This window comes from Lemur catta, chromosome 3 (assembly GCF_020740605.2).
Source record: "Lemur catta isolate mLemCat1 chromosome 3, mLemCat1.pri, whole genome shotgun sequence".
Lineage (NCBI taxonomy): Eukaryota > Metazoa > Chordata > Mammalia > Primates > Lemuridae > Lemur > Lemur catta.
The window spans coordinates 107061751-107132726 of NC_059130.1; the positions used below are offsets into that span (position 1 = coordinate 107061751).

Sequence of the window (70976 nt, forward strand, 5' to 3'; positions counted from 1 at the left end):
TATGTAGGTGTGTTTACTTTATGAAAATTCATCAAGTCATATACTTGTGATGTGCCCTCTTCTGTACATATGCTATACTTCAGTAAATAAATTTCATATTTTAAAAATGTCCTTATCACCAGCATGGTGAGCTACCTAGGAAATGGTAGGGAAGGGTCAATGGAGAAATTCACTTGGGTTGCAAATAAGACTGTATTAGCATTAGCACTCATTATATATTACTAGTGGGAATGAAAAATGGTATTGTCACCTTGGAAAACAGTTTGACAGTCTCTTACAAAGTTAACTATAAACTTTCTATACAACCCACCAATCCAGCAAGCCCACTCCAAGGTATTTATCTAAGAATGAAAATGTCTCTATCAAATGTTTAAGGCAGCTTTGTTCATAATAATAAAAAACTGGGGTTGGGTGCAGTGGCTCACACCTGTAATCCTAGCACTCTGAGAGGCTGAGATGGGAGGATTGCTTGAGGCCAGGAGTTCAAGATCAGGCTGGGCAACATAGCGGAACCCTATCCCTAAAAAAAAAAAGGCACTCTAGAAATCAGTGCAATAAAGTGGCATGCATGAGGTGAGGTGGATCATAGTTGAAAAAGAGGTATAGAAGTTGTGGGCTGCATCAATGTTCTAGTGGCCTAGAACTGACCTTGGGAGAAAGTGGTTTTGGAAGGAAAAAAAACAAGTGAACATATATGTTCATTCTAATTTGTCCCTCTGTCATCTTCCCTCTGAGGAAACAGAAAATGCTGATTCTGTAGCAGGCACAGATGATAATAGCTTACAAAATTGAGAGCATACTACATGCCAAGCACTGTTTTAAAGCCTTCTAAATGTATTATTTAATCCTCACAACTCTGAGGTAAGTACAGACAGGATTCAAATCCACGCAGTCTGACTTCATAGCACAACACAACAGTCTCACTTTTCAAGAGACTGAGTTTATTCTGATGGACAGGAAATTCCTGATTAGCACAGTTAGGCTTTTAATTTTTTACAGTTAGGCTTTTAATTTTTTAAGTCTACAAGCAAGACAAAGGGTTTTCTAGGTTAAAGGGGATAATGAGATATGTCTATTGGTGAACCAGCAAGAAATAAATAAAAACAAAACCTAATGAGTCAATATGAATTTTTATTAACACACATTTGTGAAAGTCTGTACAAACTAAAACATTCCCGTGTTTTAAAATGTCCATTATTACAAACATACAAAGAAACAAAAAGTGTTACCAAAAATTAGCTACTCAATTTCATGGTAAAACAGTGTCATGATTTTTAAAAATCAAAATTTCAAGACTGAGGTTTCTTCCTTCCCTTTTTGGAACTTATGGAAAGTTAGAAAATGTGTGGATTTACTTTATATTAAATGCCAAGACCTTAAAAAAGGATTTAGTATAAAACTAAATATGTGTTTTTATATTGTCATAGTTCCCGTAACAGAATTTCAGTCTTTAAAATAAAAAAAAACCATGATTATCATTTTTCACAATCTTTTCCCCATGGTTAATGCAAATGCATCTGAAAAATACTATCTGACAGTTTATCTTTACCTAAAAGTTTCTCATTCAAAAAGTTATAAAACTATTTAGCACTGCCATTTCCCTTGCTTAGAAGGGAATTACATCCCCTACTAGGGTGATATATAAGCAACATGGTCCATTGTATCTCTTATCAGAAGGAAGCTACCCATTTCCACATTTCAGTCCAATTACGTGCATGGCTCCACTCATGAGAATGCTATCACAAATTATTGAGCATCCGCTTCTAGGAGATGCCTAGCAAGTAAAATTTACTGCTACTATTTTGGTAGACTGAGGTACAAATGTCATCTTCCCTCATGATTATTTCTAACTCTAGTACACCCTGCGTTAATGATTCCAGGACAGTCAGTTTTGCTGTTTCATGGCACAACTATACATCCTTAACTCCTTTCACAAAACACCACAGAGAGGACCTGAGAGTATGGGTAGAAACGCAAATCTATCCCCTTTCCTGGAAAAGTAAATCCATGTGCCTATTGGGTCAAGAAGGAAAGACAGGGCACACACGACTCCGGCTGAGGCCACATGCTTCTAAGAAGTACCTGTTTCCACCTTTCCATTCAAAGCAGGAGTGTACAGGCTGGGGTGGGTGAGGAGGAGTGGGGAGAAGTATGGTGATGTCACTTCTCCCAATTGGACTCAGAGTCCTTACTTGAGCAGCTCATGCTGACCCCAGAAATGCTCTATGATTCAAATATTATTCCATTTTTAATCTGCTCATGTAAAAAAATGCTCTCTGACAGTAGCTCAGTATGACAACTGATATAAGCAAATAAAAGATATTTTTTAAAAAAGTGGCAGTGTGAGAATTTAAAATCAATCACATAAAACAATCAGGAAAGGGGTGGGGGAGGGAAGTGTCCAGTACAACCTGGACAACCTTTCTTTCTGCCCTTACTTAAAAAGACAGACTGTTCAAATCTTTGCTATCTCCCTTAAGTATCTCCTTAAATATTCTTCCAAGAAATCCTCCAAAAGGCACTTAACTCCATACTTATGCATTGAATTGTTTCACCTTAGCAATCAGTTTTTAAGACTCCAAGGTAACAAGAAAGAAAAGATCTGATTCTTTTACTAAAAGCTAGAGAATAGGACTATTTTTTTCAAGAGGCATCACTTTTACAAGAAGGACTGGCTAGGCTACCATTATTCCTTTATCAAGAAAAAGTTTCTTTTTTTAAAAAATAAATAAAACTCTGGCTATACATAGTACAAAGTTCATACATAATATACCTGGAAAAAAACCCAAGCAATACCCTGAAGCAAAAGGTTTATTGGAGAGAGAAAGCCTCTTCCATTGTACCAAGTCTTAAGGTGGCAGTTTTCAAAGTTCAGAAGGTGGCAGTGATATATAATTAATGCCAAACGATTTGCTCATGGGTATGGCAGGATGCAATGATGGACCAAAAAAAAAAAAAATCATTCTGCACATTACACTGAGCAGTGACTACCACAAAAAAAAAGAGTAAGTACCAAAGTAGAGAGAGAGAGAAGGGAAAAGAAGAGGAAGAAGAGGAAGAAGAGTAGAGGTTCTAGAAGTGAGAGAAAGAGAGAGCTTGAAACTCCAAACACTCAAGCATGCAGTCATAACACAGCACAAACCAGGTGTTTCCATTCAGCCCACTGCAATCGCACAAAGGATAACTGTAATAAAATAGAGATTTCTTAAGAAAGCTTGGAATTCCCAGAGAATAGCCAGGTCGCCAACGCTAACCCAGGACAACTCCATTCGCTGTTGCTAGGAAGCCTCCTCATGGTCTGTCACGGAGAGGTGATAGCTCCTGACTTCTCAGACTTCTTGCTCTTGGACAAGGCAGCTGCCTGCTTCAGGAGCTCTCGGTTTTTGGCCTAAAAAAATCAGCGCAAGAAGGACATTTTAAACATGATAGGGATATGTTTTTTATGCAGAGTAAGTGCATATGCTAAGGCAGACAATGTAGAGAGTCAGAAAGAGATGAACAATTCTAGAAGTGGAAAACAACAGAAAGCTTTAGGGCTTGACACTTTGTTCAGGGAAAAGAAAGTATTTGCTAGAGGTTAATCAGTGTACCTCAATCTCTTGGGACCCACTGTTACAAAAAGATGCTTTATGCAATACAAACAAACCACAGAGTGCCTTAATGAGCTGGATAAACAGAATTTATAATTCAGACATCTGGAATCACATGTGGTTTATTCAAAACCAAAGAACACATTTATTAATTCCACTGTTTTTGAGGAGAAAAGATCAGAACACATCCAAGAGTAAAACAATACAAAGTATCTAAAAGAAGGATTAATGTGATTTGTCAATACTTTCAGAAAAAAGAAATCTAGGAGATGATTACTTAAAATACAATCAGTTAGATACACTAGAGTTACCTGCAGTTGTTCTGTAACTTCTTTGTGGGTTTTCTCCATCTGGTTCATTTTGGCTCTCATCTGAGATTCCTGGTACTGAAAATCAGCCTTCAACTCTGTAATCTAAGGGGAAAAAAGGCAGAATGACCATAAGAAATTGCTGTGTAATATAAAATATTTTGCTATCAGAGAACTAAATTGTCCCCAAAATTAATGAAATCCAGGGCACTCCTGAAGATCCATACCTGAATCAAAGCCAGGGTTCCATAGCCTATTTTTTTCTAAAGCTTTCCTGAAGATTACACAAAATCCTGAACTGACATTTCTTTTTTTTGTTGTTGTTGAGATGAGGTCTCACTGTGTTGCCCAGACTGATCTCGAATTCTTGGGTTCAAGGGATCCTCCTGCCTCAGACCTCCCAAGTAGCTGGTATTACAGGCGTGTACCACTCTGCCCAGCAGAACTAAGACTTCTGAAACTTAATCACTAGCAAGTTTTTAAGATTTCATGTGTTGGCTGGGTGTGATAGCTCACGCTAAGTGGTAGGTGGTAATCCTAGCACTCTGGGAAGCCGAGGTGGGAGGATCACTTGAGGTCAGGAGTTCAAGACCAGATTGAGCAAGAGTGAGACCTCGTCTCTACTAAAAATAGAAAAATTAGCTGGGCACAGTGGTGCACGCCTGTAGTCCCAGCTATTTGGGAGGCTGAGGCAGGAAGATGGCTTGAGCCCAGGAGTTTGAGGTTGCAGTGAGCTACGATGACCCCACTGTATTCTACCCATGGAACCCAGGGTGACAGAGTGAGACTATCTCAAAAAAAAAAAAAAAGATTTAAATAAAATTTAAAAAAAGGAAAAAAAATTAAATTACATCTATTAAAAAAAAAGATTTCATGTTTTTTAACGTATGTCAACAACCCTCCAAATGCTCACCTCCAGATAAAACAATGAAATGACTGATGGTTTAAGAGAAATCTTGAGAATAACAGCTGTAGCCAATTACTGAACTTTTACCATGCTACAGAAAAACTGTTTGCTTACATTACTTCATTCAATCTTTATGATAACCCTGTGGGGGAGTATTCCTGTTTTATAGATGGGAAAATTGAGGTTTAGAAAGGGTTAGGTAACATAGCCAAGATCATACATAGTGTTAGCAAGTAACAGAGCTAGATTTCAAACCCTAGGTCCCCTTTTGTTGACTATGCTATTCAAGGAGAACAGAGAAGGGGCATCTATAATATCAATATATCAGAGAGGTGATATGTGAGCTGAGCTTCGAGGCACAGTAGCAACAGGCACAAAAGGTGAACAGCAGAGCATCCAAGAAAATGGAACAGTATGGGCCCAGGCAGAGAAGTGAGAGATAACTGAGGGATTATTCAACTGGCCAATGAGCCTGGAGAATGGCAGGAGATTAGGATAGAGATAGGCAGGCATGATGTGGAAGAGAATGTGTTCCAAGCTGAGTAGTGTGACCTTGATCCTGAAAGCTATGGAAAACAATCTGTTTTTGCTCCTTTAAAAACCCTAACTCTACAAAGCAGTAGAAACGTGTTCATTTTGCCTCTATTTTACAAAAATCCTTTTATGTGCCATCTGATATCCATTTTGATCTGACAGTCATGGAGTAAAGTAGAAAGAACACAGGTCTCTTCCCACGAATCTCCATCTTACCGGCAGGAGAAAGCCTAACAGTAGAACCAGAAAGACTTCGGTTCATTCCCTTGTTCTGCCATTTACTAGCTATGTGATTTGGACACATTATTTAACCTCTTTGGAGCTGTTTCCTCATCTGTAAAATGAGGCAGAAATTAGATGAAAAGAATGCATGTAAAGGAGTTAACATTATAAATGTCTTAGCTGGCCATTCAGAACAAATCACAGCATTCTGAACCTGGCACAAGACAACATACAGTCAGTCTCAGGGAAAAAAAGATCAGGAGGAAGGAATTAGAACTCTAACAGGAGAAATATTGGAGGCATTCTTCATCTATGAAATTATTATTATAATAATTCCTACCTCAAAGGCTTGTTATATCAATAAATGAGTTAATACATATAAAGCACTTAGAATTGAGCCAAGCACAAAGTAGCATCCAGTAAAAGTTAGCTATTATTATTAAGGCAAAAATGAGATATTCTCTAGAACCTGTAAATAAGATAAATAATGGACATGAATCAGAGCAAGGATGTAAAAATTTCCTTTAAAGAGGGAGGATGACTCAGACCAGAATAAGACTGGTCTTACTCTGAGGATATTAAGATATTAGAAATATTAAGATTGAAGATATTCTATGTGAAGATACAATATTAACACCTAAGATATTAACTAAGATATTAATGTATTTAAAGAATGGGTCACTTACTAAGGGAGTTGTCAGCAATGGAAGCACAGTGATGTAAGAGTCACGGAAAAGGTCCTACTGGAATGCTGTTTAGGGAGGAGGAAGACCTGGCCCACATACTTTGAGCACTACTGTGCCACAGACATGGTCATCCCCATGACACAGATGGAGACATCAGGTTCTTTTAGCCTGATGGCATTAAGCATTCCAATTACATAACTACCTCCACTTGTCCCAACTCTGGGCTCACTCAGCACCTTCTGATTACAACCTCCTAAGACAGCTCATCCTGAGAAGAGTAATATGCTGACACATGCCCCACTGTGAATTAAGATGTGGACACCATGGTTTTATTCATCAACTCTGTAAGCTTGGTTAACAAATGTCCTCTGTGAGAAGTGGAAGCTCCCTCTAAGTGCTGAGTAAAATCAGCTTTCTAAATCCACTTGACTGGAGTGGACTGACCAAGGTAATGCCATCCCAGGAGTCATGCTGGCAGACAGCTAGCCTCTCCCCAGGATATCACAGCCTTGCCATGGGATCTCTCAAAGCGTCAATGGTAAGCACCCAACAATATCAGTTAAACAGAGTTAACATCATGTCCCATCCCATATATTTTACCCCTCCATCATTTTGGTCTGACAGGCGTTAACTAAACCATACCTTTTTCTCTTTCTCTAAAATCATTTGATCCTTTTGATGCAACATCTTCTTCAGGGTAGCCACTTCTTCCTTCAGCTGGGCAATGATGACAAAGTGGTCAGTGCCTGGTGAGTCCAGAGCCAGGTCTGGGGAAAAGCTAAATAAAAAAAATGGAGGGGGGGAGGGAAATCATAACTTGGATGGATAAACTTTTCTCTACCTGATACATCCTTGACACTTGACTGCAAGCTCCTCAAGGGCAGAAGTAACTATTTGAATTCCTAGCATTAAGCACATTGCTCTATACATGCCGGGCTTGACAGCATTTGCTGAACTGCACAGGTGAGGTGGTCATCAAATAACTCTACCAACCAAAACCACAACCCAGCAACATTCCCTCAGCATCTTCTCTCACATTCAGGACTAAAATAAATGCCACATCCCTAGAGCCAAGGATATTGTTTCAGGTAGATTAAAGATTCCCAATGATTTACTGGTGAAACGGTCATAATTTTGTGATTGGATAATTAAATTCTAGATAAATTATAAACTGTAAGCTCATGCATTTTTCTTTAATGCTCCCCATAGAGCTTCTCTTTCAGCTCTTTGTCTTCTGCTCCAAAGCCCTGTGATATGGTACAGCTGCTAAGAAGCTGCTGCATTCCTGCCCAGGAGCAGTCAGTCCTTATCAACAAAGATGAAATAAATGGGAAAGAAGCCAACTCCCCCATGCTATAACTGGCCTGCAGATTGCCATCCCTAATATCAAGAAGCCTGCAGATTGTCATTTCCTTTTTTGTTTGTTTGTTTGAAACAAAGTCTTGCTTTGTTGCCCAGGCTAAAGTGCAATGGCATCATCATAGTTCAACGCAACCTCAAACTCTTGGGCTCCAGTGATTCTCCTGCCTCCGCCTCCCAAGTAGCTGGGACTATAGGCAAGCACCACCACACCCAGCTTATTTTTGTATTTTTTGTAGAGACAGTGTCTTGCTCTGTTGCCCAGGCTGGTCTCAAACTCCCGGCCTCAAGCAATTCTCCTGCCTTGGCCTCCCAAGATATTGGGATTAGAGGAGCTACGGTGCCCAGCTGTCATTTCCTATATTAAGAATTCTGTGACATTTAGTTTGGAAAGGAACAAAGAGGTGGCAAACTCCAGAGTCACACCACAACTTGGGTTTTCAACAGATTCCTCCCAGCAACAGCACTGGAGCATTCTATGTTCTTTTAGCAGAGTCTCTTAATAAGGAAATTATATGTACAATCTTGTCTACACATACAATGGGTGGTTTTTAGGGTAGCTTTCAATGGCTGGTCAAAGGTGTCTCAGACACAAAACAAGTTAAGGAATCACAACCAAAAGGGTTAAATCCTGCCCTTTTCTAGATTCCCAAAGGAAGCGTTTTACTTTTCCCAGGACAATCTTTTAGTAAAACAAACCTGTTTTTCCTAAGCATACATTAGAATACTGCCTATGTCAATACAGCAACAAATCGTAGTTCCCCCTTGCTGTTGGGTCTTTACTATTAGCAAATATTTCCAAATAGCAAGCCTAATCACTGGACTTACTTCTTCATAGTTACCAAGTCAAACATTTCTATGGCTAGAATTGAAAGACATGGTCCATTGATAAGAATATTCCACCCCCTGCCTCAGTCTACATGAAGCATATGAGAAGAATGGCAGAGGAAGAATGAATCAATGCTTTCATAACTGATGAACGTGCAGAATTACTGGATAACAAAAAGTAAATGCAAAATAATAAAACAAGGCATGCAGGAGAGAGTACTGAAAAGACTATCACAGTCTCCGCCAATTCCAGATCTGGAAGTGCCCTTATATCTGCTTCAAAACCTGCCAAGGACCTGTCTTCCCTCAACCTAACGGTCTATTTAAACCCATAACTAGAGCAATGAATGAAATGGAGTAGTGAACTAGTACAAGTAACTTTTTGTCGTCCCTAAAGCTCCCAATGCTCTGCTCTATCTGCTTCTTGAGAGGATTCTTCCCATATCAACAAATTATTGACAAACCAGTCCAGTCTATCCTGTCTTAGGGCCTGATCTCTCTAACTCTCTAATTCCTGGTTCAATAAGAACTGCTGGAAATGAAAAAAGATGGCTAGATTAGTAAGGCAAAAAATTCAGTCACTTTCCAAATGCCTCCAATGACAGGCAACTCACTACTTCTCCAGGAAACTTCTTGTCTCTTACAAAAGCTCTTAATGTAAGAATAATTTTCTCAGATTGAACCAAAACCTGCTTCTCTATGACCCTACATGTTGGTCTTGAGTTTGTCCTCAAATAAGTTTGATCTTTTAGGCCCATTTCAGAGGCAGAATAAAATAAAATTACAAGGAAGAGAAAAGAATGCCCTTTAGAAACAATAAACCACAAAGTGTGCCTAAGTGTCACCCAGTGTTGAGATTGCTTTTTTATTGTCTACAGAACAATAAACAAATATGAATAAAAAGTAGCTGGTACATTTTCTCAAGGATAGAAAGCTAGAAATTAACTCATATTTTCCTCAAATTGAAAAGTTTTTGTTATAATTTCAACAAACAAATTAGGAAATATCAAGACAGAGGCTGTGGATCTTGTAAATATGAAAAAAAGACTAAGGCATCTTACAATTATAAAACCATTAGAGAAAGTTAAGATAATGTGTTCTGTCTATATGATACAGAAGGCTAATAAAGAGGAGGAAAAATAATCAAATATGCCTTAGTATTAAATAAGTAAGAGATGTGCTTGCTTCAGTAGCACATATACTAAAATTGGAACGATACAGAGAAGTTTAGCAGGAAAAGAAAAAATTTTTTTATTAACAAAAATAAATAAATAAGAGGATAATGTGCTAGCATAGAAAGGTCAATGGAAAAGTATTAGGGAGCAACATGCAGAGACATGGGGACTAAAAATAAAAGAATAAGAGCATAAATTTAAAAGTATATGAATATTTTAAAATAGAGTCAGAAAGTGGATATGATTAATTAAAAACTGTGAGGCAGCCACAAAAATAGATATTTCATAAATAAGACTGATTATACTTGGTACAGAATTGAACTGAAATAGGTATGCAGTACAAAAAATGTTTGGCTTGCACGACATCTGAAAAGGACTGTGCAAAAAACAAAAGATTGTCAGAATGCTTTCTTCAAAGTAAAGTAAGAGCAGAAAAAACACAAAAAGTAAAAAGGATAGCAAAATGTAACTTATCTTGTGCTATGTACATTTAAAAAAAAAATTGCAAACAAGTAGAATAGAATGTTAAGGTTACCAATGCAGGAACATTCAAATAGAATTTGCATATTTATGAAAATAATTTTTATGGCAGCAGAAAAAAGTTTCCAAATTATAAGAGTAAATTACATTTAAAAATTAGTATGTCATTTTAAGAAAAAAGTGATCTTTTAATCTCTTTCCTGGAGGACATCATGAAATACCATGTACCTGAGTCAAGAATCTTCCTATTTGAGGAAAACAGTTACTGCTGGTGACCAGCTGCAATAAAACCATCCGAACAGAAAACATGAGTTTTTAGCTTGGTGTATCCATAGCAATAGACAGCAAGAATAGTGGCAGTAGCTCAAGAACAAAATAAGCTAAAAGAAGATAAACTTTAGGATTGGTTGCTTAAACTAGAGGATATGAATGAGCTTGTTCCAGACCATTCCAACACAGCCTGGATCATAAAGGAGCACAAAACAGAAATGATGATCCTAAAGTCAAAGATCCCGGCATAGGCCTTTATAAAGCAATGCAAGAAGTTCATTCCTTAAGGTGATGGACAATTTGTGCCTCATCTAGTTTCTTTACAACGGCCAGACTGGCTGCTCAAACAACAATAAGGCTGACCAGAAAGAGGGTTTTTATGGTTCCTTCCCCCATGTAATCTAAATATCTAAATTAACCTTCTTTTTTTTTTTTTTCTTTTTTTGGTGAGACAGAGTCTGGCTTTGTTGCCCAGGCTAGAGTGAATGCCATGGCATCAGCCTAGCTCACAGCAACCTCAAACTCCTGGGCTCAAGCGATACTCCTGCCTCAGCCTCCCAAGTAGCTGGGACTACAGGTACGAGCCACCACGCCCAGCTAATTTTTTGTTTCTATTTTTAGTTGACTGGCTAATTTTTTCTATTTTTAGTAGACATGGGGGTCTCCCTCTTGCTCAGGCTGGTCTCGAACTCCTGACCTCAAGCAATCCTCCTGCCTCGGCCTCCCAGAGTGCTAGGCTTACAGGCATGAGCTACTGTGCCCTAAATTAAGCTTCTTGAATTAAAGTTTAAAATCAATGAAACTAGCCGTAAACATCTTGTAGAGTCTGAAATCAAGTTAATTAAAAAGGCAGTGGGAAAGAGTACAACTTCACAGATGTTTTGTATTCCCCTAAATAAACAAAATTCAGTCCTGATAAACCTATATGTTGGTCTGCTTCCATATCCACTACTGGCTGGGAGGGAGAACTGTGAATAGGAGTTTTCAGAATAGAAATGATTCCAGGAATTTTTGGGAAAAGCATGTCAGACAGTCTCACTTCAGGATGCCTGGGCCTAGAAGAACAGGGAAATGAACGGTTGGCCCCAAGACTGTTGGGAAGAAGCCCACTGCACCAACACGGATGGGGTGCTCTGGATGTTAGACAAAGCAGCTCATAAGGGGAAGCATTGCTGAGAAGGAGAGAGGAAAGGGAGGAATAAAAATATGCATCTAGACAGGCCAAAAATGAAACAAAAATTTAAACACATCTCATTCTCTCCTGATCCAGCATCTACACTGGGCTGGCTTTCTGAAAGCTAAGGAAGCATGGATCATCACTCACAAACTTAGTAACACTGTCTTGACCCAACTTGTCTCTGTTCTGACTCTCGAGACCAACTCCTGCCCTGCCTGGAGGAAGTTATGGACACAGACCACAAAGAAATGTGTCCAACTCTTCATTTCTTTGAATTATTGTGAGGGGGTTATTTAATGAACTGAAGAATTCAACTGCTATTAAATCCAGTTATGAGTTCTGATCTTCTAATGACAAGATTAGATTTATAAACAAATATTAATATTGTTTATTTATAAGCTATGAAGTGGCTAGTGTAGCACCCCTGAAAGGTTTACTGACAGCCATAGACTAGATCCAAGGCACACCCTAAAATGTATCCCTGTTTCAGGAACTGTGTATGCATTTCAAATGTATGCGCACACATAATCCAGCTGGCTCACCTGTCTCCATTAGTTGTGATGGACTCAAACTTGGACTTTTTCTTTGGGATTTCATTTTGAATTGAAGATGTAGAAAGTGTTTTCTGGCTTTTAATGGCAAAAATAGACACACACACACATTAGAAAGCAAAGATTAATAAAATATCACAATGAAAGTCTGTCAAATGGACCATGTAAGACAGTAACTCTTCTATGCAAGAGCTAATTATTCTTGATTATTAAAATCTACCAAAGGTGTTGATTTTGTAGGTCCTGGATGCATGGGTAGCTATATAGTTTCCACAGGAAATTTGGCCTTAATTAAATATTACCTGCTTTACTAATAACCATGAGAACAGAATCAACAGAACCTCAAGAAGTATAATCTATCTTACAGTTAGAAAGTACTTTTACATTGTCTCACATGCATCTTATAATTCAGTGAGGTATAGATAAGTTATTATCTCTACTTTGCAGAAACAGCTCATCAAAGTTACCTTATCTACTAAAAGATATATAGCTGGTTAGTAGTAAAGCTGGAACCAGAAACCAGGTCAACATATTTGTACTCCTACTCTAGTTCTTCTTCACTGTATCTCTGTGAACCTACTGGTATCTGAGTCCCATAACAACACTAAAACAGTTTTAACCCCAATGAGTTCACCAAAGCTGGTCCTAAAACAAAAGCTAGAAGCCTATCCCTGCTATGCAATCCTTTTACTTTGATGGACGTCCAACTGCAAAGTCCAAAGGATTCTTCAGACCTTTCCTTATATGATCTCTCTTCAGTATTTCATTATCACTGACCACTCCATCATTCTTGAAACTTTCTCCTCACTTGGTCATCCTCTGACTTTTGACACAGCTGCTTCTTAGTTCTCTATCCTTAAATATTAAACACTTCTAGAGTTCTGTTCTCCGCCTCTAATCCAAGAGCAAGGTTTTAACAACTACCTATCACAGTGGTTGTAAATGGTGCTCCCCAGAACACCTGCATTAAAATCATCTGGGATGTTTATAAAACAATGTAGATTCTTAGACTCTACCCTAGAGCCTACTGAATTAAATTCTTGGTGGGGCAGCAGGAATCTGCATTTTTTTTTATGGTATTGGAAGTGTCCACAGAAAAAGGAAAAAAAAGGAATCTGCATTTTAAATAATCCCTACTCCCAGTGATTCTTATGTGCTACCAATGGCCCATGTCCAGACCTCTCTTCCGAGTTCTAGGCTAAGCTCCTCTAAGTAATTCTTCTTGGTGCTTCAAACTCAATTTATCAAAACTGAACTTCTCTTCTCCCCTTCCTGTATTCTCTCCCAATTAAGGATCCACCTGCTCACCCAAGTAAGAACTTGGGAATTGTCCTTTACTCACTCAGCTCCTGCCTTGTATCTGTTCATCAGATTATCTAAGTTTTTCATTATCTTCCCTTGAAAGCTTCTTCCTGAATATCTGCCGTTTCCATCGAGTGAGGAGATGAGGTTCTTGTTTTTTGTGGTTTTTTTTTTTAAGAGACAGAGTCTTGCTCTGTCACCCAGGCTGGAGTGCAGTGGCACAATCTCAGCTCAATGAAACCATGAACTCCTGGACTCAAGTGATCCTCCTGTCTCGGCCTCCTGTGTGGTTGGGACTACAGGAGGGCACAACCACACCTGGCTAATTTTAAAAATTTTTTTGTAGAGACAGAGTCTTGCTATGTTGCCCAGGCTGGTCTTGAACTCCTGACCTCAAGCGATCCTCTTGTCTCAGCCTCCCTAAGTACTGGGATTACAGGCATGAGCTACTGTGCCCAGCCCTGGCCATGGTTAATTTTTAATGCAGATTTAGTCCGTCCCCTGCCTATATCTCTTCAGTGGCTTCCCACTAACCCTAGGATCAAGTTCACGCTCCTTACCAGGTCTGCAGAACTGCTTTTCCTCCCATTCCCCAGCTCCCAACCATAAACTTCAGCAATATAAAAGAACTCACAACTCTCCAGGGTTCCATGCAGTCTCATGTCTTCCCAAATGCTACTCTCTCAGCCTAAGATGCCTCCGCCCATTCCTTAGCTGATGAGTCCAACTCACGCTAAGATCCAACTCCAACGCCAGCTCTTCTCCAAGCCTGCTTCCCTTATGTCTCAAGGCAGTTAATTCCTACTGCCTCTCATGCCTGTATCTTGACGTGTTTCCACTGTGGTAGCCATCCCATTATATTGAAATGATTTGATTACAAGTCTGTCTTCTCTACTAGACTGCATATTTTCTTAGAGCAGTATGACTCTTTTATTCATTCCTGCATTCCTGGCAAAGTCCCTGGCCCATGAGATTTCTTAATAACGTTTGCTGAATAAATAGTCATAACAGTAATAATAACCAAAAATAACTAAAATGTATTGAATACTTCCTGTATGCCAGTTACAAAGCTAATCTCTATGCATGTGCTATATAATTTATCTTCACAACGACCTCTTGAGGTAACACTATTACTTCCCTCATTTTACATATGAGAAAACTTGCCCAAGAGCCCCACAGGGAACTTGGCAGAGCCAGGATTCCGTCCGGAGCCAGAACTCTTAACAATACTACAGAGACTCTGAAAGGAAACTGAAAACAATGAAAGGACATTTTCTTGAATATACCCCACCAGGACAAGCCTAGAACATCTATTAACCTCCTGGCCAAATACAAATTTAAAAACTATATCCTTCAGAAAGCAAAATGTCCAATCTTCTAGGGAGATAACCCACTCTGTGGGAAGAACACTACATGTGAAAGTAGAGTAAGTTCCACAAACCTTTCAGACACAATACAAAGTCAAAGAAAATAAAAAATACAAAGTCAAGATCTCCTGACACATTACAGAAATCTCTCCTGCCCTTGGAAGATACAGGAATTATAAAATATAACAAATGAGCTTCCTCCTACAGGCTAGTAACTGGAGAGAAAATAGGAAAATTTATGTGAGGTAGTATGTTCCATAACTGATTGTGTGAGTATTACATCTGACCTATCAGCACTTCTAGTCCTATCTCACACCTTGGGGTTACCTGGTATAATGGCCGCCACCACCCAGGCGACTGTACTGTTCCTTCTCCTGATGGCCAGCACGAGAAGAGCTGCTCAGGTGTTTCCTCTGCTCTTTGGTCTTCTGAAGGACCCGTTTGTATGAAAGTGTGCACAGCCAGCACAGCAATTTCCCATCTACCTGAAAGATGAGGAGACAAAGATAAAGAACAGGGAATGTACTGCATTGGCTGAGAATGTGTCATCAGGAGCTAGAACCTCTGGGTTCAATCCCAGGTCTGCCACTTACGAGTTGTGTGACCTTGAGCAAGTCACAGAGGGCCATTGAAAGGATTCAGTAACGTAATGTAGGTAAAGGACTTAGCATAGTGCCAGGCATATAAGAGTTGCTTAATAAGTAGCAGTTGCTAATTTTATGTATTAATACGTTTTTGTTTCTCCTCAACTTAGCAAATACAGACCAGAACAAAGTTCTCACAAGAATTTCAAAAGACACAAATATGTCCACAGTGCTCATTAAGGAAAACTCAGCAGGGAGAAGAGATGAAATATAAAATCTATACTCCACTTTTTTTTTTTTTTTTTTTTTTGAGACAGAGTCTCACTTTGTTGCCCGGGCTAGAGTGAGTGCCGTGGCGTCAGCCTAGCTCACAGCAACCTCAAACTCCTGGGCTTAAGCGATCCTACTGCCTCAGCCTCCCGAGTAGCTGGGACTACAGGCATGCACCACCATGCCCGGCTAATTTTTTGCTATATATATTTTTAGTTGTCCAGATAATTTCTTTCTATTTTTAGTAGAGACGGGGTCTCACTCAGGCTGGTCTCGAACTCCTGACCTCGAGCAATCCACCTGCCTCGGCCTCGGCCTTCCAGAGGGCTAGGATTACAGGCGTGAGCCACCGCGCCCGGCCTTTTTTTTTGTTTTTTAGACAGAGTCTCACTCTGTTGCCTGAGCTAGAGTGCCGTGGCATCAGCCTAGTTCACAGCAACCTCAAACTCCTGGGCTCAAGCAATCCTTCTGCCTCAGCCTCCCAAGTAGCTGGCACTACAGGCATGCGCCACCATGCCCGGCTAATTTTTTTCTATATATTTTTAGTTGTCCAGCTAATTTCTTTCTATTCTTTTAGTAGAGACGGGGCAGAGGGTGGGGGGGAGAGTCTTGCTCTTGCTCAGGCTGGTCTCGAACTCCTGAGCTCAAACAATCCACCCTCCTCGGCCTCCCAGAGTGCTAGGATTACAGGCGTGAGCCACCGTGCCTGGCCTCCAGGTTTTTTTTTTAATTGACAAAATTTGTATATATTTACTGTATAAAACATGTTGCTTTAAAATACGGATACACTATGGAATGTCTAAATTGAGCTAATTAATAATATATTACCTCACATCATTTTTTGTGGTGAGAACACTTAAAATATACTCTCTTAGCAATTTTCAAAAATATGCTGTTATTAACTATAATCATCTTGTTGTACAAAAGATCTCCTGAACCTTTCCCTCCCATGTAACTGAAATCCTTTGGCCAACATCTGCCCAAACCCATCCCCCCTCATACTTCAGTTTTACTGCCTTAAAAATGGCTCACAAAATGGTATGCTGAAAACCTTCTCTCAGATGGAAAGAAAGACCAATGGATGAGTAGCTTCCAGGAACCTAGTCCCTGGTGAACCATGGCACTGTTTGAATTAGAAAAAGTCAATTCCTTTGAGAAGTTCCTCTGTACCAGGCGGCAGGGCACAAAGCTAGGAAAGTATAATGTGGCCTCCACCAGCCTCTGAAACTGGGATGCCTTTGTGCAGCATTAGGACTGCAAAACCATTATAAGGAAGTCTGGACAGGTGCGAGGCAGGCAGGGCTGGTGAATTATTCAGGATGGGAAGGGAGTATGCTGATATTTTATGGAATTTTATAGCTTTCATTTCTTATTCCTGAAATTATATCTCATGTCCCATCTTGAACATGGGTAGTCTGCATCATGATTTATCTTAAGTGTTTATCTTATCAGCAAAATCTTCTTTGCTCCCCAACCCAAATGATTATCCTACTTCCAATAAACCATTTCCACATAACCACCAGAGGGCTTGTTAATTGTAAATCTCATTATATCCTCTCTCAAACCCAATGGTTTCTCATCACATCTAGTATAAAATTGAAACTTTGTACCATGGCCTATGTTTAATTAACTATAGCCCCTACCTGCCTCTGTAACCTTCTTTCCTTTCTCTTCTTCTTCACTCTGCCTTCTTTCTGTTCTTCCCATGAACCAGGCTCATTGCTGCCTCAGGGGTTTTTTCACAGCTGGTCCCTTTCCCTGGAATTTTGCCCTCCAGAGCTTCCCATGGCTGCTACCTTCTCACCTTCCTAGTTTCAACTCAAATGGTAACTCCTCTTGGGCCAGCACGGGCGCCCACACCTATAATCCCAGCACTTTGGGAGGCCAAGGTGGGAGGATCACTTGAGGCCAGGAGTTCTCCTTTAAAAACAAACTTTAAAAATAAAAGATAATCCTCTGAGAATTAAACTATCAAAAACAAATAATCATAGGTAACAGATTGAGTACTTATCATGTACCAAATTCCACTGTAAGGGCTTTACACATAATAACTTGACCTTTGTGACAACCATGAGGGCTGATCATCCCCATTTACAGATGAGGAAACTGAAGCACTGACAGAGTAATACGCCCAAAGTCACACAGCTAATAAATGACAGAACTAAGATTTCAATCCACATATTCTGAGCCTAGATTACCCACCCTAAATTCCTAAATTTAGCTCTCCTCTCTTAAAGTTTATGAACATGTGATTGTGGATATCTAAATATATCCAAACCCTTTAAACAGGATTGTCACTAATAAAGAAGAAATGTAATGAATTCTAGTATAACCAGATTAATAAAAATTGGCTATTCCAATTAATAATAATATAGGTACCATTTATTGAGTTATTAATACATTATGTGCCATGCTCAATATTGAGTGTTTTATATACATATCTCAATTAAATTTCCCCATATCCCTGTAAAGTAACTACCGTTATTTCCATTGGGAAAGATGAAGAAATCTATGCATGATGAGGGTAATTAACTTGCCCAGGGTTATTTACCTAGCCCCAGGAGTGGGATGGGACTCAGGTTTGGGAAACTACAAAGCTTGTGCTACCTTCCTGATTACTAATTCAGCTTTTCCAGTTCTTGATTTAGGGAAGAGGTACCCTGGTTGGCAGGCAGGAGTATTCTGGTCACTGGAAAGTAGTCTTTCCATTATAAATTAATGAATTTAGTTAGCAAGAGTCAGCCATTCTCAAAAGCACCTCTGGCCTCCAAAAAAGAGTTTCTAAACTACATTCTTTAATTCAATAAATATTTCCTGAACACCTACCATTGCCAGGCCACTGAAAATATAGCAGAGAACAAGATGGACAAAGAGATCACATTCTAGTGAGAGGCAAACATGTAAGCAAATAAACAAGACAATTTTTCATGACGTCACATGCTATGAAGACAATAAAACAGACTGATATGATAAAAGAGTCACTGAGGGAGTTAGTAAAAGGTCTCTGTGAGTAGGCGGTATCTGAGCTGAGACCTGACACGAGGAGCCAGTTATGATACTCTGCAGAAGGGTGCATCAGGCAAAAGGACAGCCAGCGCAAAGATGGGAATGAGACTGACATGTCTGATGGACTAAAAGGTGGTCAGGATGTCTGGAATAAGGTGAAAGGTGGAAAATGTGACAGAAAATGAGACTGAGAGCTGGATGTTGGGCCTTGCAGGCCATGGAAAGGATTTGGGTTTTATTCTAAGTGCAACTGGAAACCACTGGAGGATTTTAAGCAGAAGAGTAAAATGACCAAGGCACCATCCTTCCACATAGAGCCTCCCTCTAATGTCATCTTGTGATTTTTAACTTCAACAGACAGAAACATTCAGAGTCAGACAGTAAAACTGGTAATACCACTCCATCTTGCTTAAGTCACAATCTCTTCTTTACATAGTTCTACAGAATTCTGTCAATCACCATTTCACTTATGTGAAGTAATCACTGTAATTCAGATTCTCACACAATGTTAAAATATAATGATCCACATTAGATGAATGAAGAAAACCAAATATGAATATCTTCTTTCAGGTTAATAACAGAACCAGGAAAGAAAGTGGGAAATCCTTGTTTGTTATACGTCTTTTTAACAGAATTGGGCCACCTTAATTTCTCTGAAAGGAAAAAAAAAGTCATAAAAAACATAGAGATTTACCTTCTTTCTATCATCTTTCCTGTCAAATGCACACTGCTGCTTGCACTGTTCACAAGAATAGGGTGGTCCATACTTCTTCTCTGAATTTGTGCAGCGCTGGCATTTATTGCCAATAAATGCTGCAATTATGTTGCAATACTGACAAGGTTTGGGCTAAAAGAGGGAAGAAAAAAAGGGTCAAGTAAGTATTATTATTACAAAATACCAGTGCATTTTTTTAAAGGAATAATCCTAGTCCATTAATCATGGTAAAAATGTATTCTGAACTTCATAAATTTGCTTTTATATTGATCAAATAAAGCCCAATTCTTAACACTATGTAAAGCATTTTTTCTACAAAGGACTATTGATTTTAAAATAAATAAATGAACAAATAACAAAAACCCATTAGTGTGTACGCTGAAACTTCTATGAGAAATCCAACAGAACCAGCTCTTTGGGGAAACTATCAAGTGCTTTCAAATTTCTGAAAAGGTGTCTTTGCCATTATCAGTGTATAAACATGCTGAGAGAATGCCTACAGGGACATAGTATCCTGAATCTTAAGACTAAGAGAAAAAAAAAAAACTCATTCATCAAAATGAATAATCAAGGCTGGGAGCGGTGGCTCACGCCTATAATTCTAGCACTCTGGGAGGCCGAGGCAGGAGGATCGCTCAAGGTCAGGAGTTCAAGACCAGCCTAAGCAAGAGCGAGACCCCGTCTCTACTAAAAAAAAAAAAAAAAAAGAAAGAAAGAGAGAAACAAAATGAATAATCAACTGTTACCAAAACAAGAGGTCAAATCATAGAATTCATTTAATTCATCTTTCCCCTTCTCATTCTGTATTGGTCACTGAAGCCTCTCAAGGAAAATTATAATCTTAATCCTGGCAGAGTGACTATAAACAGAGAACTCCTTAACAATAAGTATTAACTAAATTTGAAAGCTGAAGTACAGTACTAGATATATTACACATAACTATTTGTTCTAATAAAAATATTGTATTGACATTAACAGTCCACAGAACGTAAGGTTCCAAGAGACCCAAGTACTCACTGTTAGGTTCAGAGAAATCCTACTTACCGTTCCATACAACTGCACATTCTGAGCACATTTCTTGCATATTGTATTGGTTTTACTGTTAAGGAAGAAAGAGACAAAAAGCTTTTCTTAGAACACCTAAAAAATGATTCTTTCTTAAGCCCAAGGCATTTGCTCATTGCTAAGGGATAAGGTGAAATATGGTCCAGACACCTGGTTAACTGAAGTTTGAGTATCTGGCCAATAACTCTTTTTTTTTTTGAGACAGAGTCTCACTCTGTTGCCCAGGCTAGAGTGAGTGCCGTGGCGTTAGCCTAGCTCACAGCAACCTCAAACTCCTGGGCTTAAGCGATCCTACTGCCTCAGCCTCCCGAGTAGCTGGGACTACAGGCTTGCGCCACCATGCCCGGCTAATTTTTTCTATATATATTTTTAGTTGTCCAGATAATTTCTTTCTATTTTTAGTAGAGACGCGGTCTCGCTCTTTCTCAGGCTAGTCTCGAACTCCTGACCTCGAGCGATCCGCCCGCCTCGGCCTCCCAGAGTGCTAGGATTACAGGTGTGAGCCACTGCATCTGGCCCGGCCAATAACTCTTAATCATTATGTGGTTATAAATTTTATTATCCCAAATAAAATGAGGTTTGGGTTAAAATGGAGAGTGAAACCAGGTGTGGTAGAGCACACCTGTAGTCCCAGCTACTCAGGAGGCTGAGGCAGGAGGACAGTGTGAGCCCAGCATATCAAGTACAGCCTGGGCAGCACAGAAAGACCTTGTCTCCAAAAAAAAAAAAAAATTAAAATTCAACACGATGGCAAGTGAGTTATTTCTGATTAAAACATCCTCACCTATCACTAGGTAAAATTATCAGATATGGGGAAGACCCTCAAATTATTATGTTAAACTGAAATGGACTAGTAGAAAAAAATTAATTATTCTTAATTCAGGTGAATAGTTGAGAAATTTGAGATGAGAAATAAAGTATGTGTCTGGAATATAAACTCAGAGATTCTATCCATGTTGACCTTACTCCATCTGTGTTCTCCTTTATAAGTAAAAGCATATGAAAGCCTCAGGGGTGGGGAAAAAGACACTATGACCAAATATTTTGTCAATACTTCCAACTTCTGTAAGAGTGAAGCACGGACAAAAATAAAAATGTCCTTTGCCTTGTGAAGAACCAACAGTTATAATATTACCTAAACGCCTGAAGTAATAAAGCTACCTGGGGGAAAAATCATCTTCCAATAAAGTCTAACCCTTCACTTGGGGAGGTATAATAAAATGTTTGATGTGTAAGAACAGTTTAAATACTTTGAGCTAAAAATAAAGTCACATAAAAATCTAGTCTATTCTGTATTTTTTGATTATTTTCCCATAACATTCCTATGAATATGACCATAAAGTTAAACAAAAGAAACACCTCAGAGTCAAAAATATTTAAATTAGGCTGGACACAGTGGCTCACGCCTATAATCCTAGCATTTTGAGGGTCTGAGGCTGGAGAATCACTTGAGGTCAGGAGTGCGAGACCACCCTGAACAACAGCGAGACCCTGTCTTTATTAAAAATAGAAAAAATTAGCCAGGTGTGGTGGCATACACCTGTAGTCCCAGCTACTCAGGAGGCTGAGGCAGGAGGATCACTTGAGTCCAGGAATTTGAAGTTGCAATGAGCTATGATGATGCCACTGCACTCTAGCCAGGTGACAGAACGAGACTTTGTCTCAAAAAAAAAAAAAAAAAAAATTCTTTTTTTTAAATTAAAATAAGATACTAAGGCTGGGTACTGTGGCTCACACCTGTAATCTTAGCACTTCAGGAGGCCAAGACAGGAGGATTGCTTGAGGCCAGGAGTTAGAGATTAGCCTAAGCAACATAGCGAAACTCTGTCTCTACAAAAAAGAAAAAAATTAACTGGGTGTGGTGGCATGTGCCTGTAGTCCCCGCTACTTGGGAGGCTGAGGTGGCAGGATTGTTTCAGCCCAGGAGTCTGAGGTTGCAGTGAGCTATAACACCACTGCACTCTAGCCTGGACAACACAGTGAGACCCTGTCTCAAAAATATATAAATATCAGGTAACATTTGCTAAAATTTTTTTAAAAGTTAAAAATTAAAATAAGACACTCAGACAAAATATTTTACAGGGCAATCTGCTGCCACTTTAAAAAGGCAATAAGCAGGATGATGGCTATGGAAGTCAGAATCTGCCAAGGGGTGTGTAACAACTCACCTGCCAAAAGAAAAAAATAAAAATAAATAAAAAGGGAGTAAAAGAAGTGAGGGGCATTGAAAGAGATCTCTAGAAAGAGTAGCATCAAAGATCCTGTGATATTGAACAGTATTTTGATTTACATCTAGATTTATTACTGAAGGAATGGGGTATCTGCCAATCTATACAAACGCTCCTGACATTTTAGAAAACATGCAAAGAAAAATTATCTCTATAATCTATCTTGAAATAATTTGTGTATGGTGTAAATTAAGGGTCAAAGTTCATATCTCACCACATATACAAATAACTCGAGATGGATCATAGACCTAAATGTACAAACTAAAACATAAAGCTTCTAGGGCATATTCTCTATGAGTCCATTTATATAAAGTTCTAGAACAGGCAAAACTAATCTATGGTGGAAATGAAAATTAGAACAGTGGTTGCCTGGGGAAAACAAGGATATGAGGATTGACTGGGATGGAGCATGAGAGGATTCTCTTGGAGTGATAGTAACATCTTATATTTTGATAGGGTTTGGAATCACACAGATATATAGTTTGTAAAATTCATTGAATGACGTATTTAAGATTTGAGCATTTTACTATATGCAAATTTTGCCTCAAGAAAAAAAAAAGAAACGTAAGGCTGGCATGGTGTCTCAGGCCTGTAATCCTAGCACTCCAGGAGGCCAAGGCCAGAGGATCGCTTGAGCTCAGGAGTACACGATCATCCTAAGCAAGATTCATTTCTACCAAAAATAGAAAAAAATTAGCTTGGCGTGGTGGCACACGCCTGTAGTCCCAGCTACTCAGGAGGCTAAGGCAGGAGGAGCCCAAGAGTTTGAGATTGCAGTGAGCTGTGATGACACCACTGCACTCTAGCCAGGGGGACACAGTAAGGCTCTGTCTCAAAAAACAAAACAAAACAAAAAAAACCAAAAACTATAAACAAATATTAAACTCTAGTTAATGATATGCATGAAGTGTTTAGGTACCAAATATACCGATGTCTGCATCTCCAACTTTATTTTTTATTTTAATTTTTTTTTGAGGCAGAGTTTCACTCTGTTGCCCGGGTTAGAGTGCCGTGGCGTCAGCCTAGCTCACAGCAACCTCAAACTCCTGGGCTCAAGCAATCCTCCTGCCTCAGCCTCCCGAGTAGCTGGGACTACAGGCATGCGCCACCATGCCCGGCTAATTTTTTCTACATATATTTTTAGCTGTCCATATAATTTCTTTCTATTTTTAGTAGAGACGGGGTCTCGCTCTTGCTCAGGCTGGTCTTGAACTCCTGAGCTCAAACAATCCTCCCGCCTCGGCCTCCCAGAGTGCTAGGATTACAGGCGTGAGCCACCGCGCCCCGCCTGCATCTCCAACTTTAAAATGCCTCAGAAATAAAATGGACTGAGGTATTGATGGATAGAGATAAACAGATGAATAGATGGAAATAGAGTAAAATGTACATTATAGAATTTAAGTAGTGGGTATACAGATGTTCACTATTCAATCTTTTTTTCCTGTTTGAAAATATCTGTAACAAAATGTTAGAGAAAATATATGTAGACTTGAAATAAGGCTTATTAAAATTAGGCTTCTGGGCCTATGTATAAACCAGCAAATATGAGGATTTTGTGAAAAAAATAAAAAATAAATAAACTAGCAAATAGACCCCACCCTGCTAAAGGCAGGATCACCTAAAATTATAAAAGTTCCACAAAAGTCTAACTTGCTATACCAATAAATCACTTTGCTGCTATGGAAAAGTCCCCCAAGACATTTGGCCACTCACACCTAAGTGTTTTTCACACTTTTAAAAATGAGATTCACACAAGGAAAGTGTAAAGGCAAGTGAGTTTCAAATGGGATTAGGGCTAACAAACCCTTTACCAGGATTGTTATGGTTCCAAAAGTATCTACTTGGGCTTAAAAATTCTTCAAGCTATGTATATATATACATATGGGAACATGAGGTTCATGTTTTACTATTGTGGGATAGGTTTCTTTTTTTTCTTTCCCCAGCTGACACCTTGATTTCATATCGTGGCATTGGTTTCTTGTGCCAAAAAGATTATAACCACAATATAAAATGATCAAGGGTCTGAAAAATAACTTCAAAACTTTAAGTAATCAAATAGAAAAATGTTTATTATACACCCTGCAGTGTGTATCTCACTCCACAAACAAATTAATTGAAGATGGACTACATACTTAAATATTTAGAAACTGTAGAATCTGGGTATAATACAGAATCTGTGTATAATGTAATTGATTACAGATCTATACATGAAATGCAATCAATTACAGATTTTAAGAGGAAAAAGCCTATTAACATCTTTCATGGTCAAGAAAACTCTACCTCTCCTGCTGGTACTCAGTCCTGCAGTAGGTGCACTTCACAACAGGGTGTGCAATCCGACATTCCTGAAATGAAATGAGGATATAATTTTAAAAGGCAGTCACAAATGGAAACAGCCTTCAGTAGGAAGCAGAAGACCTGGGTACTATTCCTAGCATAGCTACTATGCTTGAGTGAGTCACTTAAACTTTCTGGGCCTTATTTTCTCCTCTGTAATGTCGGCATCATTGCCCTGCTGTTGATGTGGGAGTTAAACAAGAATTTATATGGAACTAGTCATAAATTATAAAATAAACACGCAGGAATAAGCCCCAGACTGGGAATCAGAAGCCCTGCATTCTAGGCCTGGTTCTTCTGCCACTGTGTGATTTTGAGCTGGCTTATTCATGAAATGAAAGTGTTGGATTAAAATCATTATTTTTTATGTATACAAATCATATATACACACTACTATGTTTTGTTTTGGGTTTTCTTGAGACCAAAAAGGGCACTCAGCACTTGTGTTCTCTCAGACCTGGTAAAGAGTGGCAAAAGTGAAGTCATGGACATCTGAGGCAACAGGGACATACAATTATGAGTTATCCAAATCAGAGACAAAAACTCTAGACTATCTGGGTCTATCTCAACATCACTCTTCAGCCGGTTTAGTGACTTTTTAAATGTTGCTTCACAGCACCTCTATTCATTTAAATAGGCAAAGTGGAATGAAGCAACTAAAAAGAAATACAGAAGTTGGACCTTCAGGGGTAAAAAAACCGATCAGCAGCTGGTTAGGGTGAGGATCGAAGGCCACCAACTGGATGCTGAAAACATTCGTGCGCTTGATTGTGGGGCTTTTAAAAAAATAAAACCGTGCCACCTCTGATACTGAGACGGGCTGAAAAGTGCCCGTGAGGAGCCAGAGTTCGAGACACTCCTCCCTGGCAGCACCCAACTCTGGAGTTCAGTCCCAGGAGGGGCAGGAGGTCCCACAGTCTGTAACCAGGGAGACTGCGGCGGCGGTGAAAGCAGACCAAAGGGATCCCCGCGGCGGACGGTCAGGGCAAGCAGGAGACCCGCTTTCCCCTCCCCCGATGTGACGGGGTCCGAGAACAATCCCCCGCGGTTGCTAAGCACCCGGACACGCCGGCCGCGGGGGCCTGGACGCGGCCCGGGACTCCCCCACGTGCCCTGCCAGCCCCCAGCGGGGTGGGTGCGGCTCCTCAGCGAGGCGGGCCTGCCACGCCCTGCCCTGTGGACCCCGCCGGCGTCCCCGCAGAACCGGGAGCTCCGGGCCGCGCCTCCTGCGTTCCCAGTTCCCGGCCGCCGCCCCAGCCCGCGCACCTTGCACAGCTGCTGCCCCTGAGACAGCGCCTCGAAGGGGAAGCGCTGGTGGCATTTGGTGCAGGCGTAGAGCGCCGCCATGTCCGGCCCGGGCCCTGCTCACCGCCCCGCCGGCCGGCCCACGGCTTTATCTGACAGTCTGAGGCACAACCTGGCGGCGGCAGGCTGCGGGCTGCGGCAGGCGGGAGGGCGGGCGCGGGCGGACTGGGGCGGACCCGGGCGGGCAGGGGCGGGCGCGGCGGTGCTGGACGCCTGTTCACTGGTTCACTTCGACGTCGATCAAGCAGGAAGGGGCGGAACACGGAGCTTTTCGCGACTCTGATTCGGTCTGGAGTGGAGTTCGCCACTATGACGCACAAGGCCGCGATTATGTAAAGTGCAGTCACGCGGGGGCGCCGCCTGGAGGGACTGTCTTCCGACCCGAACCTCGGAAGGGCCCAGGCTCCTCCCACTTCTCTCAGCGTTCCCGCCCTCGCTCCGCCTTTCCCCGACCAAGGGCGCAACAGCTCTTCTCGCGATGCTTCCATATAGTTGTGATGTTCTGGTTTCCATGGAGCTGCCCTCTGGGAGCACGAGGGGCGCTATTGGCCCGAGGGCGTACCATTGTTGGACTAGAACTCGGTCACCACCCAGAGCCCAGAGAGGGTGGGGAGCTTGTAAAAGAAGCCCTCCATCATCGGAGCAGGAGGGATCCGCCCAGCCCTGTCATCCAAGGAAGAAGTGGATACTACGAGGGGCAACTTAGAAGGGTGCCCTCCGACCCCCTAAAAAGGAAGGGATTCTAGGGTCATTGACCTCCTGAGAGAAAAGGGGAGTCCCAGAAAGAGCACACCTATGTTGCAGAAGAGGGATATTAGATGACAGTCCCTCCAGGAGGCATAAGACAGATACTCAGGAGTCCCCGTGGCCTAGAGGCCCCTTCAGAGTAGGGTGCAGTTGGCCTAGGCCTGCTTTCTACTGTTTTCTCCTGTTGCTTCTGCAGCTTGTTTCGCCAGCAACCACCTGGGGTTTCCTGGCAGGGCCTGGCCCCTGGAAAGAAGCCACGCCCTTGGGGCTCCTGTGCCTCTTTTTGGCTCCCAGCTTGGCACTCACAGGGGCTGCCCAAGGCATGACAGACTTCTTGTTCTTGAGGCTTTGGCAAAGCTTCCTGCAGTGCTGACCTTTCCAAGTCCTGCCCCTTAGCTGCTCTTAGGCTTAGATTACTTTTGGCTCTGCCAACCACCTGTACAGAACTAATTGCAGTTTTACCTCAATGCATGCTTTTTACAATTGAAGACGCACCTATAGCTTCTATTTGCGTGCCCCAACAAAATTAATTCTCTCCAAAAGCCCAGTCTAGCTATGTGGGTTCCCCCAAAGATGTGCATTAATCAAAGATTTAGGCTCTGGAATCAGAAAACGAAGGTTCCACATCTACCTCGAACCTATCACCGAACTTCTCAGAGCCTCATTTTCCTCAATTGTACAATTGGGCCATTGTGAGGATCAAGAACAGTACACGGAGGAGAATGCGAAAAAATTGTTTAATGGGTAAAGGCTTTGACTTTGGAGTGATGAAAATGTTTTGGAACTAGACAAAGGTGGTGGTTGTACAACACTGTAAATGTACTAACTAACACTGAATTGTTCACTTTAAAATGGTTAATTTTGTTATGTGAATTTCAGTTCAAATTGTTTAAAAAAAAAAAAAAAGAATGCAGGCTCGGGAGCGAGAGTGCCTGACTTTGAATCCCTGCTCTACTACTTAGAAGCTGTATGACTTTGGGCACATTAAAAACAAAACAAACAAGAAACAATACATGGAACTTAGCACACTAATAATAAATGTTAGTATTAGAAGAAGAAACTGCATTTCTCCTAGGGAGATGCTGGTCCCCTGAGTCATGTAAACCCAGCCTCCCTTCTCACACAAATACTCCACACTGGGGAAAAGGTAGAGGACTTGCTCAGGTAAAGGTCAGCGAAAAAACTCTCTGAAGAAGTTAAAGACCTGAAGATTGAGAAGGACTTAGCCGTGTGATTTAGCCAAGAATGTTCTGGGCAGAGGAAGAGGAGAAGACTTTGAGGTGGAATCAAGCATGGCATGTTCAAGAAACGGAGAAGAGGGCACAGCAGACACCAGGGCTCCAAAATGGCGTCAGTGGTGCCAGTGAAGGAGAAGAAACTCATGGATGTCAAACTAGGGGATCTGCCAAGCTGGATTTTGATGTGGGTTTTCACCCCTGAAGGCATTGCTGGAGTCTTTCGAAGAGGTTACTACCAGTATTACAACAAGTACATCAATGTGAAGAAGGGGAGCGTCGCTGGGGTTTCTATGGTGCTGGCAGCTTACATGCTTTTCTTTTCTTTTTTTTTTTTCTTTTTCTTTTTCTTTTTTTTTACGTTTCTCTGCAGTCGTAATTGATTTTTTTTAAACAAAAGTTTATTCTTAAATGTACAACAGGCTCCAAGACAACACTTCATTTTAGCTATAGGTGGCAGAAGATGTTATGGCAGGGAATCCAGATGTTTAAATAGGAATCAAGGGCCATCATCGCCTCAGGCACAAGACACAGCTTACTTTTTGCCAGATTTCTTAATTCCATCTGTAGCTAGGGGGCCCTTCCCCGCAGCCTTTGCTTTTAGCTCCTCTAGTTTCTTCTGCTCCTCTTTTTGTTTCTGCTTGAACGCCTTCTCTTCCTTGTCCATCTCCTTGGCCTGCTTCTTGGGCTGTTTCAGGGGCTTTTTCTTGCCACCTTCGTGGTCGGACATGGCGCCGCCGCCCCTTCCCCAGAGCCTGCCACCGGAAAAGGCTTACGTGCTTTTCAACTACCGCCTTTCTTACAAGGAGCTCAAACACACAGGGAGCCACGCAAATACCACTGAAGATGGGCCTGTGTAGGGGGTGCACTCTGCACTCCTGACTTTGACCTGCTTGGCCCAGCACTCTCCTTGAGGAACTCCATCATTGCTGAATCCTTTCATATCCTAGTGAGAATTAACCTCCAAATAAAAGATGACTGGTAAAAAAAAAAAAGAGAGAAAGAGAGAGAGAAAGAAAGAAAGGAAGGAAGGAAGGAAGGAAGAAAGGAAAGAAAAAGAAAGGAAGGAAAGGAGGAAGGAGGGGAGGAAAGAAAGAAAGAAGAAAGAAAAAGAAAAGAAAGAAAGAAAAGAAAAGACAAGAAAGAAAAAAAAAATGGAGAAGAGGCCAGGTATATATGCACGACACTTTGGGAAGCCAAGGCAGGAGGATCACTTGAGGCCAGGAGTTAGAGACCAGCCTGGGCAACATAGTGAGACCCCATCTCTACAAAAAATTTTAAAAATTAGCCAGGTGTGGTGGTGTGCACCTGTAGTCCCAGCTACTCAGAAGGTTGAGGCAGAAGGATTGCTTGAGTCCAAGAGTTCAAGGTTACAGTGAACTATGATCAGGCCACTGCACTCCAGCCAAGGCAACAGAGTGAGACCCTGTCTCTAAAAACAAAGAAAAGAAAAACAGAGAAAAGACCAGTATAGCAAGGGTTCAGTAGGCCAGAGAGCAATTGGAGATGTCAGCAGGGATGGCAGCGGCCATGTAAACCTTAACATGGATATGGATATCTTGCAAAGTACAGTGGGAAAGAAACCATTGGCAATTGTTAAGCAGGCAAGTAACATGATTGGATTTATATTTTTAAAAGATTTGTCTGGCTGCTAGAAGAATAAACTGCAGGGGGCTGGAGTAAAGGCAGAGAGATCATTTAGGAGGCTATTACAGTCATCTAGGTGGGAGATGATGGTTAGATTGCTTGAGTCCAGGGGTTTGATGCTTAAAAGGTAACAGTGGAGAGAAGTGGACAGATTCAAGATATATTTTGGAGGCAGAATCAACAGGACTTAGGGATGGATTAGATTTGGGAGGTGGTGAGGGAAAGGGAGAAATTATGATCAATGTGTGGAGGGCGGTATCATTTCCAGCAAAAGGGAAGACTAGAAGGACAGATTTCAGAAATAAAACCAAGAGTTTTGTTTTGACATGTTAAGTTCTAAATGCTTGCGGGACATCCAGGGAGAGACACCATGTAGGCAGGTGGCTCTATTCTGTCTATCTCTTAGAGGAGAGGTCTGAGATGAAGATCACCAGGTATTTGGTGCCCTGAGACTGTATATAACCTTGGAAGCCCAGAGAGAGAGGAGAGCAGTGCCTCGTCATGAGTCAAGAGGAACTCCATCCAGTCAAGAAGGAGATACCTACAAAGGAACTGTGAGCAAGACAGTCCAGAGAAGACAGAGTGGTTTCACAGAAGCCTAGAGAAGAGCAGGAGACACTAGTCACAGTGTCATTACCCACTGAGAGACTAAAGTGAGGACAGTGACTGATGTTTCCTAAATAACTACCCTGTAAAAATTTGCCCCTTCTCCACTTGTCTTAGTTTTCCTCCTCCATATGTCTTTGGCAGCAGCAGTTGGGTGCACCCCTGGGGGAATAATGGGAGAAGAGAATATGTCTGGCAGTATTGTTCATAGTTACAAAAGAAAAGGTGAAAGAACAAAATAACTATCCATTCACACAACATTGAATGAATGATTTGTGCTGTGCACAGGGTATCATGGAAGTTCAGAGAGGGGACACTCAGCTTCAACTGGGTCAGCTCTTCCAGAGTGTCATTGCTTAACTACTTATTCACAATCTCCAGAGAATCTTCATGTTAAGGAGGATGGTATATAGGTCCAGGGTGGAGGAGGGGAGTTGATAAAAGTTATAACTGGCTTCAGTTGCAGGTATGAATTTTCAGTCCACAAGGTCAGACATAAAACATTTTTAAAAACTAAGGCCAGGAGTGGTGGCTCTCGCCTGTAATCCCAGCGCTTTGGGAGGCCCAGGCGGGAGGATCACTTGAGGCCAGAGTTTGAGACCAGCCTGAACAACATAGTGAGACCCTGTCTCTACAAAAAATAAAACTAATAAAAAAATTAGCCAGGCATGGTGGCTCCCACCTGTAGTCCTAGTTACTTGGGAGGCTGAGGCAGGAGGATTGCTTGAGTCCAGAAGTTTGAGTAAGCTATTATCCTGCCACTGCACTCCAGCCTGGATGACAGAATGAGACCCTGTCTCTTAAAAAAAAAAAAAAGAAAACTAGGTCAGACATGGTAGCTCATGTCTGTAATCCTAACACTTTGGGAAGCCAAGGCAGATCACTTGAGATCAGGAGTTTGAAACCAGCCTGAGCAAGAGCAAGAACCCATCTCTACCAAAAAATAGAAGAAAATTAGCCAGGTGTGGTGGCATATGTCTGTAGTCCCAGCTACCTGGGAGGCTGAGGCAGGAGGATCGCTTGAGCCCAGGAGTTTGAGGTTGCAATGAGATATGCTGATGCCACTGCACTGTAGGCCCAAGTGACAGAGTGAGACTGTCTCAAAACAAAACAAAACCCCACTAGATTTAATTTCTATTTTATTTATTCAATAAACATCCATTGAACATCTAGTAAGTACCAGGCACAGAGCTAAGCCCTGGAAGTACAGCAGTGAATATGACCAAGATTCTGCCCTTGTGGAGCTCCCATTGCCGGGGTGCGTGAGCCAGATGATATCTGAGTAAACAAATGTATAATATAATTTCAGATGATGCTAAGTTCTCAAACAAAAAATAAAGCAGGGAAGAGGGACAGAGAATGATGGGAGAGCCTCTATTTTTGATAGAATAATCAGAGAAGACTTCCCTGAGGAGGTGGCACATAAGCAGACACCTAAATCAACTGAAGAAACCAAACCCTGTGATGATCAGGGAAGAGCATTCCAGATGGAGGGAACAGCATGTGCAAAGGACCCGAGTCTGGAAGAGTTGGGCATGTGTGAGTAACAGTAGGACCAGTGCAAGTGGCCTGGAGGAATGAAGGGGACAGGGATAGGAGATAGTCAGGGAAGCAGCCAGGAGACAAGTCCTCTAGGGCCTTATGTGCCATGGTAATGAGTTTAGATTTTGTTTTGAGGGTGATGGGAATTCATTGAAGGGTTTTGAGCTGGAGAGTGTTGGAATGATTCACATTTTAAAAGACCCTATGGCTTCTGTATTGAAAATAGGTGAGAATGGAAGCAGGGAGACATGTTAGAAGGCCAAAGGTGATGGCGACTGGAACTTGGGAGGAAGAAGTAGAGACGGTAAAAAGTGGTCAGATTTGGGATAAGGTTTTTTTTTTCCATTTCTTTTATTATGTTAAAATACACATAATTTGCCATTTAACTATTTTAAGTGTACAATTTAGTGGAATTAAATACATTCACAATGTTGTGCAGCCATCACCATTATCTGTTTCCACAATGTTTTCATATCCCAAACAAAAACTCTGTACCCATTTAGCAATGACTTCCCATTCACCTCTAGCCCCTGGTAACCTTTGTTCTACTTTCTCTCTCTATGAATTTGCCTGTTCTAGATATCTCATATAACTGAAGTCATATAATATTTGTCCTTTTGTGTCTGGCTTATTTCACTTAGCATCTTATTTTCAAGGTTCATCCATGTTGTACCATGTGTCAGAACTTCATTCCTTTTTATGGCTGGATAATACCATATTATATGTATATAGCACATTTTGTTTATCCATTCATCTGTGGATGGACATTTGGGTTGTTTCTGCCGGTCTTAGTCTGTCTTGTGCTACAATAACAAAATACCTGAGACTGGGTAATTTATAAAGAACAGAAATTTATTTATTACAGTTCTGGGGGCTGAGAAGTCCAAGATCAAGATGCTGGCAGGTTGGGTCTTGAACTCCTGACCTCAAGCGATCCTCCTGCCTCAGCTTCCCAGAGTGCTAGGACTACAGGCGTGAACCACCGTGCCCAGCCTAGGCCCTGTGTTTTGGAGAACTCTGAAGATCACAAACACACAAGTGCCTCCCTCTGTCACCCAAGATCTACAGCTCAGTGCTGGCACAGCACAACCCATAACCATAAATATCTGCTCTAGGACTAGCACCATTCAGGCCCCAGGGAATGCTTCTAAAGTTTCTTGCCCTATGTCCTGGAAACAAAAATGGACTTTGCTGATTGCCGTGAAGGCTTACAGTTTGTGTCACTGCCAACATCAGAGACAGACACTGCTTTGGAATCTGGGGAGGGCTGAGAGGTAGAAGAACTTAGGTAAGAGAAAAGACAAATTAATTAACTTGCCAAATCCTTCCTTTCTGATATTTAATAGCATGAATGCAATTAATTATTGCATAACAAAGTGACCTGTGTCCATATTCTTGTTTCTCTTTCAGTTTCAGTTACTGTTCCAAACTGGAGATATTCACAGATTACACTGGCATTCACAACAGTTGCACGTGGCAGCTGAGGGACATTTTCCAATAGAACAAGTCTTACCTCTCATCTGTGTATGTGTAGATCTAGATGTAATACGTGTGGACATGGTACCAATTCTTCCTATTGGCATTTAGATGGATACTGAACATTAAATTGACAGAAAGATTTATTTTAAAAAATTAATAATATTTGATTAAATTTTTAAAAATAAAATGTCTTTAAGTAATAATAAGCTTTAAGTAATTTTGATTTAAAATTTTATGCTAATGTATATAGTTTGCTTTTTATTTTTAATAGATCATTTAAGGGCAGGCGTGGTGGCCCACGCCTGTAATCCTAGCACTCCGGGAGGCTGAGGCAGGAGGATCGCGTTGAGCTCAGGAGTTCGAGACCAACCTGAGCAAAAGCAAGACCCCGTTTCTACTAAAAATAGAAAACAAATTAGCTAGTCAACTAAAAATGGAAACAAAAAATTAGCCAGGTGTGGTGGCTCACGCCTGTAGTCCCAGCTACTTCGCTGAGGCAGAAGAATCACTTGAGCCCAGAAGTTTGAGGTTGCTGTGAGCTAGGCTGATGCCACGGCACTCACTCTAGCCCAGGCAACAAATCAAGACTGTGTCTCAAAAAAAAAAAAAATAATAATAATAGATCATTTAAAATATTTTGAAGTAATTTTTAAAATTTTAAGTTTTATTTTTCTTATTTTTATTTAATTGTTTTATCAAAATATATTCAAATTTCATATACTTTGAAAACAATTACATTTTAGTTTTAATTCTTTAGATCAAGGGCTGGAAAATGTTTCTGTGAAGGGCCAGATAGTAAATATTTTAGGCTTTGTAGGTCATTATGGTCTCTATTACAACTACTCTGCCGAGGACCAAAACATAAATGAATGAATGTGACTGTGTGCCAATAAAACTTTATTTATAGAAACCACTGCAGACCTGATTTAGTCCACAGGCTATAGTTTGTTAATGACTGCTTTAGATTGTTACTGTCAAGAGAACACAAATTACGTGAAATTATTTATTTATTTATTTATTTGTCTGTTTGTTTTGAGACAGAGTCTCGCTTTGTTGTCCAGGCTAAGAGTGAGTGCCATGGCGTCAGCCTAGCTCACAGCAACCTCAAACTCCTGGGCTTAAGCGATCCTACTGCCTCAGCCTCCTGAGTAGCTGAGACTACAGGCATGCACCACCATGGCCAGCTAATTTTTTTCTATATATGTTTTTAGTTGGCCAGATAATTTCTTTCTATTTTTAGTAGAGACGGGGTCTCACTCTTGCTCAGGTTGGTCTCGAACTCCTGACTTGGAGCGATCTACCCGCCTCGGCCTCCCAGAGTGCTAGGATTACAGGCGTGAGCCACCACGCCCGGCCACCAGGTTTTTTAATTTTGTGTATTTGGGTCTCAACTTCCTCAGAGGAATTTATCCAGGTACAGCATGTAGTATTAGCAATAGCGCAAAGATTTCCTTATTTAACCAATACGTAATATAGAGTGATTTTATCACCCAGTATCCCATGACTGGGTTGATTTCAAGCAGAGAGTGAGCAATAGTTGCCTTAAGAATACTGCCAAAGGTACCCACTAGGTGAACTAAAGGATTTCTCAGGTCAGGTTCTGTCAAGCTACCAGCAGAAGCTATTGATTGTGAAATTTCAATTACACCATTATCTTGTCAAGTGAAAAAGGTAGGCATTAAGATGGGTAAGAGTTTAATTAAAACATTGAATCTTGTTCTGACATCTTGGGAAAAACTGTCTAAGGCATGAAATTGTCAATTTTTTCTTCTGGTTTGTAGTTTGAATGTCTCTGGCTATGGCATCAGGCGGTTTGATGAACTTTTTGTGTGGCCCATACATCAGGCATGAGACTTATTCCTTAAAATTCATCTCATTTTAAATTATAGGGCTTCAGGAATAGAGCAGTTCCTGTTTTTAGTAATTCCATGGAAGGAAGTTGAATTGGAGGAACCTAGGAGAATCCAAGCTCTAGTCTAGTCTACAAGTAGCTAATAAAAACTCAAAAACAATGTACAGGACAATCATCAAGTAAGAAAAGTATTACGGCTTTTATTTTAAGAAACATAACTTTCCTCGCCACAGTCATCCTGATTTTTTTTTTTTGAGACAGAGTCTCACTCTGTTGCCCAGGCTAGAGTGAGTGCCGTGGTGTCAGCCTAGCTCACAGCAACCTCAAACTCCTGGGCTTAAGCTATCCTACTGCCTCAGCCTCCCGAGTAGCTGGGACTACAGACATGCGCCACCATGCCCGGCTAATTTTTTCTATATATATTTTTAGTTGTCCAGATAATTTCTTTCTATTTTTAGTAGAGACGGGGTCTCACTCTTGCTCAGGCTGGTCTCGAACTCCTTACCTCGAGCGATCCACCCACCTCGGCCTCCCAGAGTGCTAGGATTACAGGCGTGAGCCACCGCGCCCGGCCAATCATCCTGATTTTTACCAATGAGAATCAGAGTAAGACAAATTTATTTGCAAAATAAATTTAGTCTTATCAATTTTGCTCTGATTATTTACATAAGTGCAACAAGGATAGCAATGGATTACATACGAATCTCAGATTTGGAAACCTCTTGAGGCCAGGAAGACAAACCAAGGAAGACTTTGGTTTCTGGGCCTGTGAGGAAGTGACAATTGTTCCTCACTCACTGTCAGGCTTGGAACCCTTGAAGCCTTTTATGCACATTCTGAAATATGACATTCCAGTGAAAGCCATTGGTAATGAAACCAATGTTTTCAGTTGTATCCTGTTACAAAAAGAAAGTAAATTTTTAATGAACTTATGTAACTAACCATGTTTCCATAAGAATACTCATGAGTAGTTCTCAAATTTTGGAGGGATCAAGTAGGGATAAAAAGTAAATGTTTTCACTTTGTTCGCAAAAGTATACTTTTCCAAATTGCTATACCCTATAGATAGTTTAAGAGAGAAAATTTTCTTAAATCTGGAAAACAAAACATTTAAGAACCAACAGTGGGCCGGGCGCAGTGGCTCACTCCTGTAATCCTAGCACTCTGGGAGGCCGAGGTGTGAGGATCATTTGAGCTCAGGAGTCGAGACCAGCCTGAGCAAGAGCAAGACCCCGTCTCTGCTAAAAATAGAAAGAAATTATCTGGACAACTAAGAATACATAGAAAAAATTAGCTGGGCATGGTGGCGCATGCCTGTAGTCCCAGCTACGCGGGAGGCTGAGGCAGGAGTATCGCTTGAGTCCAGGAGTTTGGGGTTGCTGTGAGCTAGGCTGATGCCACGGCACTCTAGCCCGGGCAACAGAGTGAGACTCTGTCTCAAAAAAAAAAAAAAGAAAAAGAAAAGAAAAAGAAAAAAAAAAGAAGTTATAAGGGGCAGAATTGCAAAGGACTCTAAATGCTCAGATTCAGCAGGTCTCCTATGTCAAAGTCAAGGCCCTGATAGGGAAAGAGTAGGACCCCAAGACCTGAAATAGAGCCATTAGGGTGGACAAACTTAAGAATCTTTATCTGACAAATTCTCCGGAGTTCTCCTGGGTGGCAGAACCAGACTCTTTCCTCTTTCCAGGGAAGAACAATTTCGTCTTGACTATGAGATGATCTCATGTGAAGGAGGTGCTTCACAAGATTTGTTCTCCTTAAGACCTTTTCCCATCACAACCTCGAGGTCAGTTCCCAGGAAATCCTGAGTGTGGAAATTTAAATCTTGACCTTGGGAAAAGTAAATTACACGTCAAAGGACTTGAAAGATCTAGCTAATATATGTGGGAGTGATCTTGGGGGTTTTAGACATGGCAACCAGGGTAGCGGGGCAGGCAATGCAGAACATAAGACTGCCTAATGGAGAATACATTGACACAGACCACTCTTCAGTAACTCAAGCTTTGATATTCTTATAAGGATGCCTGGAGCTGACTTCTGGCAGATAATTTCCAAAGATGGTCGCTATCAAGTCCTTCTCGCTCTCTTTGTACATGCCACTCCTCACATCAAGAGATGGAGTCTATTTTCCTCCTCTCTTTGAATCTGGACTGGCCTTGTGACTTGCCTTAACCAACAGAATGTGGTAGAAGTGACATACCTAGCCTTTAAGAGAATTGGCAGCTTCAATTTCCTCCCTCTTGGATGTTAGCCACCCTGTAAGAAATCCAATCACACTGAGACCATCACACTGAGGAAGTGAGCTAGTGTTGAGAAAGAGAGACACAGGCCAGCCCCCAGGTGTTCCATCCATTGCAGCTGAGGTACCATTGTGTAAGTGAAAAAGGCATGTTGAACGTTTCAGCTCCTGCAAACACCCAGCCCAGTTTGCAGAATTGTGGGAAATAATAAATTGCTATTGTTTTAAGTTTTTAAGTTGGAGTGGTTTGTTATTCAGCAATAGATAAGTGAAATATGGTCTTAATAGTTTGCAAGGATGGTTTCCTAAAGCCTGGGTAGGTTGATGGCCTACAACAAATAAGGTCAAGATACTAAAACTTCCATGGTGCAGTATTTAGGGAGAGGTAAGAAAATTCAGGGAGGTGGGATTGTAAGACCTAGGAACTCAACACCTGACTGTGTTCTCTAGGAAGGCCCAGAGAACATCCTCTTCACTAAGGCAATAAGAAGTTATTGATAAGTATACTAATAAAGAAGATACCAGCGTCTTTGAGGAGCTCAGTGATGTCTGTCTTCATTAGGCTGGGATTAAGAGTGAGAGTTGCTGCCATGGAACTGAGATCCCTGATATCAATCATAATATTGGGATCCCAGAATGGCAGAGGTGGCATCTAAAAACAGGTGATATAATTACTATGTTATAAATATAATTACTATAATAGGCAGCAGTGCCAGAGTGGCAATGAGTGTGTGTTGACCTGCAAGGATCTATGGCAAGTTGACTGTGGGGATAGTATGGATGGCTGACTGTGTGGTTCTTGATTTTTACATCTAAAAAAAATCAAGAACTGGTAAGAAGACTGACATCAGCTGCCACAATGGAAAATCCTCGTCCTTCATCTAGGTCCTTGATCTAAATTCACAGAACCAGAACCCCTTAACTATAGGGGAGAACATGACTCCTTAAGAAATGACTCTGCAATAACACCATAATTACATATAGTAAATATTCCTCCAACCCTCCCCCAAAGGGATGATCTACTGCCATTTGCCAGGGTAACTATCCATTGAAAAAGAAGAATATTTAGAATTTTCAAAGAGTGTTAAAGATATAGAGTCTGTGCTAACACAGAAACTAGAAGAGACAAAATACCATCATAGTTCCCTGATTACAGTAGGAGCTAAAGGAGGCCCGGTGATAGATGGAATTTAGGCTAAGTCCAATGGGTTTCATAGAAACTGACAGAATCGTCTTATGGAGTCCATGACCTGTGGAGTAAAGGCTATTATAATAGGAATAGCTAAGTGGAAGCTCCTGAAACTGCCTGCATTATCAATGTGCTCCAAGGAAATAGTGCCAATAGAACGTGTATGCATATCCAATCTTGAATCAAAAGTGTAGTTTATTATATCTCAAACAAGAAGCAGCATGATTAACCAAATATGTGCCTAAACTATGGACACAGTTTTGCCATCTTAATGGTAGCTTGTTTATGCCAGCAGCAAAGCCTGGAGAGTGAGTGGCAATAGAATTGTGAAAGGCGTTTTTTCCACAGCTTGTTGAGAATTGAATATTTTTCCTTGCAAGAAGTGGTCCAAAGCCTGGAAGAAGTGGTGGTCAGTTGGTGCAAGATCTGGTGAATACGGTGGATGACAGAGTTTCCAAGTCCAGCTGCTGTAGTTTGAGCAACATTGTTTGTGCGACATGTGGTCACAAGCATTGTCTTGCAAGAGGATTGGCTTGTCTCTATTGACCAGTCTCAGCTGCTTAATCACAAGCATCCTCATCATTTCATCCAATGGAGTGCAGTAGACAGCCACTGTAATCGGTTGACTAGGTTTCACAAAGCTATGGTGGATGATACTAGCGCTGGACCACCAAACAGACACCATTAGCTCTTTTTGATAAATATTAGGTTTTGGACTGTGGTCCAGCACTTGGTCTTTATCCAACCATTATGCCAAATGCTTGTGATTGTCAAAAAGAATACATTTTTCATCACACATAACAATATTGTGTAGAAATGGTTCGTCTTTATGTTGGCAAGCTTTGAGATGACTTCTCTCCTGATGCTCATTTAATTCACGTTGAACCCATCTATCCAGCTTCTTTACCTTGCCCATTTGTTTCAAATGGTCCAATATTGTTGGAATAGTAACATCAAACCTTGCTGCCAATTCACGCATAGGTTGAGATGGATTCGCTTCTACTACAGCTTTCTGCTCATCATTATCCACCTTGGTCTCAGGTCGCATACGTGGCTCATATTCATGATTAAAATCGCTAGAATGGAACTTCTCAAACTATCAATGTACTACTACTTTGTGTTCATTAGCCACGATTCCCAAACACTTCGTTGATATTTCAAGCTGTCTGCGCTGCATTGGTTCCATGACAGAACTCATATTTGAAAAATAATATGAATTTTTGACTTATCCATAGTTTCACAAAAATTGCTCTAAAAATTTTTTTGAAAGATAATCACAAGCCAAAACATGCGTTTCAAAGACTGAGGATGTCCCTTCACAATAAAAATAAAACTAGAAGTGTCAAAGTGAAATGTCAGAGATATCAACTGTCAAACTTAAGGAAATCAGATATTTCATACTTAATAACTATACACACACACATGCACATACACACATTCATATACAATCATGTACCACAGTCAATGACAGACTGCGTATACAGCAGTGGTCCCATAAGATTATAATACCATATTTTTACTGTACCTTTTCTATGTTTAGATGTGTTTTGTTTTTTCTTTTTTTTTTTCTTTGAGACAGGGTCTCTCTCTGTCACCCAGGCTGGAGTGCAGTGGTGCAATCACAATTCACTGCAGTCTTGAACTCCTGGACTCAAGTGATTCTCCTGCCTCAGCCTACTGGAATAGGTGGGACTACAGGTGTGTGCCACCACACCTGGCCACTTTTAAATTTTTTGTAGAGACAGAGTCTTGTTATGTTGGCCAGGCTGGTCTTGAACTCCTGGGGTCAAGTGATCCTCCTGCCTTGGTCTCCCAAAGTGCTGGGATTACAGATGTGAACTACTGCACCCAGCCTGTTTAAATATGTTTAGAGACACCAATACTTACTGTTGTGTTACAATTGCCTACAGAATTCAGTACTGTAACGTGTTGTACATGTTTGTAGCCTAGGAATAATAGGCTATACCATATAGCCTAGGTGTGTAGTAGGCTATATCATCTAGGTTTACACACATATATATATACACACACACATATGTGTGTATATACATATGTGTGTATATATATGTACGTATATATACATTTATATATATGTGTGTGTGTGTATATATATATATATATATATATATATATATATATATATGAGGGAGATTTATTTTAAGGAATTGGCTTGTGCAATTGTGGAGGCTGACAAGTCCAAAATCTGCAGCGTAGGCTGGCACAGGCTGGAGACCCAGGGAAGAGTTGATGTTGGAGCTTGAGGCTGAAGGCAGACTGCAGGCAGAATTCCCTCTTCCTTGGGGGAGTCAGTCTTTTTTCTTGCAAAGCCTTCAAATGATTGGATGAGGTCCACCCACATTATGGAAGGTAAATCTGCTTTATTCTAAGTCTACTGACTTAAATTTTAATCTCATCTAAAAATTGCCTTCCCAGCAACATCTAGATGAGTGTTTGACCAAATATTTGGGTACCGTGGCCTAGCCAAGTTAACACACAAAATTAACCATGATACTACGCTACAGTTTATTTCTGCAGTATTATTTCTGCTCTAATATTTTGTTAGTGGTTGTGTTCCCCATCATATAGCTATTCAATTCACTTGTTTGGCCTCCAGAAAAACAGATGGATCATGGTGGATGATGGATAGACTACTGTAAACTTAATCAGGTGATGGCCCCATCAGAGCTGCTCTACTGGATATGGTATCTTTACTGGAGCAAATCAGCACAACCTCTAGCACTGTGTGTGGTTATTGATTTGATGAGTGCTTCTTCTCAATACCCATGAGAAGAGTTGACCAAAGGCTGTTTGCTTTTACACCACAACCATGATGGCTCCTTCACTCTCTCCCCTCAGGGCTTTGTTGACTTCCCAGCTCTCTGTTATAATACCGTCTTAAGGGACCTTGACCACCTTGACACTCCATAGAACATCATGCTGGTCCAACTATACTGATATCATCATGCTAATTGGACACAAATGGGAAGTGGTGAGCACCACATTTGCCAGAGAGTAGAAGATTAATTACAGTAGTCCTCCCTTATCTTCCGGGGCTACATTCCAAGACCTCCAGTGGATGCCTGAGACCATGGATAGTACCAACCCTACATATACCTAGTGTTTATATACTATGTTTTTTCCTATACATACATACCCATAATAAAGTTTAATTTATAAATTAGGTGTAGTAAGAGGTTAACAATGATAATTAATAAAATAGAACATTTATAACAATAGAGTGTAATAAAAGTTGTATGAATGTGGTCGCTCTCTCAAAATATATTATTGTACTGTATTCACCCTTCTTCTTGTGACGATGGGAGATGATAAAATGCCTACGTGATGAGATGAAGCAAGATGAATGACGTGGACATTGTGATGCAGCATTGAGTCAGAGCAGGGACCCCTCCTAGGGGTCTGCCAGGTCCCTCAAGCATGGAAATGAAGGAAAAATCTTGAGTCCCTTCAAAGGAAATTCCAGGCATCTAGCTAGCCTTGAAAATTAAATGAGCACGGTGCTAAGCAAGCAGATAGTAAAGGAAGTCCCCCAAGCAAGCCAGAGTCAAGAGGTGTTTTGGTTCCCTATGGGAAACTAAAAGATAATATTTTAACATAGTTCTTACATTGTTTTTCAGAAACCCCCACCAGAGAGAAAATACTGACCATTATCACATAGACCTCAGATAAGGGGAAAGTGAGAACTGAACTCTGACTGCCTTTCTTTGTTCTAGATTTTTTCCTAAGGGGCCTGGAGGGGACCACATCCACGTGCCAAACCAATGTATAAACCTCCATGTATTTGGTTTATGATTTTGCCTACAACTTCTGCTTTCCTGAAGTGTACCCCTGCCTTTAAAAACCCTTGCTTGTAAGCCATTGGGAAGTTCAGGTCTTAAGCATTAGCTGTCTAGTCTCCTTGCATGATGCCATGAAATAAAATGCCTTTTTCTCTAGCTGCAACTCTTGGCATCAGTGGCTTTGCTGCACCGGGTGAGCAGACCTCAGTTTGCTTTGGTTACAGCATTAGGCTGCTATTGACCTTCTGATGATGATTAGAAGGAAGATCATCTGCTTCGGGTGATCGTGGATGACTGAGCCATGGCGATGTTGATGACTAACTGGCGGGCAGTGTATCCAGCGTGGGTGCTCTGGTGGGCAGACTGGAATGGTAAGAGGTTTTATCACACAACTCAGAATGGCACACAATTTAAAACATGAATTGTTTACTTCTGGAACTTTCCATTAATATTTTCAGACAACTGTTCACCGAGGGTAACTGAAACCTTGGAAAGTGAAACCTCCAGTAAGGGGGGACTACTGTACATGAAGGTTCATGGTCCTGCGACACTGGTAACATTTTTAGGAGCTGAGTGGTTTGGGGCATGCTGAGTTCAAGTTATCTGCCTCATCTACCCTATAAAGAGCAACAGTGCTTGGTGGGTGTCTTTAGATTTTAGAGGCAGAATATATACACACAGAAGTACTTCTCTAACCCTTTATTGGGTGGCTGGATGGTGCCAATTGTGAGTAGTGTCAAGAGCAAGAGAGGGCTGTTGTGATATTGTGAAATATATATTTGGTCTTCATCCATTTTCTGGCATACGACTTCTAAAATCCCTGGAATCTTCAAAGTGATATTTTTTTGTAGACAAATGAGTTGACCAATGGCTGGAAGCCCCTAGGTAGCTTCAGGATGAGGGCTGGTCACCAGAAAGACCAAGGCAGGATTAGAAGGCTGGGACTTTCAGCCCCACCCCACAACCTCTGGGGAGGAGAGAGGAGCTAAAGGTTAAGTTGATCACCAGTGGCCAATGGTCTAATCAGTCATGTCTACGTAATGAAGCCACTGTAAAAACTCAAAGGACAAGGTTCAGAGCGCTTCTGATAGCTGAACACGCGGGTGTTCCTGGAGGGTGGTGCGCCCGGGGAGGGCAGGGAAGCTCTGTGCCCCTTTGCCCATACCTTGCCCTATACGTCTCTTCATCTGTATTTGTAATATCCTTTATAATAAACCAGTAAACATAAGTGTTTCCCCGAGTTCTGTGAGCCCCTTTAGCAAATTAATCAAACCCAAAGAGAGGGTTTTGGGAACTCCGACTTGAAGCTGGCCAGTCAGAAGTTGCAGAAGCCTGGACTTACCACTGGTGTCTGGCAGGGGTCGGGGGCAGCCTTGGGAACTGAGCCCTCAACCTGTGGGACCCGATGCCATCTCCAGATACATAGTGCCAGAATTGAACTGGAGGACATCCAGGTGGTGTATGCTGCTTGGTGGGTGGGGAAAAGCACTCCCCACCTTTGGTCACAGAAATTTTCTGTGTTGATTGTTATTATTGAGTGAGAGAGTAGAAAAAGCACGCTGAGTGGTTTGTTTTTTTTTTCCTCTCAGAATTGGTGTCAGTGAAGTGGATTTCCTAGAACGGCCCTGGCTCACAGAAACATGTGGTTTGGGAAGAGAAAAGATGAAAGGGTGGAGTATGAGGAATCTTTGATTCCTGAGGGCCACGTGGTCACCCATGGTTTGGAGCTGCAGTGCCTCGCGCAGTTACTAAAGATAAATCACCAATGGAATTCAGAGATGGATCCAACACCCAGGGAGTTTGCTCACTACATGCATAAGGAAATGCAAATTAATAAGAAAAAGGTGAAATGTTCAATCCCTTGGTTACTGTTACCTATAATAGCTAAAATGGCATTAAGAGAGAGTGCAGTGTCTGACTGTGGTGCTAGACCAAGCTCAGATTTCAGTGAGTCTGAGCTTTGGCCAGTACCCCCCATGCTGACCCCCAAGGGAAAACTTACGCAGGAACAGCAGAAGGTACCTTTGAGGCCTGTGGCTACCCAGAAGATAGCCAATGTAGGGGAAAGACAAAAGCAAGTAAGTGCTGAGACTAGAGGGTATAGTGTAAAGGAATTGTTTCATTTCACAGCTCAGTATCATCAGCTTCCTGAGGAACTTTTACTAAAATGGATTGTGAACGTAACAATTTAGGGACAGTATCTTCAGTTTTAAATGCTGCAGAGTAGAAAAGCGTGTTTGGGTTGATGCAAGACTCACAGCTTGCTGTGGAACAATCACAGATGGTTCTATGTGATCCAGACACACAGGGCGCGAGGGAACAGCCAGCCCGGTGGACTGGACAAAAGCCACCGTAAGGCTCCCTGGTGAGAACCCAAAGCCTTTGGCACAAGAGAGGGTAAAATGGTTTGGGGGTGGAGAAGTTCCTGGGACTAGAAAATAAAAACATAAAGGTGGATAGAATTATGAAAGTTGGAATGTTTAAACAGGCTTTATGTGACGTGGTTGTGCCTCCTTTACCTAAATGCTTTTGTGGGAATGGACATTGCACATGACTGGGGGACGTTCCCCCCACCTAGCCCTGCAAAACAGAAGCCATGTAAATCTGCCCTTCGAGCAATTTCAGTGGGACATGCTAACTGGGAGCCTGAGCCCACGCAGGGTAGAGTGGAGCCTGGAGGGCTGGCAGGGAAAGAGTCTGGTAGCCCTCTGTGCAGTGTTTCCGGGTCTTATGGCAAAAGCCTGTGAGCACCTGCCAGGGTGACTTCTGGGATTTTGGACTAGAGAATTTCCACCAGAGGGGCATTTACTATTAATAGCTTGTTATAGAACTTTAACTGAAGCTACCCCTGTGACTGATGGACATAAAATAATCTTGACACCTGAAATGCCCATGCTATCTCAGGTGACATCAGACAATCACTCTAATGAGGACAGCAGTGTTCAGAAGAGTTCCGTAATAAAATGGAAGTGGTTTCTACAGGATCATGCTACCTGGGGCGTGCAAGGGAGGGGTACAAGCAGGGACCCTCTTTTCCCCTAGGACTGACTCGAACTGTGCAAGGAGCTGCTGGATTCCACGGTGCCCTATAAACAGCTCTCAACTGACCTCGGTTGTGGATGGAAGTTCCAAGCTGAATGGACAACATCCTGTTTGGAAGGCTGCTACTCTGATCAAAGAAGTATGAAAATAAATAAAATTTAAAAGTTGTTGGAACCGCCAAAGCACATTAAGCCTTGAGAGAGACATGACTGTGATCTGAGTCACATATTACTACTTCTGTTCCTCAGATTAGAGATTAACTTGCTTTTTTATTTTTCTTGTTCTGTAGAATGACTAGAGAGAATTAAACAATGTCAGGGACAAAAAGCCTCCTGCCTGCTTTATTAACGACCCTTGTAATAGATTAACTTCCCCTTGTTGTCCTGCTTTGCTTAGACTAGATAACAGAAAACCCATGACTCTTACATCCTCTATAAAAAATGTGAAAAGTACACTCTCGGAAAGAAACACTGCCAATAGCCAATCAAATTGCTGTAACTATGCTCCAGCCTTGAATGAAAAATGTAATCTTGCTAAAAACTCCTCTGTCTCTGCCTATATAAATGAAACCTTAACTTTCTTACTTTGGAGCACAGACTCCATTCCTTGGAGTTGGTATTCCTCGAACTTTGTGCTTGAATAAACTCTCTTTAAATTAGGCTCTGACCCTTTTGATTATTTTAGGTGGACAGAAAGTAAAAATAAATCAGCTCAGTGATCTGAATTACATGCTGTTTTCCCAACAGCGATGGAAGAATTGAACAGCGAGCGGTAGGAGCCCCTGTTTGAGGCTTTTACTGACTCACAGGCAGTGGCCAATGGCCTGGCCACACACTCAACCAAGAGGGCAACGGAAAGCTGGTCTATTAAAGAGATTGGCATATAGGGCCTGGCCCTGAGACAAAACAGGGACCCCTCTTAGGGGCCTGCCAGGCCCCCCAAGCATGGAAATAAAGAAAAATCTTGAGTTCCTTCAGGGGAAGTTCCAGGCACCTCGCTAGCCTTAACACGCACATAGGAATAACAGTGGTCCTCCAGGCAAGCCAGAGTCAGGAGGTGTTTTTGTTCCCTGTGGAAACTTAACATATGTTCTTGAATTTTGCAGGAACACCCACTGGATGGAAAATGCAGATAAGGGGGAACCAAGGAATTGATCCTTATTCTTTGTCCTAAAATTCCTGCTCACTGTCACTCTCATCTTAACATTCCTTTCTGCTAATCCAAGAATCTCTGAATCCACCTATCACACACACACCCCATTTCAGGATATACTGCCTTTTTGGGCCAGGCCAATGGATAACCTCCATATATTGATTTGCAATTTTGTCTGCCTGCAATGTACCCTGCCTTTAAAAACCCTGGCTTGTAAGCCATCAGGGAGTTCAGGCTTTAAGTGTCAGCTGCTTATTCTCCTTGCATGGTGCCCTGCAATAAAATGCCTCTTCCTCACACTGCCACTCTTGGCTCCAGTGTCTGGCTTTACTGTGCCAGGTTAGTGGACCCCAGTCTGGTTCGGTAACAACCCTATGGAAATTTGAGGGGTGTATTAATGTAGGACATCTAGATACCAATCAGAAGAATCCCCTTCTGGGTTCAGAAGGTACCTGGAATCGACAAGCAGATATCCCCGTGTGCTCCCTTGAGGTGGCCATCTGGATCCACGAAATGATGTATTTGGGGGTACTGCAGCAGTGCAGAGATGGGCTGAATCTAGACATGTTCCTCTTGCTCCCTCTCAGGCACATGATGCCAGTAAGAACTGCTCTGTGTGCCAGCAAGACAGCCAGAGACTGCTGATGGCTATGGGACAGATTCCTTGGTGGAAAAGCCCTAAACATAGCTAGCAAGCAAGACCCATACCGATAGCCCTGGGGGAGCTACAAATGGGCCTTGACAAGAGTAGACACTGTCTCTGGACTGGGCTTTGCTTTTTTTTTTTTTTTTTCTTTGAGACAGAGTCTCACTTTGTCACCTAGGCTGGAGTGCCATGCCATCAGCCTAGCTCACAGCAACCTCAATCTCCTGGGCTCAAGCGATCCTCCTGCCTCAGCCTCCCAGAGTGCTAGGATTACAGGCATGCGCCACCACCCCCAGCCTGGACTGGGCTTTGCTTACCCAGTAGAAGATGCAAATAGTCAGAGTGCCATAAAAAACCAGAACAGAAGATATTGCATGGATTTGGATGGATGGCCATCATTTTTCTCAGCCTAAGGAACACAGTGTACAGCCTATAATGTCCAACAATGGGCAGAGAGAGATCCTCTTCAAAGTAATAGCTCGATGGAGAAGTGGAACAAGCAATGAAAACATCGATTGTCTAAAACAGAGGGAGATTAAAACACGAAGGGCTGTTTTCCACACCTTCATGAGTGTGTGCTCACACTCGACATGAGTGTGACATGACACTAAAGGAATGTCCCCACTAGATTTTCCTGTTTTTCTGATAGATCTGGGGAAGAGGGGGTGGGGAGGACGCTGGAATGACTGCAATTCTTGCCAAAGGAGTACACTAGTATAACAACTATATATATTTTTTTCTTTTTTCCCCAAATCACTTAAAAAAACATTTTTTTTCCCTCGCCTACCTGATGTAGTATTCCTAGGACCAGGGCTGCAACCACAAGTGCTGGAAGCAGGGATGATTCCTAAGCAAGAAACTATAACTGTATCTTAAACTTTATGCCAAAATTCCTAAGGGCCTGATGGAGGAGGGTTGTGCAAAATGGGGATTAACAATGAATGCAGCTATATTGCCTGGTGGTGAAAACAGCCCACAAGTTCTACACCTATGTTACCTTTCTGAGTGGACTGAGGAGGAGCTACTTGCTGCACTAGTATTGCTATCTGCAATCTAGACCAGCACAGTGGCAATTCTGAAGTCCCATTCAAAGATAGAAAAGTTTGGATATTAATGGAGAGAAGGAGAAATAGTAGCCGAGGGTAAAGAAACTGAATAAATGGGTTATGAATTGAGCGAAATCCAATATTACATTAACACCTCCAAAGAGGCTCAGAGTAAGAGATGACATTGTCTCTCAGCTCAATTATACCAGTTGTCTAAAAGGGGGAAGCTATATGTTTGCCAAGACCATGCTTGCTTTGGAAACTGACAAGATTGAATGAAACCTGCAAAGTGATCTCACCCTGGAAGACATTTATACAATATGATGGACTGGACTAATTATTAATGATTGAATGGAATTTTAGTAACGTGGCAGTGTCTTTTGAATTGTACATCCTTTTGATGGAAGGGATGCAGTATTGGAGACTGGGGGGTGGACTGTGATATTGTGACATATAAATTTGGTCTTCATTCTTGTTTCCTGGCATACAACTCCTAAAATCCTTGGAATCTCCAAAGTGATGTCTTTTTGTACACTAATGAGTTGACCGATGGCTGGGAGCCCCTAGGTAGCTTCAGGATGGGGGCTGGTCACCAGAAAGACCTAGGCAGGACTAGAGGGCTGGGACTTTCAGCCCCACGCCACAACCTCTGGGGAGGGGAGAGGAGCTAAACGTTAAGTTGATCACCAGTGGCCAATGGTTTAATCAGTCATGTCTACATAATGAAGTCACCACAAAAACCCAAAGGACAGGGTTTGAAGAGCTTCCAATAGCTGAACTGGTGGATATTCCTAGAGGGTGGTGTGTGAGGGAGGGCAGGAAAGCTCCGTGCCCCTTCCCCCTTACCTTACCCTACGCATCTCTTCATCTGTATCTTTTGTAATATCCTTTATAATGAACCAGTACATGTAAGTGTTTCCCAGAGTTCTGTTAGCCCCTCTATAAAACTAATCAAACCCAAAGAAAGGGTCATGAAACCCCACCTTGAAGCCTGTCAGTCAGAAGTTCTCTGCAGAGGCCCAGACTTGTGATGGATACAGGGGTGGAGGCAACCTTGGGGCCTAAGCCCTCAACCTGTGGGATCTGATGCTATTGTAACCATGGAACCAGTCCAAACAGGGCCTATTCTGTCAATAACAAAATGTCGAGTCATCTTATAGGTATAACAGAGCCAAAAACTGCAAGTCATGTAGCCCAGACATGTGCAGTAAAAAAAGCTTGACCTCTAACAACACTCAAAACCAATGATTTCTCCCCTCAAAACCAAAAAGACCAGGACATGACCAAAACCTAAATGCCAGGACTCTTTCAAAAAAAGTGAGGAGTTTGTTGGCCCAAAAGATCTAGGGCTAAAATCAGCCTCAACATACCTTACAGTGGATGGTCAAATTTAAAGCCTTCCAATCAGACCCTGCCAAGCCAACATTCCTAAATCCTTCCTCTTGCCCTCTGAGTCCATACACTTGCCCCAGACCCCAAATCAGGGACATAGTGTTAAGTTCACCTTCTGTCTCCTCGCTGGCCAGTCTTACAACAAAGCCTTTCTTTTCTCAAAAGCTGGTGCCACCATATTGGCTTCTGTGTGCACTGGGCAGCGAGCCCACTTGCCTAATAACACTATCTCCAGATAGACAGTGTCAGAATTGAATCAGAGGACACCCAGCTAGTGTCTGTTGCTTCGTGTAGGGGGAAAATCTCCACATATTTGGTCACAGAAGTTTTCTGTGTTGATTGTTGTTGTTAAGTGAGAAAATAAAAAAGGCATGTTGAGTGGGGTTTTTTTAGTGTTTTTTTTTTCCTCTTAGCTGAACGGCAGGTTCAGGCCACAAAACAAGCTATACTGCCACTTGGGATTAAATGACTCTGCAGACACAATGTTGCTGGATGTTTCTGTGTAAAGATTGATAAAGATTTTGTAGGGAGTCTCCGAAAGTCCAAACGGGAGAGTTGCAGTGAGGTCTGCTAGGACTCTGGAGTAAGGCTAAGCTCACTGTGGTCCATTTGGGAAACAAGGTTCCTGATGTGTCACTGGGCCCCAACAGTGACCACCGGATGCCAGGTGGCTATATACCTTAAGTTAGACATCATCAGAAAGGCACAGCAATTATTCAAGATGTGATGGAAGCGATATATTCAAAGGCTAAAGGAGTCCAAAGGGCACAAGTGAGTTAAATGAACCTAGGGGCTTCCATGGCACCTAATTCTGTGTATCTGACCCCTCTCCTTTGACCCCACTTATGGCCTCATGGAGGGTTCCCTGCGACCAGCTGACAAAGGAGGAAAAGAGTTGACCGCAATTCACAGATAAGTTAGTATTTTGGTATGAGCTGAAAATGTGTCACACTATTACAGTCCCAGTTGGGGGTCACCCAGAAGGACAGTAGTGAACCCTCCCAGGGGGCAGAACTATGAGCAGTATACTTTCTTATCCCCCTTGTGTGGAGAGAGCTGGGCTAAGGTGCAAACACACACTGATTCCTAATAAGTGGCAAATGGCTTGGCTAGTTGATCAAGGGCATGGGACGAGCAGATTGGAAGATTAGGAATAAGCAGTACTGAGCAAGGGGCATATGCATGGAACTACAGGAGTGGGCACAAAGCATGTGGATCTCCGTGTCTCACATCCATGGTGACCAAAGATCCTCTACTGCAGAGGAGGCTCTGCAGCCAGGCAGTCAGGGTGGCCTATCCTGTGGATGTCAGCCTGCCTCTAAGCTTAGCCCCCCTGTTGCTTTGCAATAGACCCATAAAAGAGTGTCCGTGATAGCCAGAGTGGGGGTTATAAATGGCCCGACAATTTGGGCTCCCTCTCACCAAGGCTGATCTAGCAATTGCCAACAAATAGCCAATCTGCCAGCAGCAGGTAGGAATATGGCAACATTGCTCAGAGACAGTAACCAGCCACCTGGTGGCAGGTCAATTATATCAGACCCCTTCCACTTTGGGGAAGGCAACAATTCATCCTTACTGGAATTACTATGTCCTCCACATACGGGTTGCATTTCTTACCCACAGTGTTTCTGCAAGCATCACCATCCAAAGGCTTTAAAGAATGCTCAACCCATTACCTAGGGCCAGAAGATCCATTTTAAAGCTAAGGGTGTACGAATCTGGCCACATGAACATGGGCTTCGCTGGTGTCACCATATGCCCATCACCCAGAAGCACAGCCTGAGAGAGAGAACAATGGAACAAATGATCTCATTTCCAAGGTTTTGTGGGGTTTATAAACAGTATGGTATATGGGCCGGGCACAGTGGCTCATGCTTGTAATCCTAGCACTCTGGGAGGCCAAGAAGGGAGGATTGCTTGAGCTCCAGAGTTCCAGACCAGCCTGAGCAAGAGCAAGACCCTGTCTCTATTAAAAATAGGAAAAATTAGCCGGGCGTGGTGGTGCACGCCTGTAGTCCCAGCTACCTGGGAGGCTGAGGCAGGAGCATGGCTTGAGCCCAGGAGTTTGAGGTTGCTGTGAGCTAGGCTGATGCCACGGCACTCTAGCCTGGGGGACAGAATGAGAGAGTGAGACTCTGTCTCAAAAAAACAAAAACAACAAAAAAACGGTATATGGTATGTCACATGTCACAAGACTATTGTGGGATTTTGGAAAGAAATCATGTACATAGAGAACTTTGCACAGGCCCTGGCATGCAGCAAGTGCTCAATCAATGAGGTATTTATTATTAAATTAAGTATGATTAAGTTAGGTGCTGTTATTAATTGGGTTGGATTGTGAAAAACCTCTGGGTCCCAAGGGGAGCCATCGGTCAGGCTTTACTGAGCCCGGAAGGGCTATGGTCCTGCTATACGAGACATGCTTTGACTCCTCCTATCTGTTCCCGAAGTCCCCAGTTTGAATTTCACGTTTCTGCCAGCAGGCGGCGCACAGAGGAGAAAATGAAACTCAGCTGAGTGCGGGGAAATGGAAACCTTGACAGGGATTGGCTGCCTGGAGCGAGATGGGGGCATCCAAATGTGATTATAAAAAGCCAGCCTGCAGCCAGAGAGCTGTGCACTCGATGCTGCTCCATCTACCAGCAGGCTCCAGCAGGAACATTGCTTCTCTTCTCTCCTCCAAGGTAAACCCAGGAGCTGTGAAGCGTAGGTATCAAAGCTGCCACCCTCTGCCAGCCGGCCTGCCTGCGAGCCTCATGCTCCGGGAGCCAGGACGCCCATTCCTCAGGGAGGCAGCAGCCCTGAGTCCCTTTTAGTGCCCTAGGCTGGGCTAGTCTAAGAGCATGGGTTGGGGCTTTTAGGGAGATGGGATACAAAACAGCAAAAGGCATGAGACCCAGCTTATAGGTGCCATACCAGCTCTCTCTGTGGCCTTAACCCTGTCACACCACCTCTTGGGGCCTTAGTTACTTCCTCTCTGTAAGATGAAGATTAAGCTACTTTACCTGTCCAAAGCACTGGATGATTTCTGAAGCCCCTTTATTGTAGGATCTAATGTGACAGAGAGTTCATCTTTAAGGACAGATGAAGCAATCTGGAGTGGTTGTTGAAAGGGTGGGCTTGGGCATCGGTCAGTTGTGGGTTTAAATCCTGACTTTGCCACTTCCTGGCTGGGCAGCCTTGGGAATATTACTTAACCTCTCTGAGCTTTAGTTTCCTTATCTATAACACATGGTTGATAAGAACAGTACCTACTTCACGGGTTTTTTTATAGGTACAAATAGACCTTGTGCCATAAAGTGCTAAGTGCTCAATACATGGGAGGCTTTTTGTTTATTTTTAACTTAAGGAAATAGCATTGAGCTGACAAAAATCACATTAGAGGTGAGTTTGGGGGGCATATGTATTTTGTCATTTTGTGGTATAAAGGAAAGAGCATAGGTTTTGAATTCCAACAGTCTTGAATGTGTATCTAGGCTGCACAATTTGCTGTGTGACCTTGGGCAAGCTCCATTACCCTCTGTGATGCTGTGAAATACCAATACTTGATCTTTGGCCCCTGTTTTCTGGCATACAACTCCTAAAATCCTTGGCATCTTCAAAGTGATGTGTCTTTTCAGTAATAAGAGTCTAATTATTTGACTGATGGCTGGCAGCCCTAGGCAGGTAGTTATATCTTTCAGAATAAACTGGTAAATGTAAGTAGTCTCCCTGAGTGGCTTTAACAAGTTAATCAAACCCAAGGAGGGGATTGCGGGGACTCCGATTAATAGCCGGTCACTCAGAAGCACAGGTAAAACAACCTGGGGCTTTCGACCGGCAGTCTTGGGGACTGAGCCCGCAGTCTGTGGGATCTGATAGGATGGTGTCAGAATTGAATTGCAGGAGGGAGCTGCTGAGCTCCAAAAAAGCTCTGGGGACCGTCCCCGCCTCTCACCCAGCCTCAGGTCTAGCGGTAAACCCTGCGCGCGGCGCCACCATGCGGCAGAAGGCGGTATCGCTCTTCTTGTGCTACCTGCTACTCTTCACCTGCGTCCGCGGAGCAGCAGGTAAGAACCCTGGAGGGTGGGAGGAGCATGGGATGAAGAAGGGAAGAGTTTCTGGATCCCGTGTAGAGTGTCAGAATGCCTGATGTGGAGGCCCTGGCGTGCTTCCGAACTAGAGGAGCTGTTACAGGGGACAATTGCTGCAGCCTGAGTCCCGGATTCCAATCCCCCTACTCTGTCAATTACTCCATTCTACCCAAATTTACTCAGTGGCGGTTCTGTGCCAGGCTCGGCCCCTAGGGAGAAGTCCCTTCCCCTCTGTGAGGCTCTCTGAATGGGAGGATGGTGGTCCCACCTCTGGGAGCGGTCCGGGGCGCCAGGCACAGAGTAGGGGACCCATGCGCCCTCCCCGGCTCCACTTTGTCCGCTCTCCCGCAGGCAAAAAAGAAAAAGAGAGCTCAAAGGACAGCGACTGGGGGATCTGGGGCACCCTGACCTACATGGCTGTCGGAGGAGGTGGGTCTGGAGGGCGGAGAGCCCCGGCGGGTGGGGCGGGCCTGCCCGGCGCTCGCTCACCGCCGCCGCCTCCTCCTCCAGGGCTCGCGGTCTCGGCGCTGCCGCTCCTGGGCTTCACGGGCGCCGGCATCGCGGCCAACTCGGTGGCCGCCTCGCTGATGAGCTGGTCTGCGGCCCTGAACGGGGGCGGCGTGCCCGCGGGGGGGCTGGTGGCCACGCTGCAGAGCCTCGGTGAGTGTGCGGTCCTCTGGCGGAGACGCTGTTTACTGTTCTGAGCCCTTGCCACGGGCTAGCTCGGCTCCGTGGGGTGGATATTCTTATTTTCATCACACCTATGGGGAAACTGAGGCAGCGAGGAATTAAGTAATTGACTCAATTTTCCCCAGCTAGAATTCGAACCAGAGCCAGGATTCCAACCCAGTCGGCATGATGCCGGAAGCCTCGCTTTTAGCCTCTAAGGCCAGGTGCCTCACTGATGCCTCAGCTCTCTCGACTGTAAATCCGGATGGTCATCCTCGGGTTAACATTTTTTGAATCTGCTCAGTCTCAGAGACCACAGTGGCTGAGAAATGTGGGGGAACCACCCGAGTCAATCTCGCATCAACCCTGGTCTTGACAGGCACTTTTTGAACACCACGAAGGGGACAGATACAGAGCTCGGAATGACTCTCTGGAAAAAAAAAATCACCTTCACTTCTCTCTTTCTCTCTCTCTCCCTCTCTCCCCCACCCTCTGAGGCCTCCAAAGTCCTAGAGAAAACTGCCCCTGACAAACTTCCCTCTGCCTTTCTGAACTTTCCATCTTCTCTCAATTCTGGATGGCAAAAGCCCAAAGAGCAGCCCAAAAGGAGAGAGCCCTTCTGGGAGGGGGCAGAGAGGAAGACACAGGCCAGGCCACACCCTGCAGTGGCAGGTGAAGGGTGTGGGCCACAAGGCCAGGGACATCCCTGTGCTATAAGATGTCCCCTGTCCTCTCACATGTCACAGGCCTGTGACAAGGATGAAATGATCTCTTGCTTGTGAACCCCCAGTACCCACACAGTGAGGGCTCCCCAAAGGTGGCTGTTAGCATCATGAATAATGTGGTGTTTTCATTGCAGACTGGAAGTGAAGGAGCCATTATTTCTGCCTTTTTCATCTCTGTAACACGTCTCTGATTTGGCATGGCAAGGCAGGGTGGAAATAGAATTCCTTTTGCAGAAGCCCCATCCCCTCTCTAGGCCTCTGTTTCTCCATCTGGAAACCAGGGGGTTGGACTCCACCAGTGGTTTCCAGACACTTGGATTCCCAGACCTGGTGCCTGGGCCCCAGCGACCCATCTGTGCTTGCTTTACAGGGGCTGGTGGCAGCAGTGTCCTCATGGGCAACGTTGGTGCCCTTCTGGGCTACTCTGCCCACAAGTACGTGGAGAGCAAGAAAGAGGATGAGGAGTAGCCAGCGGCTCCCAGGAACCCCCTCCTTCCTCCTTGCCCTCCCTCTGATAGTGAGAATCCAGCACTTTCTCTGTCACTCTCCACAATGACATAGGTGAGAAAACAAAATAAACATCTCCCAGAAAACACTTTGTCCTTCTGTGAGTCATTTTTTGCAATGAGAAGCCCAGCAAGATCTGGCTCTGGCCTGCTCCGTCCACACCCCCCACCCCCTTTTTCCCATCAGGTCAACCACAGCTCCTGGAACAAAACCAGTTGATTTTGTGTCTGGGCCTTAGCACACGCTGTTCTCTCTGCCTGGAATTCCTTCTGAAGCTGATCCACCTGAAAAAGTCCCTTCCGTTCTTGCAAACCCGGCTCAGACATCTCCTCCTCTGGACTCCTGCCCAGCACAGCCTCCTGCTCCCCCTGTCACAGCAGGAATGGCAGGCTCGATTTCACGAGGTGCTTGGGGAGGGAGAGCTCAGTTTGTTCTCACTGAGAGAAGCTTCTGGTTACTTCTCTGATGAGGCAGAGATGGAGAAGCCAGGTCTCCGCTCTGTCAGGAAGCACCAGCGTGCTCGCCTCAGGTGGAGAATATAAGGCCAGACCCTTGCTCTGGGGAAAGAGTATGACATCAGCTTTTTGAGGGGTCAGCAAGGCCTCCCTTTCCTCACAGAACTCTGGGGACAGGATGAACAGTTTGCATATGAGCCCATAGGCCTTGTGACTGGGAAGGGAAGGACAACCCAAGCACATGGAAAGCACTCAGTAAATGTAATTATAATTATGGTTAAGGACTTGCATAAAACACAGAGGAAATAGCCAAGTGACAACCAGGAATTAGATCATCCAACTTAGCTGGGGTTTGTCTCTGGGGCTCATAGATGATGTTCTTGCTTTGTTCCAAAAGTAGGCACCAAATTAGGGTCTCTCATCCCAGAAGCACCCCCATCAATTTATTGCCTTGGATAGCATCGAGACAGAGACAGCTCTGCTCCCAGGAGTTTAGATCTAAGGCCTCAGCATAAGGCTGAATGACACTGAAAATGACCAGTCCTGGCCGGGCCCAGTGGCTCATACCTGTAATCCCAGCGCTCTGAGAGGCCGAGGCCAGAGGATCATTTGAGCTCAGGAGTTTGAGACCAGCCTGAGCAACAGCGAGACGCCAACTCTACTAAAAATAGAAAAATGAGCCAGGTGTTGTGATGCAGCCTGCAGTCCCAGCTACTCGGGAGGCTGAGGCAGGAGGATTGCTTGAGCCCAGGAGTTTGAGGTTGCTGTGAGCCAGGCTGATGACATGGCACCCTACTCAGGGCAACGGAGTGAGACTCTGTCTCAAAAAAAAAGAAAGAAAATGACCAGACCAGTTCTTCATGGGGAGACTCCACCTTCCACAGGCTCCCCTTGGACCCCAGCAGGGTAAGTCGGTACCTTCATTCTGCAGGCGTTCACTGGGTTCTTAGTCTGCACCAGGCACTGTGCCAGGTGCTAAGGACACTGCAGTGGAAGAGACCTAGTTCTTACCTACTTGGAGCTCACAGTGCACAAATGAGGGGCCCCCAAAAGCATGACCCCTCTTCTCCCGCCCTCTTGCCACCTCCTTCCCCCTATATCCTTTCACCCACTCTCTCCCTTGCCAGCCTTCATGGACCACAATCATCCCATCTACGAAGCCTGTGGCAGAATGGTGAACACACACCAGGATTCACTAGTGCAACAAGTCAAGAGATGCTCAGTGCACCTCTAGATGCCTCCCTGGCAATGGCCTTCAGAGAGATGCAGAGCTGAGTCCCCTCCCAGCCCCAGGGTTGGGTCACCTCAGCCAAGTTACTTACTTTCTCTGAGTCCCAACTTCCTTGTTTTTAAAACAGGGGTTGTGGGTGTTGGATGTCATGGTCTCTGGAGCTTCCTGCTCTAAAACATCTGCTGAGCTGGCAGCACATGCTTCTGAGTCTCCTTGGCCCCGTCAGATCCTAGCCCTCTTAGGGTGAATTTTATTTTTGGAAGCAGCCAAAAGCCACTTTGTGGTGCCAATTTTGATGACTAAAGTGATGGGTGATGGTGCTGGGAGATGCCATGTTTGGTCACAAATGAGGGTAACTAGAAACTAGCAAGGCAGCTCCTCACTCTGGGACCACACCTTGGATGAGTCCAGAAATAGATCCCCTCTCTGACTGACTTGCCCTAAGACAGTGTGTCAAGATCCTCTTTCCTTATCATTTCCCTCAGTTTCCTAATCTGTAAAATGGGGAAGGAGAGGAGTTGGACTCTCATCCAGACCTAGAATAGCTTTCTCAAGCACTCAAGTTTGGGATGTCTTGCTTTTTAACAAATTCTTTAATCTAGGGGTTTCCCTTCTTTAAAGGGCCTTCCAGGTCCCCACACCCTTGAACGTCGCGTCCACTCCCTCTCCCCGCAGAGGCTCCCACAATTTCATGGTGCTATGTGCAGATCTGACCACCAGGTGGCAGTACAGCCCCACCTTGGAATCTTCATCTGCCTTCTTCAGCCTGGAGCAGCTCCACAATCACCAAGCGCCTTTCCAAGGCCAGGCCCCTCCGCGGTGGCTAGGGACCTAAATGAATAGACCCTGCCCCTGCTATGCAGCAGAAGCTCCCGAAGCTCACGGCAGTGGTCCATCTGAGGATCCCTGCAGGGCCTGCCCCCTCCTCTCCCCTTCAGGCCCTCAGTCCTACAATTCAGGGACCTCCAAAATCCTGAGCGTGACATTCCGGATTTTCTGCAATCAGGTCTCCCCTCCACGCCCACAGCCTGTCCCCCCAGACCTAAGCCACAAGGAGTTAAAGGAGAGAGGGGCACTCCACACTTCTTGGCTGGGCAGCAGAGGGTGATGCTAGGCACAGGGCATCCCTGCATTCTGCCTGGAAGGGGACCTGGCCAGCAGCAGCTGGAGGTTGCTGAGGCAGAGGAGGACTGTGGCTTCCTGTGAAGAACCCAGGAGCCACTTCCTTTAAGCAGATGGCTTGGGGGAAGGGTGGAAGATTAGGGAGCATGGGCTTCCTGGCTTAGGGGCAGAGAAAAGGGGTCCCAGGAAGGCCCCATGAAGAGGCCCAGAGCCTTCTCTTTTCCTTCCCTCTGGGGTCTTCGTGGATGAGACAGCTGCTGGGACAGGCAGGGTCACACATGGGAAGCCATGTGCTGTGAAGCCGCAGAAAGGACAGGTTAGGGGACAGGCTCATCTGTATAGGACAATAAAGAAATGGGGCCTTAGTTATTCTAGAAAGCAAGCCTAAGCACCTAGCCCCACATACTCAAGTCCCAGTACCCAGCTTCAGAACTCAGCCCCAAGTACTTGGCCTTAAATATCCAGCCCCAGTTCCCAGCTCCAAGCACCAGCTCCCAGAGAAGTGTTCAGTGCCCAGTCAGAGGCTGGCAGGGGCCTAGTGGTTCTTTAACTGTATGACTGAATGACCCCACAGGAGAGCTTGTCCCCAATTACTCTCCCAGGATGTATTTATTGGACTTTCTCCTGTAGCCAACACCAAGGGAAATGCCAGCCCAGACATGACAAATAATCACACAACCCAAATTGGTGCAATTTTACTGCTTTTGTTCTATTCACATACACTTGCTTGTTCAGGGTGCTGCCCAGCCTCCACCCACCCATACCTCCAACCATGGAAAACCAGATCTCTCAACAGGGTCAAAAGCAGGAGGGCAGGGAAAGAGAGGCCTCCTGAAGCCAGCCTGAGGCAGAGAGGCAGGGGCTTGGTTTGGGGCCTACCACCCCTTAGCGTTGTTGGGTGACTCTGAGCAAGTCTCTACCTCACCACAGTCTGCCCAGTGGACAGCCCTTGCTGGCCTCTCTCCAGGGACAGGCATGAGGAGGGGGAAGTCTCAGTGGCAGGCAGGGATATCTGCCAGGAGCTGTTCAGTTATGGATCACAGCAGAATGGGGTAGGTGGCAGTGGTGGTGATGCCATAGTTGGTGGTCTTGGCAGACATGAGGATGTAGCCACTGATGCCCCACAGTGGTGACCATGAACTCTTGATGAACCAGTGGGGCTTGCCTTCCAGCACCCATAGCTACTGGGGGCATGGTGTGGTTCAGCTGCTCCAAGTGCTGACCTGCAGAAGGGGCAGAGTGTCTTCACTCAGCCACAATTACTCATCCATTCTCTTGGAACCCAACAATCCAAGCCCATTCCTCCCTCAATCTTCTCCACTTTGGGCAAAGGCACCTCCAGGCATGCAGATGCCTAGGCTAGGGGACACCTTCCTAAAGGCTTTTCCAAAACCCTGACTTTCCAATGATGGCTCCTTATTTACTCTTCGGTCTCCACTCAAATGTCACCTCCTCAGAGAAGCCCTTCCTGACTACCAACGTTAAAAAAGCTTTCTTGTTTTTCCCTACCACAGTGGTTCCCAACTTCTCTGTATATTGGAATCACCTGGGGGCTTCAAAAAACTACTGATACCTGTGTCTCACCCATAGTGATTATGATTTAATTGGTCTTGGATGCAACCTGGGCTGTAGAATTTTAGAAAATGATCTTCAGGTGATTCTATTGTGCAGACAAGTGTAGGAACCACTGCTCTAGTATATCATCCTGTTTTAGTTTTCTGTGTAAGGCCAGTAAAGAAATGGAGATTTGATTACACCAAGAATCAGGCCCAAGCAACCAGCTCCATGTACCCAAGTCCCAGTCCCCGGCCTCAGAATCCAGCTGCAAACACCCAGATCCAAGGTTTTGCATATATTAACTCATTACCCCTTACAACAGTCCTATTGGATGTTCTTAGGATCTCCATTTTACAGATGAAGAAATCAAGGCACAGAAAGGTTAAATAACTTCCCTAAGGCAAACAGCTAGCAAGTGATAGGGCCAGGATTTTAACCCAGAGAGTCTGCCTTTCTAAAACAGTGCCTGGCACCCACACAGGACTCTACAAATAATTGATGAATGAATGACTTAATCTTAACCTCCCTCTGCCTCCCCCCACACACACATTTAATCCATCAACCAGCCTGCCTATAGATTGTACCTTCTAATTGTTTGTTTATGTCTTTCCACCCATGTGGCCCCCTCTTATCTAGCTCGATACCCTCCTGCTTGGAGGGCACCTCCTAGTCTCCCAGGGTCTGCTCTTACCCTGTGTCCACTGTTGTCTATTCTCCACACACAGCTAGCAAGATCTTAAAACACTAAGTACCCTGTGGCTGCCCACCGCACTTAGAAGAAAATCCTGCTTCCTTGCGGTGGCCTTCAAGGTCTTGAATAATCTGCAAAACCTCCAGAGCCTCATCTCACCTTCTTTCCTTCCCTAATTCCTCTTCAGACACACTGGCCTCTTTTTCCTTCCCAGAACCCTCCGCGTGCCTGCCAACCTCAAGGCCTTTGCACAAGCTCTTCCCTCTGCCTGGAACACTTGTCGCTTCAGGAGTCGGCTCAGTGTAACTTCTCCAGGGACCTGAAGTCCAGTCCAAATTAGACACCTGGTTATTGCAGCAGCCTGTACCCTGCGTTCCTAGAATTGATGATGGCTGTAATAAAAACATGACTGGCATAGCTTTTGTTATCGTCAGGCTTCCTCACTAAACCGTGAGCTCCCGAGGACAAGCACAAGGGTCACCACTCTATCGCCAGCACCCAGCACAGCGCCTGGCCCCCAGGAGGCCCCCAACAACTTCTGCTGAGTGGATGGACACAACATATAGATGGAGGATGAGTGAGTGAGTGAGTACATTGTAAAATTAGGAATCCATTTGCCCTGCCTGTATTTCTTAGGGCAGTTACGATGTGAGCGACTCACGTGGGAATTATTTTCACCCTTCGAGGGCCGCCACCCACTGCCCCCAACCCTCGGCGCGAGGAACTGGGCGGGGCTTCCGGGGTCGGCTTCGTGCGTCACATGGGAGGCGTGGCCGGGGGCAGCGCTGCTCCCTGATTGGCGGGCGCAGGGAAGCCCCGCCCACACTCACCGCCGCGGCGGTTCGCGTAGAAACCGTGGCAGTTCGAGCGAAGGAGCGCGGCCGGCTGTCCGCGTAGACTGCCCTGAGGTCGTGCGGCCGCAGCGCCTGCTTCGGCGCGGCAGGGTCGCCCGGGGGCACGTTCATGTAGCCGGCGAAGCTCAGAGTGGGCGCCGAGCGGGTTTCGGGGCTGCCGCCGTTCGAGGCGGTAATGGGACAGCGGAGGGGACCGCTCCCCGCAGCCGGCGGGCGCAGGGTGTGACCCCGCCTCCGGGCGCTCAGTGGAGCGCGGCTATTTCGTGGCCTGACCTCAGCGAGGAAAGTCCCAGAAACACAGTCCCACCGCCCCCCTCGCTCTCCTTGACACGCTCTGCCTCTCCCTCGCCCCAGACTCAGACCCAGAAGAGCTGCGGACTAGGCGTGTGCAGGCCTGGTTTCTCAGCCCAAACTCTGTGTGCTCTTGAACAAGTAATGCCTTCTTCAGTATTACTGATAACTTAATAAAAAAGCCATGCCTTCTGGACCTCAGTCTGCTCATCTGTGAAATGAAGCGACACCTGCATTAAATGATGTGACCCTGCGCTGGGCTTGCATATACTAGGTGCTCCACAGTTGCTAGTTCCTCCTTCCTGACTCTGACCCTACAGCTGATTTGTTCTGTGACCTAGAGCAATTAACCTCTGGGGGCCTCGCTTCCCCCATGATAGGATGAGTGAATTATCTTTCCAGCCCCGAGGTCCTGGAAGCTAAGACTTCTTGGGTCAAGAGTCAGTGGTGAGCTGAGAGCTGGCCCCATCTCCTGGTGTCCGGCCTCTGGCTTTCTCTTCTCACGAGCCCTCACCCTTTTCTTTCCCCACACTCGCCTCATCCTCACCAACCATCCACCCCCACTCAGGGCCCTCTAGCCCTGTCACTTGACTTCTCTGAGCTTCCTCTGACAAATGAGTTTCTTCATCCTCCCTGAGATGGCTCTAATGAGATTGTGCCTAAGAGGACTGGGGTCCCCAGAGGTTCTTTGAGGTCTTAGGGGCTGCAGAGACCATAAAGGGCATCCCAGGGCAACGTTCCTCCATGATCCTACCAAGGATGCACGCCCCTGCATAAAACCCTTCTGGCCTGCGTGTACCCCTCAGCTCCTTATGACGCTCGGGCCACTCAAGGAAGACCCACAAGACCACAATGCCTGGGTCTCTATTCTCAGCCAAGCCTCCTCCCCTCCCTTCCCACCAGGCTCAAGCCAGACTGAGCTTGTAGTTCTCTTTCCTCTCCTCCAGCGACTTGTACATATGATTCCCTCTGCTGGGATCACTTCCCTGCCTCATCCCCTCTCCTTAGACCTGGCTAACTCCTCATCCTTGACTATCATGGGAGAGAGTGGATCCTGACCCCTAAGACGGGTCTCTGTTCAGTTGAGGACTGGTGACAGCTGACCTCATTCAGTGCAGCCACTCCCCTTCTTGCCTGCTTCCCTCTGGCCGTGCTGAACTTTCAGCTCCTTGACAATGTGTAAAGGCTCTCTCTTGTCTTTAGGCTTTTGCACCTGTTGTTCTCTCAAACCTGAACACTCTTCCCTTCCCTAGTTAACTCACATTTATCCTTCAAATCTCAGTTTAGAAGTCACTTCCTCTGTGGGTGGGAGGGTGAGGCTCCATGACCAGTCCCCGCTATATCAGAGAATGCACTTTCTTGGCACTATTTAATGTCTCTCTTCCCTATTAGAATGTAAGTTACAGGAGGGTAAGGATGACTTGTTACTGTATCCCCCAATGACAATGATGGGCACGGAAATGGCCCAAAGGAGAGTCTCAATCGGAGTTTATTGAATTGATAAGAGTGACTCTCTAACCCAGTGCTTGTCCAGTCTTGGCTTACATACCTCCAGAGGCAGGGAGCTCACTAATTTTTTTAAAGCAACCCACTCCAATAATTTGTTAGAAGGCTTCTAATTCCTGCCCACCTCCAAGAGATTCCCTGGAGCTGAGGCCCAGAGAGAGTGATTACCTTTTCTGAGGAGGGCCTGCTCACCAGTCCTGAGGGACCATGCAGGCTCACCCGGCCTGGTAGAGCCCATAGGCATCAGCACTGGCACAACCTGCATCCACCTGGAGGCCTGGGAGTTGAGACATCATCACAGCTCATTTCCCCTTTGATCAGGAACAGTGAGCAGCATCTCCTGGGGACAAGGATACCAGGTCCCCAGTCCGGGCGTGGAGAAGCCAGGAAGGAAGCATTTTCAGGTAGCACTGGACTCCTATAGCTTCATTCAACCCCCGTGCCAGCCCTAAATGCAAGAGACCCTGTTCCCATTTTACAGATGCACAAACTGAGGCACCTTTGTGGATGCTACTTACCTAAGGTCATACAGCAAGACAGTGTCAAAGTCAGGCCTAACTTCCAAGCCTGACCTCTTTCCTCTGCCCCTCAACTTGGTGCCTCTTGTCTACCTGCCTTGCTCCCAGGCCCATTCTGCCCTAAACATCCTGAGGTCCTAGAGTGTCCCATGGCTCCTGTTTCCCACAGCTGGGTCCCATCCCCAGTGTGGACTCAACAGCTGTGCCTTGGCAGCAGCTAAGAGCTGGCTGAATACCAGGAGTCTTCCCTTCCTTCTGTACTTGGTCACTCCCTAAAACCACAGACGGACCCAGACCAAATTAGGCAGTGGCCAAAGAGGTATCTTAGAGAGACCAAGCCCCTAAAACTAGTCTGGACCACTTACTTGCTATGTGACCTTAGGTGGGTTCTTTTCCTTCATGGCCTCACTTACCACCTGTTAAGGGGCCAAGTTATCCTTTTGCAGGGCCTCAGTGTGCCAGGATTCCGAAAAGTTGCTCTTCTCTCTTCCAGGTCATCTCACCTTTCAACATTCACCTTGAGGAACACGGCCCCTCTCTAGGGCTCCTCTAGTGGCAAAACTCCAGCATAAATTGCACATAACCTGGTTTTTTTTTTTCTCAATGTATTAACAGGTTTTGAGGAGGGGTGTTCAATTGCCTTGTTTTTTTTTTTGTTGTTGTTGTTGTTGAGACACTGTCTCACTCTGTCACCCTGGGTAGAGTGCAGTGGCGTCATTGTAGCTCACTGCAACCTCCAACTCCTGGGCTCTAAGCAATCCTTCTGCCTCAGCCTCCTCGGTAGCTGGGACTACAGGTGTGTGCCACATGCCCGGCTGGGTCTTTTTTGTTTTTTTATCCTTTGTTTTTTGTAGAGACACGGTCTCAGTCTTGCTCAGGCTTGTCTCGAACTCCTGAGCTCAAGCGATCCTCCTGCCTCAGCCTCCCAGGGTGCTAGGATTACAGGAATGAGCCACCTCGCCCAGCCATAACCTGGTTTTTGAAGAGGGTCACAGATCCTGGCTTGGGCAGCCAATGGGTTGGGGGGCCCAACTCCCTCCTGATTCATCTTCTCTTGGCCTTGGTCTCTGCTGGGGAATAGGCACTCTCATCATCCCTGCTCCCTCTACTTTCTGTGGCCTTTGTAGAGCCATTCCCTAGGGCTGTGGTCTCCACCCTCCCACCCCCGGGGGGTCGGGCAGAGGACAGATACCAGTCTGTGGCCTGTTAGGAACTGGGCCCCACAGCAGGAGGTGAGTGGCAGGTGAGCTAGTGAGCTGGCAAGGGAAGCTTCATCTGTATTTACAGCCACTCCCTATCACTTGCATCACCGCATAAGCTCCACCTGTAAACTGCGTATGCAAGGGATCTGGGTTGTGCACTCCCTTAGGAGAATCTAATACCTCGTGATCTGAGGTGGAGCCGAGGTGGTGATGCTAGCACTAGGGAGCGCCTGCAAATACAGATTATCATTAGCAGAGAGGTTTCACTGCACAATAAATGTAATGTGCTTGAATCATTCCGAAACCATCCCTCACCCCGGTCCGTGGAAAAATTGTCTTCCATGAAACTGGTCCCTGGTGCAAAAATGGTTGGGGATCAATGCCCTGGGGGACTCTACCTCTCCTGCCTCCTCCTGTCTCCTCTGTCCTCCCTCCCTTCTTCTCGCACAATGTTTGTGCATGCCTGCTCTGTGCCTGGCACTTGGCTTATAGAGCTGAATTAGCCCAGTGCCTGTCCTTGCAAATCTCCCAGTGTGGTGGGGGAAGATGGACAAGGAAACCGAATTACAATTCATTCACCCATCCCAAATCCTATTGCCTGCAGTCTGCGCCCCACACAGCAGCCTGAGTGCTCCTGTTAAAACAGAGGTCAGAACCTGTCACTCTTCTGCTCACCCCCTCTCATGGCTCCCGGTGTCAGAGGAAAAGCCAGTGTCCTTGCAGTGACCTACAAGGCCCTGCAGGATCTACCTCATCGCCTCCCACTCTCCCCTCTGATCACTCCCTTCCAGCTGCACAAGCGGCCTTCCTGTTTTTCTTTTTTTTTTTTTTTTTGAGACAGAGTCTCGCTTTGTTGCCTGGGCTAGAGTGAGTGCCGTGGCGTCAGCCTAGCTCACAGCAACCTCAAACTCCTGGGCTTAAGCGATCCTACTGCCTTAGCCTCCCGAGTAGCTGGGACTACAGGCATGCGCCACCATGCCCGGCTAATTTTTTCTATATATATTTTTAGCTGTCTAAATCATTTCTTTCTATTTTTGGTAGAGACGGGAATCTCACTCTTGCTCAGGCTGGTTTCGAACTCCTGACCTCGAGCGATCCACCCATCTCGGCCTCCCAGAGTGCTAGGATTACAGGCATGAGCCACCGCGCCCGGCCGGCCTTGCTGTTTTTCAACATGCCAAGCATGCTCCTGCCTCAGGCCTCTGCATTTGCCCTTGGTCCTGCTAAGAGTGTCTTCCCCCAGGTATCCAGGACACCGCCTCCTCTCCACTCGGGTACCCCCCCAACCAGGAGCCTTCCCTGGCTGCCCATCTAGATACTACTCCCTAGTTGCCTCTGTCCTTTTACTGGCTTTATATTTTTTTTTCTTAGCCACTACCAAATGACATGTACTTATTTGTTTTTTTTCTGTTCCCCTACAGGAATATAAGTCCCATAAGATTTCCTGAGGTTCTTTACCCCTCAGGAAGAAAAAAAAACAAAAAAAACAAAAACAGAGAGACAGAGAGAGAATAATACCAGAAAAATTCTGAAAAAAAATAAAAAGCAACACTCATCTTACTATAATACTACTAGATAATAATATTTAAAGCCTCAATAGTTAAAACAACTTGGTTTGGGTTCTGGGAGAGACAAACAGACCGATGGACTGGAATAGAAAGTCCAGAAATAGACCTAATTGCACAGGGGAATTTGGTATTTGATAAAGATGGCATCTCAAAGTGGAGAATGGACTCTTTAATAAGTGATGTTGGGACAACTAGGTAGCCAACTGGGAAAAAAAATTAGATCTTCGCCTGACATTGACCACCGGCATGAGCTCCAAAGGGATCAAAGATTTAAATGCTAGAAAAATCAAAATAAAACCATGAAAGCACTAGAGGAAAGCATGGGAGAATTTATCATCTCATAGTGGGAAAAGTTTAACCACAACTCAAAAATCAAAAAGCCATTAAAAAAGATTGATAAAGTCAACTATATAAAAATCAAAAACTTCAGCATGGAAAAACACTATAAATCAAGTCGTGAGACCTGGGGGAAAATATTTGCAACTCAGATCACAGACAAAGGGTCATCTCGATAATTTTACAAGAATTCCTGGAAATTGATTAAAAAGACCCACGATCTAATAGAAACATAGGCCTAGGATATGAACTGACAGTTCCCAGAAAAGTTGATAAAAATGGCTCTTAAATGTATGAAAAGAAGTTTAAACTCACTCAAGAAATGCAAATCAGGAAAATGGCACTGGGCTACTGTTATAGTTTGTGTCCCCTGAAAAGCCTGTGTTGGAAACTTAATCCCCAATGGGACAGTATTGGGAGGGGGTGCCTAATGGGAGGTGATTAGCCATGAGGGCTAATCCCTCAGGAATGAATTAATGCTGTTGTCACAGAAGTGGGTTCATTATTTTGGGAATGGATTCGTTATAAAAGGGCAGGTTCAGTCCCCTTTTTGTTCTCTTGCCCTCTCTTTGCCTTTCCGATGACGCAGCAAGCAAGAAGGCCCTCCCCTGGTGTCAGCCCCATGACCTTGGACTTCTCAACCTCCAGAACTATGAGCCAATAAATTTCTGCTCATTATTAATTATCCAGTCTGTGGTATTTTGTTATAGCAGCACAAAACGGACTAAGATAAATACCATTTCTTATCAGTCTGGCAAAAAAATATAAAAGTTTCATAACATATTCTGTGGGCATTTCTGTAAGGACACAGTACCACTCTCACCTGTTCTCACAGAGTACTCCCACATGTGTGACTATAAACTGATAGAGGTCCCCAAAAGGGCACTTTGGCAAAATCCATCAAAATTACAAATGCTTTCCCATATCCTACTTCTGGGAATTTATGCTTCCGATTTCCTTGCATAAAAGAGAAATGATGTATGTACAGTTATTCTCTGCAGCACTGCTTGCAATAGCAAAAGATTGGAAACAACCCAATTGTTCATTACGAGGTTGCTAGATTAAGTAATGCACAGTCCCTCCATAAAATGGAATACTATGTAGCTATGAAAAACAACAAGCTACATCTGTATGCCCTAATAGGGAAAGTTCTGTAAGGCATATTAAGTTTAAAAAGCAAGGCGCAGGCACAGTGGCCCATGCCTGTAATCCTAGCACTTTGGGAGGCCAAAGCAGGAGGATCGCTTGAGGCCAAGTGTTTGAGACTGGCCTGGGCAATATAGCAAGACCCTGTATTTATGAAAAAAAAATTTTTTTCGGCCAAACATTGTCAACCAATACAAAAAATTTTAAAAATTAAAATATTGGCCAAGTGTGGTGCAAGCACCTGTAGTTGCAGCTACTCAAGAGGCTGAGGCAAGAGGATCACTTGAACTCAGGAGTTCAAGGTTGCAGTAAGCTATGATCCTGCCACTGCACTCCAGCCTAGTCTAGCCTAGGCAACAGAAAGAGACCTTGTCTTTACAAAAAAAAAAAAAAAAAGCATCCTGAGAATATTAGACGGCATTAATTTAAAAAAAAAGCAAAATGCAGAGCAGCATGTATGATATTCCACCTTTTATAGGAAAAGGGGAGGAATTATGTATATAAATATTATTACATATATATTTATATATATATTCTTACTGAGTGGCAGCATAACCAGTAATTAAGAGTGCAGACCCAGAAGCTAGACTACCTGTGTCCAAATAAAAGTTCAGTTACTGTACTAGGTTGGATAGTATCCCACCAAAATTCATGTTCCCCCAGAACCTGTAAATGTGACCTTATTTGAAAATAGGGTCTTTGCAGATATAATTGAGTTAATGGGCCCTAAATCCGATGTCTGGTATCCTTATAAAAGAAAGAAAATCTGGACACAGAGACAGAGATGCAGTGGAGAATGCCATGCAGAGACAGAGGCAGAGATTGGAGTGAAGCGTCACAAACCAAGGAACTCCAAGGATTGTGGACAACCACCTGAAGCTGGGAGAGAGGGATGAAACAGATTCTCCATAGAGTCTGGGGAAGGAATGAGCCCTGTCAACACCTTGATTTTAGACCTCTCTTCTCCAGAACCATGACAGAATCAATTTCTCTTGTTTTAAGCCACACAGTTTGTTACGGCAGCACTAGGAAACTAACATGGCTACTTAGAAGCTGTGCAATCTTGGGCAAATGACTTAGTCACTCTGTTCCCTAGTTTCCACATCTGTAAAAGAGGAAGGATAGTACTTACTTCATAGCGTTGGGTTATAAAGATTAAATGGGTTAATCTTTTAAAGAATTTAGAACAAGGTCTGACACGTAGTAAGTGCTATAGAAATGTTAGATAAATACATGCTTGTATGTGCAGAAAGAAAGCTTGGAAGGGCAACCAAGAAACTAACAAATGTGGTTGGTAGAAGGGAGGAAATGAAAGGAGAGGCAGAGATGGGAGCAAGACTTCGCAGAGCCTTTAAGGCTTTTCAGGCTTTTTACATATTTTTCTTTTTGAACCACACGAATGTGTTATCTATTCAAAATTAAATTAAAAATTATTTTAAAACATAAATCATGTTACTCTCCTGCTCAGAAAGCCTCCAGAGGTTTCCCATCACATTTATAACAAAATCAAATCTCCTCACTGTAGCTGCAAAGACCCACCAGGACGTGACTGTCCCTCCTGACAGCTGACAGCTCTCCGTTCATCTGGCCTCCCTCACTCCCTCCAGCCACGCAGGCCTCCCCCCTCGGAGGCTTCACGCTGCTCTTCCCTCGCTTCACTCAGGTGTCTGCTAAATGTCACCTCTGCAGGGAGGCCTTCTCTCACCTAAAAAAAAAAAAATTTTTCTTAAAGCCATCCTGCCCCGCCCCCCATTGCAAGCACTTTCTAGCCCTTTCCCTGCCTGACTTCCCTTCCAAGCACGTGTCACCCCTGACATCACATGTGTGCTGGTTGTCTCCTCCCACTTCTAAGTTCCAAGAGGGGAGGGACTGTCCTGTTCACAGCTCTACCCTCAGGCCCTAGCACAGAGTGTGGCACATTCAGTAACTATTCTTTGAATGAATGGACGAAATGAGACACCCTGTGTAAAGTGCTGAAGGTGCTGCCTGGCCCACGGTAGAGCTTCCATAAATGCGACTTCCCTTCCCTCCCAGGGAACAGGCATACCTCCCATGTGACCATACGGGCTCCTTCTCTCAGGACACCCTCCGTTTCTCTCCTTCCCAAGTGGCCTTTTCATTTGGCTGTTGGCTTGAGGGTATGTTATGTCCCCCAGTAGACAGTGGTTCCCCTGTGCAGAAACTGTGGGAACTGTGGTTCCAACCTGCTGGGCCTTCTTCCTTTCCCAGAGCTCAGCCTATAGATCTGCCTACAGGGACCACTTGTGTCATTTCCTGACTCTGATAAGGAATTCCCCCTCTGGCTTGTTCCCTTTCTCTGTCAGTCCCTTCTGCAATCTAACCGAAGTCATTCTTGCTGCAATAAAGAATGAGCTTTCTTAGTTCCCTAGGGCATCTGAGAGAGCAGCTGGGCCGTTTTTTCTTTCATTGGTTGTCAGGAGTTTGGGGGTGAACCCCCACCACGGAGTCGCCAGTCTAGGCTCTCAGGCAGAGGCACCTTGTCAGCTGCTTGGCAGAAAAGGTTTCCCTTTAGTTCAGCTTAGAGGCTCTCAGAGGACCTGGTGGGGCTGCCAGCTCCCCAAGACTGTGGTCTGTCAGTGGTTGGGAGCCAGGCACGAAATGTGGTGGGCATGTTGTGGGAGGTGATT

General features: G+C 44.0%; 3 protein-coding genes and 1 pseudogene across 5 annotated transcripts; 2 read left to right on the plus strand and 2 right to left on the minus strand.

Moving 5' to 3' along the window:
* Positions 1–1113: 1113 nt before the first annotated feature.
* Positions 1114–26406, minus strand: FAM76A (family with sequence similarity 76 member A). Of its 2 annotated transcripts, XM_045545805.1 has the most exons (9): positions 26228–26406; positions 24905–24969; positions 20376–20430; positions 19311–19463; positions 15084–15241; positions 12079–12165; positions 6890–7025; positions 3902–4003; positions 1114–3388 (listed from the first exon to the last, which is right to left on the minus strand). In XM_045545805.1, the coding sequence occupies exons 1-9, from the start codon at positions 26306–26308 to the stop codon at positions 3302–3304; spliced, it is 924 nt and encodes a 307-aa protein (XP_045401761.1). In that variant the 5' UTR covers positions 26309–26406; the 3' UTR covers positions 1114–3301. The 2 variants fall into 2 exon arrangements, with proteins under 2 accessions (XP_045401761.1, XP_045401762.1); XM_045545806.1 differs by lacking the exon at positions 12079–12165 and having other exon boundaries at positions 26228–26396.
* Positions 26407–28358: 1952 nt separating this feature from the next.
* LOC123634326 lies at positions 28359–29092 on the plus strand (annotated as a pseudogene).
* Positions 28784–28995, minus strand: LOC123634328 (translation machinery-associated protein 7-like). The gene has a single exon (XM_045545807.1). It carries the CDS (start codon positions 28976–28978, stop codon positions 28784–28786), a length of 195 nt encoding a protein of 64 aa, XP_045401763.1. The 5' UTR covers positions 28979–28995.
* A 23331-nt stretch (positions 29093–52423) lies between the features above and the next one.
* On the plus strand, positions 52424–55939 carry IFI6 (interferon alpha inducible protein 6). 2 transcript variants are annotated; one of them, XM_045545808.1, is made up of 5 exons: positions 52424–52583; positions 53819–53926; positions 54302–54379; positions 54461–54610; positions 55715–55939. In XM_045545808.1, the coding sequence occupies exons 1-5, from the start codon at positions 52442–52444 to the stop codon at positions 55810–55812; spliced, it is 576 nt and encodes a 191-aa protein (XP_045401764.1). In that variant the 5' UTR covers positions 52424–52441; the 3' UTR covers positions 55813–55939. The 2 variants fall into 2 exon arrangements, with proteins under 2 accessions (XP_045401764.1, XP_045401765.1); XM_045545809.1 differs by having other exon boundaries at positions 52477–52561.
* Positions 55940–70976: the final 15037 nt, after the last annotated feature.

Excerpts from the sequence above, each read along its gene's own strand:
- FAM76A (XM_045545805.1), bottom strand. The coding sequence starts at position 26,308 with ATGGCGGCGCTCTACGCCTGCACCAAATGCCACCAGCGCTTCCCCTTC. Across the intron at positions 24,970-26,227 it reads AGGGGCAGCAGCTGTGCAAG|GAATGTCGGATTGCACACCC; the intron begins GTGCGCGGGCTG and ends ATTTCATTTCAG. Across the intron at positions 4,004-6,889 it reads TTTTAGAGAAAGAGAAAAAG|ATTACAGAGTTGAAGGCTGA; the intron begins GTATGGTTTAGT and ends TTTTCCCCTTAG.
- LOC123634328 (XM_045545807.1), bottom strand. The coding sequence starts at position 28,978 with ATGTCCGACCACGAAGGTGGCAAGAAAAAGCCCCTGAAACAGCCCAAG.
- IFI6 (XM_045545808.1), top strand. The coding sequence starts at position 52,442 with ATGGGGGCATCCAAATGTGATTATAAAAAGCCAGCCTGCAGCCAGAGA. Across the intron at positions 52,584-53,818 it reads AAACCCAGGAGCTGTGAAGC|CCTCAGGTCTAGCGGTAAAC; the intron begins GTAGGTATCAAA and ends CCTCTCACCCAG. Across the intron at positions 53,927-54,301 it reads CTGCGTCCGCGGAGCAGCAG|GCAAAAAAGAAAAAGAGAGC; the intron begins GTAAGAACCCTG and ends GCTCTCCCGCAG.